The 72,089-nt window shown below is 40.8% G+C and overlaps 1 protein-coding gene and 1 non-coding gene across 2 annotated transcripts; one reads left to right on the forward strand and one right to left on the reverse strand.

Moving 5' to 3' along the window:
- Positions 1 to 17,283: 17,283 nt before the first annotated feature.
- Positions 17,284 to 18,480, forward strand: LOC122650380. Its single transcript, XM_043843801.1, has 2 exons — positions 17,284 to 17,886; positions 18,127 to 18,480. The coding sequence occupies exons 1-2, from the start codon at positions 17,284 to 17,286 to the stop codon at positions 18,478 to 18,480; spliced, it is 957 nt and encodes a 318-aa protein (XP_043699736.1).
- Positions 18,481 to 29,785: 11,305 nt separating this feature from the next.
- On the reverse strand, positions 29,786 to 29,892 carry LOC122649206. Its single transcript, XR_006331181.1, has one exon. It is a non-coding gene; the product is annotated as a small nucleolar RNA R71 (small nucleolar RNA).
- Positions 29,893 to 72,089: the final 42,197 nt, after the last annotated feature.

Consider the following 72,089-nt stretch of genomic DNA (forward strand, 5'->3'; position numbering starts at 1 on the left):
AAATCTCCAAAAATTCAAACTGGCCTGGGCTTGCGTTTCGGCTTATTTATGGCCCATTATCATTTCTTGGGCTGAAAAGAATAATTGACTGTATGGTGGCCTAGACGAATGCGTACTTGCATTCCATCACGTCCAACCTGCTCCAAATTTAGTCCTCTTTACAGCCATGCAAAAATATTAAGCAACTTTACGTGTAAAATTGGAGATGTAGCCTCCGATAATCCAGAATAGCAATAAATAGTCCAAAAACCTGAAACGCACAAGAAAGCACCAAGTTACTCTGTCCAATGTAGTAAAATGTATGCTTTATACCCTAAGATTTCACACATAAATGTATTCATCACATTTGATCAAGGAGCTGCTGGGTGATGAGAAGATGAAAGGCGATCGGAGTATCCTCTTCTATTCGGAACCTCAGACACGTCAAAATTCGTGAACGAAATTTTTAATAAGGTTGGGGGGATGTTACACCCGCACCAGAATTATGCCCTAATACCCCGGGGCAATTTAGACCTTACTAAAGGCTAATGCCCTAGGGCTATGGTCAACGCTGATAACTTTGGACTCAAAATATTATAATAAGAATCCCCTCAAAGTTTTGGAAGTGTGGGCCAAAGCCCCGTAGCTTTCCTTGAAGTTTGGGCCCTGACAGCAACATCGGAGTCACGATCGGATCCAGTGTTGGTGAATCCAATTGATAATCCGCCCGTGCTGTTACCTGCCCTTTTGATTTATTTTTCTGTGGGACCTACATTCTCGAGTCCCGGACACTATAATCAGACCCTTGGACTAGATGGACCCCCACCCTTACCTTCTTTTGTATTCTTGAACCTTGTATGTGGACCCACAAGGCCTAAATATGATTTTAATGAGTTTTAAGTGTAAAAGGTCTAAACCGAACAAGACTTAAGACTTTGGCACTTGAGGTTTTAATGAAAAGCCAAACGGACCTTAATACTTGGGGTATTAAAGGAGAAACCAAACTGGCCCTAAGGCCTAACTTAAGTTAAATGGGTTTTGGGTTTTAGGGACCTAGGCAAACAAGCCCTAAGGCCCATTTTAGTTATTTAGGGGTATGAGCTCTTTAGCTCATTCCCATTTCTCCCAAATGCTAAAACCGTAGAAGAAGAAGAAGAGAAGAAGAAGAAGAAGAAGAAGAAGAAGAAGAGAAGGGAAGGGAGAAGAGAGGAGACTGTTGTCCTCTCCTCCTACACCTCATCCCCTCCCTCCCCTCTTGCTGTTCGAAGAAGGAAAAAGGAAAAGGAAAGGAAAGAAAGGAAGAAGGAGAAGAAGAAAAGAAAAGGAAAGGAAGAAGAAGAAGGAGAAGAAGAAAAGAAGGTGAAAGGGGGCTCACCTAGCCCTAGGTTTTGGTTCTCCATTGGAGGTGAGTGATTTTCATCTCTCCCTCTCTATTTCTCTAATTTCTAGCTTAGGGTTTTGGATTTTGAGATTGGAAGTATCTTGGGTTTCACTTGGGACCCAATGCTCTTGTATTGGGGCTTGTTCATAGTCCCTTTGGGTGCCATTGCACACCCTTAATCCTCCCAATGGTGTGCCAGTCAACCTAAGCCATGAAAACCTAAATTTTTTTCAAAAACCCAAGTTTGGGTTGGGAAATTGGATATAGACCATAGATGGCTTAATTTATTTTTCCATTAGGATATTTGGGACCCTAATAAACCTTGGAAGTCATCCCTACAAGCCCTTGAAGCCATTGGAGGCATTGGTGATCAATTTGGATGAAGTTCAAACTTGAAAAACCCATTCCTGCTGCGAGCAGACTAAGGACCGGATTCACCATCGTGCATCCTCCCATGGATCCGCCCCCTCGAGTGTGTCTCGGGTGTTTCTCAGGGTTCAATCGGATGCACGGGCAGACTCACACAACAGAATCCATTCGTGGATCCGCCCACAGTCTTACAACATGACCATTGTTCAGTATTTTGGCCGTAACTTTGTCTATGGATATCATATTAGCATGATTCAATTGTATTGTAAAATAGACTCAAAGGAATACATTTTCTATGAAGAAACCATGGGCCCAATATAAATAAAAGAGCCTCAAAAGTGGGCTCAAACCCAGCTGATGTATTTTTCCAGCAACTTTAGAACATAACTTTAGTTCAGTGATCTCGCCCACATTGTGGCTGCTTGTGTAAGACTTAATAAATCTTATTGGGGGTTAATTATCACCTAAAGTGACCCCCTAAATATACTAATTAATTGACCTATCGAGGTGCCAAGATCTACCCTTGATGCCCTCAAAACCCCCTTGCTGTCCTAAGGGACTTGTGACCTTAACCTAGGAATGGAAAATCCTAAGGAGAGACCAATCTATGGGATCTCCCAAGACCAATGAATGATATGAGACATTATGCCCTTAGGAAGGTTTAGGACACCCTCCCCTAGCTCATGAGGCTATTGGATCTCAAGAAGAAGGCTGGGAATCAGACTGACTTAAGGATTTCATATTTAGAATTACTTGTCTATAATACTTGGGGAAAACCTTGGAGTTGGATCCAATCCCTTGAATCCTCTAAGTCCTATATAGGGCTAGATGTTTAGGACCTCCAACGAAGGTTTGGACTCACCTCCCTAACCCTAGGACCCTTGTGGTTCCATGGACGAAAGGCTGAAGGTGGAAATCTTCTCAGATTTCAAAAGAATAGCAGCGGGACAATAATTGGACTCACCTGGCTGACTCCGTTCCTTCATCTGCCCTTGCTGTCTTGACCCAGACTTTAAATAAATCATTGGGACCCTTCGTGGGACCCACCTATACACTTCTAACAATATTCTCATGCATCGTTAGACTTCGTAACTGGTACGGGAGTACATGCACCAAGGTAAACCTTATCGAACACACTGAGCAAGGAGCAAACAAACTGTGAGTGGGTTTTGGGTGATGTTTGGGCTTGTTATATATATAATTATATAGATCATATAATTGTGTTTATGCTTGCATCCATTCTTAAGATGTTGCATTCTTGCATATAAACTCTGTTGGATATGAATTGATGAATTGTGGAAATGTTGCTTTACTTTATCATATTTGGGTTACGGTACCGGGTATGCCGGTGTCGAAACCCTAAAATTATTATTATTAAATTCATTGTTTGCCATCCTGGTCTGTATGCGCCATGCTGTGCTGGTACCCGGGTACTATATGGAATGGGACGTTGATGCATCCGGAATACCTCTCGGGACGATAGGATTTGCATGTAGTATATCTGTGGCTAGGATTTATGCTCCCTTATGCTACGACCCTTGCCAACAGGGGTTTATGTGTTGGATAGTCTGAGCACCTAATGGCTGTGGAGGCGGGAGAGGCCAGGTCAGAGGTAGTGATGGCTATCGGGGTCTGCCACTGGGTGGTCATGATGGCTTCTACCTGCGTAGGCTCCCTAGTGATAATTAAGGTTTCGCTGGGGCGATAGGATAAGTGACCCTCAGTGTCTCCCGAGTTATCACAATAGCATATACCATGACTTAGAATTGTGTGCTAGGTCAAAAATGAATCGAACATTAGCATGCATCATTCTATTGATATTGATTGTATGATGTATATGCACTCCCCTTTCCCCTCACTCGCTCAGTGGAGCAAACCCCCATTGCTCAACCCTTTTTATCTGAATGCAGGTGGCATGTGATGGTGATCCTTTTGAGGTGGACTGATCGGAGCTATGATTTTGGACCTTGATTATGGCGTGTACTCGTGGACTATGCCAGTGGGGCACAATTTTCACCTTTTTATTTTATTTATCATGAGTATTGTATATATTTGGTAGTATTTCTACTATTTCAGTTTTTAGTTAGTCATTTTGGGTCGAAATGTAAAACATTAAACTACCTATCACGTAGGCTTGAACCTTTTATGTTTGTAACACTTCCGCTCATTTTTTATCTTTTGGAATGGAATATTCCTTTACTTTTTGCGTTCTAATATTACTATAATTTAATATTAGTGTAAGACTATGTATTGGCCACTGCAACGAGATCTTGGTAGTGGTTAGGATGTTGGTAAGCATCCTATCATACCCCATTTATACTATTTTATCCTTTATTGAGATGGGGGTGTGATAGCACCAATCTTGGGTGTACATCTACATCAAAGTCACAGTCACCGGCTCCACTTGATTCGCATCCAACGGTGCTCATCTAAGTAGTACCTCTTGTATAACAACTAAAAAAAAGGGTTACGCAACGGGGTTAGCTACACTAGCTAGTGAGGGAGCAAAGGGGAATGTGCATACATCACACAAATAATATAAATCAGAATGAAGCATGCTAATGTTAAATTCATTTTCCATCTAGCACATAATTCTATCGGTCAAGTGTATGCTACTGTGATAACTCGGGAAACACTGAGGGTCACTTATCCTATCGCCCCAGTGAAACCTCAATTATCACGAGGGGACCTACACCGGTAGAACCCATCATGACCACCCAGTAGCAGACCCCGATAACCATCACTACCCCTGTCCTGGCCTCTCCTACCTCCACAGACCACAGGTGCTCAGACTATCCAACACATAAACCCCTGTTGGCAAGGGTCATAACATAAGGGAACAAGCATCCTAGCCGTAGATATACTATATGTAAGTCATATAGTCTCGAGAGCTATTTCGGGTGCATCAACGTCCCATTCCATCTAGTACTCGGGTACCAGCATGGCACGGCACATACAGATCAGAATGACATATAGTAGTTTTCATAATTTAAATAAATTGGGGTTCCGGTACCGGCACACCCGGCACCGTAGCCCGATACAATGGTGAGCATTCTATCACATTCATAACAGATCACATTTGGATAATAATGCAATGCACACAATGCTTATAAATATATAATAGCATGCTTAAGATTTCATATTAAATATATATTCAAGCCCAACAAATCACCCAGAACCCACTCACCTAACACGGGCGTCGCCTTGTGTGGTTGTCATGAATCTCACCTGGGCTCCCCACTATCCATCGAGTTGGGTAGCCTAGGAATACAAAAACAATCATTAAAGCATGCATAGAAGGGTCCCATGCTAGGCCCTCAAGGTAAAACCAGATTTCAACCAAGACAGCACGAGCGGACTCACAAACGGTTTCAGCAGAGGTGAGTCAGTCCCTGATTCCGTTTAGGCTAAAAAGTAAAACTGAGCGAGCAGACCCACGAGCGGAACATTTCACTTGAATCCGGTCATGCATCCATTCGACACCTAAGACACACCTAAAAGGGAGCGGATCAACAAGCGGATGTGCTTCTTGGGTCCGCCCCTACATCCGTTCGATCCCTGAGACATACCCGAGAGCAACTAGCCTCGAGCGGATGCAACAAACTTGGGTCCGTTCCTTCATCCGGGCAGTCCAACACACATGAGTTATATTGGGCGGACTGACGGACGGTACCACGATTGGTGGATCCGGTCATTCATCTGTCGACAGTCTCTTCTGAGATTCAGAGGGTTTTTGCTCCAGCTTGAAGCTTGGAGTGCCCCAAGCTCTTAGAGATAAGGGAGAGGTGTTTAAGCCTTCCTAGGCTCGCTAGGTCCTAGGCTCACCTCAAGGATCCAAGATCCAACAAGGTTTGGTCTCAAATTAGTCCAAGGGTTGGGTTTCATGGCTTAGGTCCAAGGGTTCACCAACAATGGCTGCAATTGCAACACTTAGAGGTCTAGATTAGCTCTATTAGAACTCCCAATTAGGGTCAAGCATCACCTTGAGTCCCAAATGGAACCCTAGGTTAGGTCAAGCTCAAGAACTTCTACCAAAATACAAAATGAAAATGGAGAGAGAGAGATTCCAAGCTTGGAGTCTTACCTTGGTGAGATTCTCCTTCCAACCATTCTCTCCATCTCTTCTCCCTTGGGTCCGGTCAGCTTGGGGAGGGGATGTGGGGCAGCTAGCCATCTTGGCATGGCTTCCATCTTCTTCCCTTCCCCTCCTATTCCTCTCCTACTTCTACTTGTTCTTCTTTCTTTCTTCTCTTATCTCTTCTCCTCCACGGTTTACTTGGGAGGGGGAGAGATAAGAGAATATGAATTCTATTATCCTTTTAAGGGTCAAATGGGCCTTAGGCCATGTTTGGTTTAGGTTAGGGTATATAAAACCCATTATTCATTTAAGTTATGCTTTATGGGCCCATTTTCATGGTTCAACTAACCATCTAATGGCAAGGGTAGGGGTCCATATGGTCCAAAAGTCTAATTATAGTGTCCGGGATACGGGGATGTGAGTCCCACAGGAAAAGGAACCAGAAAGGCAGATGATAGCACGGGGGGATCCTCGACCGGATTTAGTATGAGTGAGTCTGTTCGTGACTCCGATGCTGCTGTCAGGGCCCGAACTTCAAGAAAAGTTATGGGGCTTTGGCCCACACTTCCAGGTCTTCGAGGGGATACTTTTAGTAATATTTTAGGTCTAAGGTTACAGGTGTTGGCTAGTGCCACCATGGCATTGCCCCTTAGGTAAAGGTCTAAACTGCCCCGGGGTATAGGGGTATATCTGGGGTGCGGGTATAACATCCCCCCAACCTTATTAAAAATTTCATCCTCAAAATTTGAGGTGACTAAGGTCTCAAGGATAAGGGCTTGTTGAATAACAACATGTCTACTTGCCCACTACTTGGATTAAGTCAAAGGTCAGGTCAAATAAGACAATGCCTATTTGACACAATAGGTCAGGTTCTACAATTCTCTTTCCTTTTATGGTCACATTACCACTGGGGTGTAGTTCACATTAATCCCAAGCTCCATTGGATTATGGGTCGGGGTTACCACATTCTAGAGGAAGTCACAGGGCTTTACACACTAAACTAAGCCACCAGGAATAAAAGTTCTCTAGATCCTCCAGATCAAGTGATAATACTCAGGTCTTCACTATTCTAGTTACTCTTGGGTTGCAGGACTTAACCTGCCTAATCCCCAGCATAGGGTTTACATTCTGAATGATTTCACTTCAGGTTATCTCATTACCTAACCCAACTTCAGAATGATCTGGAATATTGATGGAACCTCCATATGTGTCACTCCCAGCCCGGAGGGAACGCATTTGGCAACCCATTACTCCCTTCATATCTGTCGTTGGAAAGGGTCTTGTTACCTCCTTCAGTTTCAGCTTTTACAACCTTTAACCCTATCACACAATTATCCCATAGGGGAAAAGTCCATACCAGTCATCTCTTGAGAACCACACAATCCTCTCATGGTTTGAGTCTAAGCTAATTCCTTTAAATAGGTTCCATTATTAACCTACCTGGTCATTATTAAATTAGTTCCCTCTTAACATTAAGGTCTGGTTGACCAGGGTTAGGGCTTAAACTAGCTACCACTAAAAGATTAAACCAAGGTCACACTTGCGGTCCCGAGGAACCAACTCACTCCCACATTAGGGTTTGAAGTATATACATATATATTCATTTTCACACCAATCATAGGTATAAATCTAATAATTACATTCATATCCCTATGGACATATCTATAACCTAGGTCGATCCATAGGATCAAGCGGTCTTTAGGTATGGTATACTAGGTCTCTTTGGAAATCAAGTTACGGTGTAGGACTCCCTCTATGAGCCTATACAAGGTTTGGATGAACCAAGTAAAGTACAAATAGAGTCGCCACTAGCTTGAGGTGCCATGAATGATTTCTAAGTACACGCGGCCCTTATGGCTTGTTCAACTAAACCTGTAACAACCAGCCTAGTGTTTCCTTCCTTCCGGCCTGGCTAAGAGTTGGATCCTATGTACCCCCATAAGGGTTTCTACATCACATAGGTTTAGGTTTCTCTATCCATAGGTTCCGGTTCACTCCCTAACGGGGTCTAAGGATTTTCATCCACAAAGGTAACTCTCCTTCTCTCGCATAGGAGGGGAGTCACAGCGTACACTGATGCCTACCATCTCATATTGGCTGGCCCAGTTGGGTATAAGTCCTAATCCCTTTCAATTTGGAGACATTAGACGAGGCTTAGGTGGTCCCCAAAAATGGGTTACACAACCAGGGTGTTTAATCTAGGGTATAGGCACAAAATCATCATACACAGGTGGGGTCCTCCAAAATCTGAGCTCAAAATCCTAAAAGAAATCGAGCGGATTCACGGACAGAATTAGTACTCCGGGTCCGTTCGTGGCTTCACCGAAAAATAGAGAGAGCGGACTGATCGGGAGGATGCAAAACGTGAATCCGTTCATTCGTCCGTTCTCAGAAGGGTCAATGGCCGAGAGGAAATGAATCGAACGGATCTACGGGCGGACTCGTGAATGTGGATCCGCTTATTGATCCGCTCAGGCTAATATTCCAAAATTTCAAGTTTTATGCGGGACGGATCGACGGGCGGAGTCACGATTAGTGGATCCATTCGTTCATCTATTTATGGAATTTTAATGAAACAGAGCCGCGAATTTTAAAACTCACTTTGGCTCCAAGGAGAGGACGCAACCATAAGGGAGAAAGGCTCTACAGGGACTTTCATTTGGGCTTCCTAGCACTCTCTTGGGGGTTTTCTTTCAATCTCAAGCCTCAAAGTTCATCTCTAACTTGTTCAAGGTAAGATTTCCTTCCCATTCCTCTTTTCCATTCTCTTCTTTCTTCCACTATAAGATTTTGCTTCTTCATATTCTCTTCCTTTTTCTTCTTGGATTTGAGATGGGTAACCTTAGATTGTGATTGGGTTTGATTTTGTTTGCATTTTTATGATTATGCACACCAAATCCATGCCCCAAAATCTATTTAGACTAGGGTTCTTAGGTTAGAACCAAGCCCTAATCGATCAATGGCACTAACTGGTTGGATTCCTTGTTTGTTTACTGTATTTCTTATAAATTAAAGCTCTTGCAAGCATTTTAGAGATTGATTGCTATGGTTGTTAAGTGTAGTCGGATTTACTTGGATAATTCTAGGTTTAAATTGGGGTAAAACCTCAATCCTTCCTTGCTTTGGGGAAACATTCAAGTTTATGTTTAATTCTTTATGTGCCCTAGAATCTCATAGGAATTTATCTCATTGTTTTATCTTCAAGAATCTTCTCTTGTTTGTAAGATTGTTGACAAAACCCTTGAAATCTATCCTCCATCCTCCAAATAATTCATTCACTTGATGCATCCCCAATGGATTTCTTATTTATGGGATTATTTGCACAATTCTTGGGGTTTATCCCCTTTTCTCAATTAAATAGTCCTTGTCTCTTGTTGGGGTATCTCATTCAATATCTTGCTTTTTTGACATTGGTTGAAATATATAATATTCAAGAGCACATACATCGTTTGTGTTGACCTCATATTTCGACACTAGGGATCTCATGTAGGCTTCATGTGTGAATTGACCTTGTCTCTTTTCTTCTCAACATATCTCCAATGGTATCCATATTCCATATTCTCATCATTTACCTATGCATATTTTGATTTTCCTCATCATGTATAGCCTCCTCTTCAAGTCATTTGCATATCATTTAAGCCTTTTACTCTTATAATCTATTTGCCAATCGTATGTCGTCATTTCAATTTGGCTTACAGTTACCGTCCTTCTTTGATTTGTACCTTATGTGTAGGAAATCTGATCATGGGTCCAAAAAGGAAGAGAGATCTATCCATTGTATCTTCCACTCCTACGGCTTACAACGTGAACCATTTTACCTCCTAAAAGACCGAAGGAATCTACGGGGAACATCTCTTCAATAGGAAGATTCTTGTGGAGAGAGATGTCACAGTGGAAGAGCTTTTGGCCTACAAGGTGGGGGCCAGGTTTGGTAGACTGAACTGGACCGATATGCTCATTCAGCCAGACTTCTACTACCCCACACTGGTCAGGGAATTCTATGCAAATCTGGTAATGGTCCAGGAGGATGATGACGGCTCCAGGTTGACTTCCTATGTAAAGGGAGTGGTCATTAGCTTTAATGCCGTGGAGCTGGGGGTTCTTCTCAATGTATCCTCAGAAGGTGAGAGGGTATACTATCCTCTAGGTAGTCATCTGGAGAAGTGCCTCCCTCCAGACAAGAAGCAAAAATTGTTTAAGGTTCTCTCCAATGACAGGTTCGAGGAGAACGAAGATATTTCCAAGTTCCCTCCTTCACAGCGTGTTTTGATTTTTATAGCCAAGACCAATCTGGGTCCTTCGAAGGGGTACAACACTCTTCCTCCTTTGATGTCTGCAGTTCTGGCCCATTCTCTGTACACTGGCCAGCCCATCTGTCTGCCTCACGTGGTCATGCAGCACATGTCCCGCGCGGTGATGAATCCTGCTCGAAACAACACTCTACCCTATAGTCGACTGCTCACCACAATTTTCTTATTCCTTAGGATTGATCTTCACCGTGAACCCAAGGGAACATGCACTGAGGGACCTATTAGGTTTAATGCACCACAGAAGATGAATCTATACTATGATTATGATAGTGCAAGGGAGCAGGTGCAATACGGGGATGGCAGAGGGGCCCGGGAGGAGGATGAGGATGACAGTGATTATGACCTAGAGTTTATGGGTTCTAGACCATCAGCAGCAGGTACTTTGGGTACACCTGGGGGAGGTAGCAACATCATGATGGCTATTCGGTGACTGAACCTGAGGATGGTGGATGGCTTCGACGATGTCAAGAAGCAATTCTCTGATCAGGCTCAGCGTCTAGAGAGCATAGAGCGAGGAGTGAAAGATCTTAATGTCTTCCTGGGTCGCGATGGTGGTGGTGCAGATGCCTAGCTCAGTTCTTCCACAACAGTTCTCTAAAGTTATTTTGAATCAATTCTTTCAATTTCTTTCCTTTTGATGGATTGGGATGTTGGAATTATTTTCTTTGGGCTTTTTCTTGTATTTTCTTTTCTTTCTTTTAGTCAGTTGGTTCGGTGAACATTTAGAATATTTTAGTTGTGATGGATGAATGTACCCTTGGTTTGGGTGGAACAATTAGATGTTTTGGGTTGGATCTTTGAAACCTTGTGCTTGAAGTTGAAATGGGCACTGTTGTGTCCAAACAGAGAATTTGGAACAAATTGATGGTTGAATTTATATACTTGATTTGGTAGGGTAAGATTACATGTTCAGGTTGGAATGAATAAAGTCACAGGTTTGACGTTGGGAAAGGCTTGACTGGCTTCAAGGAAGGGTTGGAACAATATGGAAATTGTAATTAGTCTATATATATATATATATTACTTAATTCTCCCTTGTTTAGATCATTGTGGATTATTGTGGGTTGGTTAGGTTTAATTCGTTACCGTTTATAAATTATAGCATATACTTACCCAGCTAGTATCTACTTGGGACTCAGCCAAACAATTACATAATTATTATTCAACAGCCTATGTTTTTGAGTTCTAAGTTCCGTGTTGCTTATTATTATCTAGATTCTTATTTTCACTCCAATCAGTCTTCTCCTATGTCCACATACAACACTTTATGTTCTTGAGATTTTTAGTTTAGAACCTATTTGTGGAGAGTAAATCAAGAGGTTACACTGGACCGTGGTCGGTGCAGAGCATCATCGCTCTGATATCACTCTATCACGCCCTCATCCCGATGTAATATATACACTACACATAGGGGGTAACTGGGACAACCCGTGTCATCCCACTACCTACCAGGATCACAGATATAGTGTCCCAAGCCACAGTCCACCCTGTCATCACATATTGATAATAGAAAGGAATGTACCAATATGGAATAAGTCGTCTCAGATACAGAGTTAGCGAAAACAAAATTTAATTAAATCATGTGAAATTATAGAGCATCGATTCTCAAATGATAACACATAGTACACTGTTCATAAATGTAACCATTCAATCTCCCCTATAATTAAACACATAGTTTATACATGAATGTGGAAATGAAGACCAAAAGTTAAATGATAATAATTGCCACAAGGGCACCAATCTTGGGTGTACATCTACATCCAAGTCACAGTCACCGGCTCTACTTGATTCGCATCCAACGGTGCTCATCTAAGTAGTTCCTCCTGTATAACAACTAAAAAAACAGATTGCGCAACGGGGTTAGCTACACTAGCTAGTGAGGGAGCAAAGGGGAATGCGCATACATCACATAAACAATATCAATCAGAATGATGCATGCTAATGTTAGATTCATTTTCCACCTAGCACATAATTCTATTAGTCAAGTGTATGCTACTGTGATAACTCGGGAGACACTGAGGGTCACTTATCCTATCGCTCCAGTGAAACCTCAATTATCACGAGGGGACCTACGCCGGTAGAAGCCATCATGACCACCCAGTGGCAGACCCCGATAGTAATCACTACCTCTGTCTTGGCCTCTCCCACCTCCACAGACCATAGGTGCTCAGACTATCCAACACATAAACCTCTGTTGGCAAGGGTCGTAGCATAAGGGAACAAGCATCCTAGCAGCAGATATACTATATGCAAGTCCTATCGTCCCGATAGGTATTCAGGGTGCATCAACGTCCCATTCCATCTAGTACCCGGGTACCAGCACGGAATGGCACATATAGATCAGGATGACATATAGCAGTTTTCATAATTTAAATAAACTGGGGTTCCGGTACTGGCACACCCAGCACCGTAGCCCGATACAAGGGTGAGCATACTATCACATTCATAACAGATCACATTTGGATAATAATGCAATGCGCACAATGCTTATAAATATATAATAGGATGCTTAAGATTTCATATTAAATATATTTTCAAGCCCAACAAATCACCCGGAACCCACTCACCTAACACGGGTGTCGTCGTGTGTGATTGACATGAATCTCACCTAGGCTCCCCGCTATCCATCAAGTTAAGTAGCCTAAGAATACAAAAACAATCATTAAAGCATGCATAGAAGGGTCCCATGCTAGGCCCTCGCGGTAAAACCAGATTTCAACCAAGACAGCACGAGCGGACTCACAAACGATTTCAGCAGAGGTGAGTCCGTCCCTGACTCCTTTCAGGCTAAAAAGTAAAATAGAGCGAGTGGACCCACGAGCGGAACATTTCACTTAAATCCGGTCGTGCATCTTTTTGACACCTGAGACACACCTAAAAGGGAGCGGATCAACGGGCGGATGTGCTTCTTGGGTCCGCCCCTGCATCCGTTCGATCCCTGAGACATACTTGAGAGCAACTGGCCTCAGGCGGATGCAACAGACTTGAGTCCATTCCTTCACCTGGGCAATCCAACACACAGAGGTTATATTGGGCGGACTGACGGATGATACCACGATTGGTGGATCCGATCATTCGTCCGCCGATAGTCTCTTCCGAGATTTTAGAGGGTTTTTGCTCCAGCTTGAAGCTTGGAGTGCCTCAAGCTCTCAGGGACAAGGGAGAGGTGTCTAAGCCTTCCTAGGTCACTAGGTCCTAGGCTCACCTCAAGGATCCAAGATCCTACAAGGTTTGGTCTCAAATTAGTCCAAAGGTTGGGTTTCATGGCTTAGGCCCAAGGGTTCACCAACAATGGCTGCAATTGCAGCACTTAGAGTTTTAGATTAGCTCCATTAGAGCTCCCAATTAGGGTCAAGCATCACCTTGAGTCCCAAATTGAACCCTAGGTTAGCTCAAGCTCAAGAACTTCTACCAAATACAGAATGGAAATGGAGAGAGAGAGATTCCAAGCTTGGAGTCTTACCTTGGTGAGATTCTCCTTCCAACCATCCTCTCCATCTCTTCTCCTCCTCTTTCTTTTCTCCCTTGGGTCCGGTCAGCTTGGGGAGGAGATGTGGGGCAGCCAGCCATCTTGGCATGGCTTCCATCTTCTTCCCTTCCACTCCTATTGATTGGGTTGTAATCTTATATAGAAATCACTATTTATTTACAGTTTGTATTTACATATTTATGAAGGATTTGATACTATTATGTGATTTCTATGATTGCAGGCCTGGAAGCAGAAAAGCATGAATCAGTGATAGAATCAGACCCTTTAGCCGATTTTGGATGTTTACCAGTTGGGTCAAGGGTTCGCATGTGTGCAAATAGTCATCTCAGGGCATTATCATAGTTTGACAAAGAGGAAATTTCTCAAGAAAAATCGATATTGGACTCATTGCATCAGAAAAATTAAATGATTAACATTTAATTCTTGGGTCGAGTTAATTCGGTTTAAGGAAGGAGGGATTATGGCCAAAGATGGATTATGGCAAAGTTGGAGAGTGTGAAGAAAAACAAAATAAAAGAAAGAGAGAAATATTCTCTCACGTAAACCTCTCTCTCTCTCTTTCTAGTTTGTTAATTCGAAAACAAACTATTAAATATCTTTTTACTTCTCTCTCTCTTTCTATCTTTTTACCCTTTTTTCTAAGTCATCCCATCTCACATGCCTCTCTCTCCCATCCCCATCTCACTCATTGTCTTTCCCTCTCTCTTACTCTCCTAGGGGAACACAACTCCCTTGGGTTATTTTCAGTTTTATTTTTAATTCAAAATATATCACCTCTCCCCTAAGAAGGATACGGATGGAGTTCAAAAAGGGGGGAGGAGAATTGAATTGGGAGATTGAACGACCGAGAGCAAAAGGGGGTTGACGGCTTTGGGGAGAAGAAGACTAGAAGAGGAAGAAGAAGAGGAGAGGAAGAGCATCTACAATCGCCATTGCTGCCATTGCTTCTACTCTCTTGTTCCCTCTAATTCTTTGGCTTGTATCCCTAACTTCTCTTTATTTCATTTATGTTAAATGAGTAACTAAACTTGGTGCTGTTTTTGGGAAGATGCTTTAATGATGATTTAATTAGTCATTCTTTTTTCTTATTGATTGCTTGGAAAAGACTTAGGCATCTCATTGTGATTTTTGTGTAATCATGTTTACATCTAGTTAGGGTAATTTGTTTATGTGATTCAATTTAACCTACCAAGCAATAGTATTGAATTGATTCATGTGGTCGTATCAATGATACGGTATACCTGAGTGGATTGTGCGTACCCGAGTTCTTTAAACTATCGATTCATTATAGCGATCGGACGACAATTTTGCCAAGATACTTTATACCTAGAAGGGACCCTATTTTCTGTGGTTGTCATGGAGCTTGTAGTCGCCATGAGCCGAATATGAGAGAGATTGAATGATGAATCTGAATTAAATTTGATTCAACCTAAAAGCAGTATTTTCTCACCATCTTCTATTCACTTTAATCAGTTGCTAGTGTTAGCTTCAAATTAATTAATTTACGTTTTTAGTTTCATCTTAGACTTGATTTAAATTCATACAACTTAGCCTCCGTTCCCCGTAGATTCGATACTTGTACTTTCCACTGTATTAGTGTTTAGTTAGGTTTATTTTTTATTGGTTCAACGACTCGATCAAATTTTGGCGCCATTGCCAGGGAACTAGAGCACGATTGCTAGAGTTTTATCGAGTCTTTTAATGTTCTTTCAATAGCTTGCTTTAATCTTTATTTCTGATTTTCGTTTTAAGTATTTTAGATTTTTGCATCTCTTGGTTTAACAGCCTACAGTAGCATTAATTATGATTTATTTTTTTGTGTTAACATAGCTTAATTTACTATTCATTCTAAATTTGTCTTTAGTATTAGTGATAGACTCACGTTTTATTTTTTGCTGTAGGTATTGAATCGTTGGAGGTTGTTTAAGAGGGGATGTGGTTCAGCTGGATTTGGTTCTTTCAAAAAGACACCAATGCAGTCCAGATAGCCTCTGTGATATTCTCTAACTTTTCTCTTTATTTTTCTTTTAGTAGCTAATTTCAGCCTTGTATGATTCGGTCCCACGCTGACCTAGTTACCCTTGTATGCTTCGGTCCCATACCACTTTAGGATTGACCTTGGTACGCTTGGATCTGCGCTAGTTTAGGATTTCATTTTATTTAGGCTAGTTTAAACTTTTAAATTTTTTTTTAGGATAGTTTTAATTTTAGTTTTAATTTACATGTGTAATTTTCATTTTAATTTAATTCTGTAATTTTTCTTTACCACTTTTGTAATTTTCTTTTTCTTTTAGTATAGGTTACCCTTGTATGTGCGGTCCTGCAAGCTTAGTTACCCTATTTTGATCAGTCCCACATTAGGACATTCAACCCTACACTTACTACGTTTGGACCCCGATAGCTAGGTTGATACACTTGTATGCTCGGTCCCAGCCTAGTTTAGTTTGGTCGTTGTATGCTTGGTAAGCGCTCAACCCTACCTGACCTATTAGATTTTGACCCCGAAATTGAACATACTTGTAGGAGGATTAGACACCATATCAGGATGGGTGACGAGGCAAACCCATAGGCCAGGCCACTGAGTTATCATTTCACTCCAACTGCATACCAACCCCAAACCGGCATTAGGCTACCTACAATTGCGGCTGCTCATTATGAAATCAAATCAAGCATTATCCAAATGCTGCCATCATTCTATGGACATCAGAATGAAGAGCCCTATAAGCACCTAGATGAATTTTTGGAAATTTGCTCTACAGTAAAAATCCAAAACCTCTCAGAGGACACCCTAAAATTTTTGCTATTTCCATTTTCCCTCAAGGATAAAGCCAAGCATTGGTTGCATTCCTTGGATTCTGCACAAGTAACCACATGAGCAAAAATGCAATAGCAGTTTCTGAAGAAGTTTTTCCCAATAGGCCGAACCAATACCATTAGAAGGGCCGCCACCACCTTCTCCCAGAATAGTGGTGAAGAATTTCATGAGTATTGGGAAAGACTGAAGGAACTACTTCGGAAATGCCCCCACCATGTTGTACCAAAATGGCAATTGGTACAGTGCTTCTATGATGGTCTTAGTGACCAATATCGTCAGATGGTGGATGACTCTTGTGGAGGAATGTTTATGCATAAGAGCGAGAATGAAGCATGGGATCTTTTTGAGACCCTGAGTGAAAACTCCCAACACAGAGCTTCAGCCTCAAGGACTGACGTCCCCACAATTGGGCAACCAAAGAAAGATGAACTCTATGAGATCAACCAGAGTGTTGGCATAAAGGCACAGGTTGACTTGCTATCAAAAATGGACTACCTGCTGTCCGGAGGACCTGCCCAACCCCCATCAATCTCAAGGGGATTTTCTCCACCTGAGCAAGCTGAAGCTTATGCGCTCTGTGCTAACTCGAATCACTATGTGATCGATTATTATTTAGTAGCACAATATCCTGAATTAATCCAGGAAAAGGTACAAGCTACTCAAGGTTTTGCCAACCCGGGTAATGACCCATTTTCCAACACCTATAACCCGGGATGGCAAAATCACCCCAATTTTTCTTGGTAAACCTCTCCTAATCCACCCTTTAGGCCACCGTTCAATGCCCAACCTAATGCCTATAGGGGTGGACAACAACAACCTTACTCTCAACCTCAACATACCCCATCCTTTGAGAGTGAGGTAATGAAGGTGCTGAAAGGTATTGAGCAGAAAGTGGGAATTAATGACCAATTATTGTACTCCCACACTCACTCTATTAGCAAGCTGGAGACCCAGATTGGTCAACTTGCCGAAGCCTTCAATAAGAGAGAGACTGGCCAACTACCAAGCCAACCTATTGGAAACCCCAATAGTGCCCAAATAGGGAGGGGTAAGGAACAAGTCCAGTCGGTTAGAGTGTTGAGGAATGGTAAGAGGGTGGAAATATATGACACACCACCTACCTATGAGGACTTCCCCTCTAATACCCCTCAACAGACCACACCAGCAGAGTCAACCCCAGCCCAGGCAGAAGTTGAATCAAAGGCATTGAGGCCTCTCATTGATGGGAATAGAACCATTACACCTTCTTTGGTCCATTCCCAGGAAAATACTGAGAAGGAGAATGAGCGACCAGTTGGGGAGGGACCTCAACTGGATAAGTATACACCCCGAGTCCCTTTCCCTGATGCTCTCAAAACTCCATCCTCTCCCCTATTTGGGAAGCAAGGAGAGAAGATGAAGGAGATGTTGGATTTGTTTCAACAAGTCCACATCAACCTTCCATTATTGGATGCAATCAAGCAGGTTCTAGCTTACGCTAAGTTTCTAAAAGACCTATGCACTCAGAAGCGTAAGCTGAGGAATCAAACTCCCAAAACCATACACCTCACAGAATAGGTAAGTGTAGTTATCACTGACCTACCCCCCAAGCTAAAGGATCCTTGTGCACCACTCATCTCTTGTGTCATTGGAGACCTCTCCATTGACAAAGCATTGTTGGATCTGGGGGCTAGTGTGAATATCTTACCTGGTTCAATTTTTTAGAAGTTTGGATTAGGAGAGTTAAAGTCCACTGAAGTCATACTTCAGTTAACTGATCGTTCTATGAAAAGACCTCATGGACTTCTTGAGGATGTTCTTGTGAAGGTAGATGATTTATACTTCCCAGTGGACTTCCTAGTCCTTGACATGGAATCTACCTCAGCCAAGCTTCCCCCTATCATACTAGGGTGTCCATTCTTGGCGACCGCCAATGCTTGCATTAACTATCGGTCAGGCGCCATGGACATATTGTTTGGGAACAAGAAGCTTCAACTAAACATCTTTACTGCATCCCTAGGACCCTACAGAGAAGACGAGTGCTTTGCTCTGGATATGATTGATGAAGCTGTATCGTAGTACACTTCCCAGATCCTTACTAATGATCCTCTGCAGCTTGCGATTTCCTATGGAGCAGAAGGCTTTGATGAAGAGGCCTATACTGAAGAGGTGAACGTCATGTTAGATCTTAAACCCTCTTCTGGGCAGCCTCCTTGGACCTATAGATATGAGCCTTTACCACCCTTGGCTACATCCCCTAAGCCCTCTTCTCTGGAGTCCCCTCCATAACTGGAACTCAAGCCTCTGCCCCATACCTTAAAATATGCATTCTTGGGCAAGGAACAGACTCTGCCAGTTATCATATCCTCTGATCTTACTGAAAGGCAAGAGTCCCTCCTATTGGAGGTTTTATCAGCTCATAAAGCCGCAATTGGCTGGTCTTTAGCTGATCTGAAGGGTATTAACCCTTCTGTTTGTATGCACCGTATCTATTGTGAAGACGGAGCCAAAATCCGTGCGAGATCCACAGTGGCGCCTTAACCCTAATATGAGGGAAGTAGTGAAAAATGAAGTAGTAAAGTGGCTTGACGCAGGTATTATATACCCTATTTTGGATAGTCAGTGGGTCAATCTAACTCAAGTTGTCCCCAAGAAATCCAAAGTCATAGTCGTCCCTAACGACCAAGGTGGCCTTGTCCCAACTCGTACCACTACGGGTTGGCGTGTTTGTATCGACTATAAAAAGTTGAATAAGGTCACGTGCATAGACCACTTCCCGCTGCCCTTTTTTGATCAGATTCTAGAAAAATTGGCTGGGCAGAGCTACTACTATTTTCTTGACGGTTATTCGGGATACAACCAAGTCCCCATCTTTCTCGGTGACCAAGAGAAAACCACCTTCACCTACCCATTTGGTACATTTGCCTTTAGGAGGATGCCGTTCGGGTTGTGTAATGCTCCAGCCACCTTTTAAAGGTGCATGATGGCCATATTTTCTGACATGGTTGGCCATTCACTTGAGGTTTTCATAGATGATTTCTCCATCTTTGGGTCAGCTTTTGATGAATGTCTCCACCGTCTATCTCTTGTTCTTCAGCGATGTGTGGAGCATAACCTTATTCTGAGTTGGGAGAAGAGCCACTTTATGGTTCGTAAGGGTAATGTACTTTGTTATGTAGTGTCTTCTCAAGGCATTGAGGTAGACAAGGCCAAAGTGGATCTGACTGCCAAACTACCCCCTCCCACGACTGTTAAGCAGGTCCGTTCCTTTTTAGGCCATGTCGGGTTTTACAGGCGTTTCATCAAGGACTTTAGTCTCATCTCCAGGACCTTGTGCAATCTCCTCACCAAGGATGCCCCATTTATCTTTGATGAAAAGTGCCTGACTGCTTTTCACACCCTTCGGACTGCATTGTCTGAAGCACCTATTATCCGGTCTCTACCATTTGAGATCATATGTGATGCCTCTGACTATGCCATGGGTGCTGTACTTGGTCAAAGGGTGGATGGGAAGCCATCTGTTATTTACTACGCTAGTAGATTCTTGTCTGATGCTCAATTAAACTACACCACTACTGAGAAGGAGCTCCTAGTGGTGGTCTTTGCCCTGGATAAATTTTGCTCCTATCTTTTGGGCTCCAAGGTGATAGCCTTCTCAGATCATGCAGCCCTTAGGCACCTTCTTTCAAAGTATGACACCAAGCCAAGGTTGATCCGGTGGATTCTTCTCCTTCAGGAGTTCGACTTGGAGATCAGGGATAAGAAGGGGTTAGAAAATGTTGTAGCAGACCATTTATCCTGGATTCTTTTGGATTCCTCTCCCACATCGGAGTTGGTTCGGGAAACTTTCCTGATGAGCAGTTGTTTTCAATTTCATCAAAACCGACTCCATGGTACACAACTATAGTGAACTATCTCGCTGTTGGCCAATTACCTCCTGATTGGGATAAAGCAGCTCAAGATAAGTTTCTCTTTACTATGCGATACTACTACTGGGAGGATCCAGAGCTGTTCCGATACTGTTTGGATTAGGTCATTCGTCGTTGTGTCCCTGAGAGTGAGTTTCAGAGTATATTATTGTTTTGCCATACTCTCGCCTGTGGGGGACACTATAGTGGCAAGAAAACTGCAGCCAAGGTACTGCAGTCCGGTTTCTACTGGCCCACATTATTTCGGGATGCACACACCTTCTGCAAGGCGTGTGTGAGATGCCAACAAGTTGGCAATCTATCCCGACGTGATGAGATGCCCCTAAGTCCTATCATAGTGGTTGAGATTTTTTATGTTTGGGGTATCGATTTTATGGGCCCTTTTCCTGCCCCATTCGGGAATGAGTATATTCTTGTGGCAGTTGACTATGTTTCGAAATGGGTAGAAGCCAAGGCTATGAAGACTAATGACCACAAGGTGGTTATCTCTTTCATTCAGGAGTATATTTTTAGCCGTTTTGGATTTCCCAGGGCCATCATTAGTGATGGTGGCTCTCATTTTCGACATTGGAGGGTAGGGGCTTTACTGAAGAAGTACTCTATTAACCACAAAGTGGCCACCCCTTATCATCCCCAGACATCTGGTCAGGTGGAGGTATTGAACCGAGAGATAAAACGGATATTGGAGAAGACAGTTAGACCGGACCGTAAGGACTGGTCTACTCGGCTGACTGATGCTTTGTGTGCTTACCGAACTACATATAAAACTCCTATAGGTATGTCTCCATACCGATTAGTTTTCGGTATGGCCTGTCATCTTCCGGTTGAGTTGGAACACCGAGTATATTGGGCCATAAAGACATTTAATTTTGATATGACTCAGGCTGGTTCCACTCATCGTCTCCAACTATCTGAATTGGAGGAGTTGCGCAATGATGCCTAAGAGAGTTCACGCATCTATAAGGACCGAACTAAGGCGTTTCATGATAAACACATAGTTCGGAAGTCTTTTGTACCTAATCAGCATGTTTGGCTCTTTAATTTTAAGTTACATTTATTCCCAGGAAAATTGAGATCTCAGTGGGATGGGCCTTTTGTGGTTGTATTTGTTGCCCCGCATGGTGCTATTGAGATCAGGAATCCGCAGAACGAGAAAACTTTTAAGGTTAACGGTCAAAGATTGAAACCCTATGTTGATGGCCTTGCTGATGGCCAATTAATTGAGTCTTTAGACCTAGTGGATGTGGATTATGATCATGCTTCTGATGGACTACCCTGAGCTTTACTGTCGTCTGGCTGAAGATGTAAAACTTAGCGCTCTTAGGAGGCAACCCACGTTTTCTTTATTTATAGCATTTGTTGTTTTCCTTTTTACGTTGTTTGATGTTTTTTTTTTTATTTTTTTTGTAGAGCCATCTCCCGTAGTAGAGTTAAATTCTCATTGTGCTGTTATTTCCAGTGATTTCACTCGTTGCCGTACACCCACACCCCAGGTGGTTTCGTTCCTCATCCTTTGTTTCTCATATTTTTCTTTATCTGTTATTTCTAGTCGTCATTGGGGACAATGCCGTCTAAGTTGGGGAGGGAGGATTTTGGAAATTTTTCTGCATATGACTCTCTGATTCATCTACATTCTTGAAACATTTTCATGCATTCATTTTTATAATGATACTTTTACTTCACAGTGCATTTGACTCTAGGTTGTGAGAAAATTAATTCAACACAATGTTAAGTATTGAACCCTTATTTCTCCGACGGTCATTTGTGAGCTTGCTTAATACTTCTAAACACATAGGTCTACCCAGTTTGTGACATTTTGAATGTTTAGGCAGACCACTGCTTAATGGTGTTGCATCCTCTTTCTTTAAGAAAAATAAAAAATAAATAATAAATAATAAATAAATTATGAGAGTTTAGTTATGTTGCTTCAACTTAGTAACCTGGGCATCTAGGCCACAAGCCCGGAGTCTCGCGTAAATCGGTTGGAGTGACCAGTTATGTTATTATTACTAGTATTCTTGAATCCAGTTTGGGCTTGTAGCCTTTTTTGTTCGAGTGAGTAAGCCCGAGGAGTCTTTCACACTAAATCCCCTAAAGTCATCTGGCTTGAGAGTGGTTGGCTTAAAGCTCGTTACATGAGCCTTCTAGAAAGCTTAAAAGGCCATAACATTGCATGGATCTGAGAATCACGTAATAAAAAAATAAAAAAAATAAAAAAAAAAAGAAGAAAGAAAGAAAGAAAGAAAGAAAGAAAAGAAAAATGTTTTGAGAGAAAAATAAGTAAGCTACAATGATTATGAGGTGTTACACGAGCTAGCATGTGCATTTATAAAAGGTTTAGATGTCACAATTCATGGTGAACCAGTGGATTGAAAAAGCAGAAAGTGAGCACTTGATGGCTTAGGAGAAGTCCTCGTTCATTGCTTAGCTCTTGAGTTTCCATGAGCCAAGCATCCTATGAGTTGATGTGCAATTGTAAACTGTCATTATCTCTTTGAATGTATCATCTATAGATAGATTGTTTATGAACCAGAGAGTCGAGTCAGTTATTTTCTTTATTCTCTTTCACTCGAGGACGAGCAAAAGGCTAAGTTGGGGAGTGTGATTGGGCTATAATCTTAGATAGAAATCACTATTTATTTACGGTTTGTATTTGAATATTTATGAAGGATTTGATATTATTATGTGATTTCTATGATTGCAGGTCTGGAAGGAGAAAAGCATGAATCAGTGATAGAATCAGTCCCTTTAGCCGGTTTTGGATGTTTACCAGCTGGGTCAAGGGTTCGCATGTGTGCAAATAGTCATCTCCGGGCATTATCGTAATTTGACAAAGAGGAAATTTCTCAAGAAAAATTGATATTGGACTCATTGCATCAGAAAAATTAAATGGTTAACATTTAATTCTTGGGTCGAGTCAATTCGGTTCAAGGAAGGAGGGATTATGGCCAAAGATGGATTATGGCAAAGTTGGAGAGTATGAAGAAAAACAAAATAAAAGAAAGAGAGAAATATTCTCTCACGTAAACCTCTCTCTCTCTCTTTCTAGTTTGTTAATTTAAAAACAAACTATTAAATATCTTTTTATCTCTCTCTCTTTCTATTTTTTTACCCTTTTTTTCTAAGTCATCCCATCTCACATGCCTCTCTCTCCCATCCCCATCTCACAGGTTGTCTTTCCCTCTCTCTTACTCTCCTAGTGGAACGCAACTCCCATGGGTTATTTTCAGTTTTATTTTTAATTCAAAATATATCACCTCTCCCCTAAAAGAAGGATACGGATGGAGTACAAAAAGGGGGAGAGGAGAATTGAATTGGGAGATTGAACGACTGAGAGCAAAAGGGGGTTAACGGTTTTGGGGAGAAGAAGACTGGAAGAGGAAGAAGAAGAGGAAGAAGAAGAGCATCTATCATCGCCATTGCTGCCATTGCTTCTACTCTCTTGTTCCCTCTAATTCTTTGGCTTGTATAACTAAACCTAACTTTAGGATGATTTAATTAGTCATTTATTTCATTTATGTTGAAAAATGAGTAGATTTTGTGGTAATTTAGGTAATTTATTTGTGATTCAATTTAACCTACCAAGCAATAGTATTGAATTGATTCATGTGGTCGTATCGATGATACGGTATACCCGAGTGGATTATCCGTACCCGAGTTCTTTGAACTTTCGATTCATTGTAGCGATCGGACAACAATTTTGCCAAGATACTTTATACCTAGAAGGGACCCTATTTTCTGTGGTTGTCATGGGGCTTGTAGTCGCCGTGAGCCGAATATAAGAGAGATTGAATGATGAATCTGAATTAAAGTTGATTCAACCTAAAAACAGTATTTTCTCACCATCTTCTATTCGGTTTAAGCAGTTACTAGTGTTAGCTTTAAATTAATTAATTTGCGTTTTTAGTTTCATCTTAGACTTGATTTAATTTCATGCAACTTAGCCTCTATTCCCCGTAGATTCGATACCCGTACTTTCCACTGTTTTAGTGTTTAGTTAGGTTTATTTTTTATTGGTTCAATGACTCGATCACCTATTCCTCTCCTACTTCTACTTCTTCTTCTTCTTCTTTCCTTCTTCTCCTTCTTCTCTTGTCTCTTCTCCTCCACGGTTTACTTGGGAGGGACAGAGATAAGAGAATAAGGATTCTCTTATCCTTTTAAGGGCCAAATGGGTCTTAGGCCATGTTTGGTTTAGGTTAGGGTGTATAAAACCCATTATTCATTTAAGTTATACTTTGTGGGCCCATTTTCATGGTTCAACTAACCATCTAATGGCAAGGGTTGGGGTCCATATAGTCTAAAAGTCTAATTATAGTGTCCGGGATACGGGGATGTGGGTCTCACGGGAAAAGGAACCAAAAAGGCAGATGACAGCACGAGCGGATCCTCGAACGAATTCTGTACGAGTGAGTCTGTTCGTGACTCTAATGCTGCTGTCAGGGCCCAAACTTCAAGAAAAGTTATGGGGCTTTGGCCCACACTTCCAAGTCTTCTAGGGGATACTTTAAGTAATATTTTAAGTCTAAGGTTACAGGTGTTGGCCAGTGCCACTGTGGCATTGCCCCTTAGGTAAAGGTCTAAACTGCCCCAGGGTATAGGGGTATATCTTGGGTGCGGGTGTAACAAATACAATCTAACAGGGATTCATCCACCTCACATCCTTGAGAAGCAAAGAGATTGGCAAAGTGCCTAACTGCCTCCCCCCTTATATCTTCTAGCTCTTCCAACCACACCCCCTTCTGTAGATTTAATTTTGTTGATTATTGCCTTTTGTCTTCAGACCTGCACCATGGAGTGAAAAAATTTTGTGTTTCGATCTCCTTCTTTTACCTAGGTTATCCTTGATTTCTGCCTCCAGAAAATTTCCTCTTGCAAAAGAACCCCTTTGAGCCTTTCTCGAGCCTCCTGTAGATTTGCCTTGTTTAGTGGATTGGACAGCTGGTCAAAGGCTGCCTCAGCTCTACAGACTTCATCTTCTGCATTTCTTACATTTTGGTGTACGTTGCCAAACACCTCTCTGTTCCAAGTGCGCAAGCCAGAGCGGAGATCCTTCAATTTTAAGTGGAGCACCAAGCATGGAGGCCCATCAACCTGCTTTCCCCAAATCTCCTTAACTTTATCATGGAACCCAGGGTGATGTAGCCACATCTGTTAAAATTTAAAAGGGGGGCACAGCTAAAGAGAAACTTAGCAAAATAGGGGAGTGATCCGAGCAGTCCCTGTTTAAATTACTAACCTGGAGTGATTGGTAAGTTGCCATCTAGGCTGTGTTGACCAAGAATCTATCCACCATGCCAGGATTCTAGAGACCCCTTCCTGCTGGTTGGACCACGTTTACATGTTGCTCACATACCCCACATCCATGAGGGTCATCTGATTAACAAAATCCCCAAACTCTTGGAGTGATAGGGAGCACGTTGGCCTACCCCTACTTTCTCTAAAGGTGACAAAACAGCATTAAAATCTCCTCCCACTGCCCAGGGAATGGTGTAGGATCTTGAAAAGCATTCTAACTTCGTCCACAGCTCCCTCCTTACAGATAACTGACAATCTCCATGTACAAAGGTGAAAAAGCATCTAAAAGATTTGGTAGCATCAACACATTCAACCATGATGTATTGATGGTGTGTATCAGTCACCACCACCTAGATATTGCTCTTCCAAAACACCCACAGCCTATCCCCAAATTCTGTACCGTTGGAGCATACACAATCCATTCATGCCTCTCATTATTTTCACAGCTTTGACAAAACCAACTTTCGGCTCTGCCAACCCCACCAGTTTGACCTTGTGATTGACCACTAATGCTTTCAACCTCCTTGACGTAGGCTTGTTTCCTATGCCGCAAGCATTCCAAAAAATACAATTCATTTAGGAACTACCTTGGCAGCTCTTTTAGGATCCATTGATCTAGTAAAGGGCCGCTGCTTTCCCTACTTCTGCCTTGAACCCAACAGGGTTTTGCTGCTAGCCTCCTTCTTCCCAACCAAGTTCTTGACTCCAAAGGTTCGATGTAACCTCTCCACCAGGGTTCCATAAAAATCCTTGAGTTTCTCCTTGCACGTTTCAAAGTCTACCTCCTGATCTGCTCTTTAAGTGCAGCAATCATCCAGGGCTCTGCAGCCTAGACAGGACTCATGGAAATTAGGCGTTGGTGAGGCTCCAAACGATCGGGCGCCCGTCTCCAGCCTGGGCAACCTCTGCGCTTTCTCTTCTTCACCCAAATCAGTGGGTGCACCCACCTGCTCTACCGTTACCGCATGTAATGGAGGCTCAAGGCCCCCCTTATTGGTTCCCAACCCTGCGTGCATGCCCTCAACATGAGGCTTTGCCATCACCAAATTCCTCATTGTGGCACTGGGTTTTAACCCAGCTGCTCCGAAGACTCATCAATTTCTATGATCGCATGTGGGAGTTCATTACTTGAGGCAAAGCCAAGCCCCTCTCCGACTTCCTGAGTATCCTGTTGCTCTATTGGCCTGACCGTGTTACCCTCTGCAGGGTTTGAGACAACTGCTTGGGCAGCACCTTGCGCCTTCCAACGATGAGCAAGAGTCCATCGCCCTCCCCTTCTTCAGCCATGCTTCACAGTGTGCCATGTTGCATCTCCCCCTTCAGAGGCTTCGCCTTCATCAAGACGTTCCTGTTGCCGGATAGAAACAACCCCCTCCCCTGAGGAAGGGCCCTCCCTTGCAACGTTCGCAATGATCCCATCTTTCAATTGTAACTTCTTCTCAAGGGCTTTCTTGCAGGCCTCTTAATGAGCACATTTATGTGTGAAATTATCTCATTTAATTCTGCATTTTTATCTGCTTAGAATGGAGCTATTCGGGTACTTTTCTGTATTTTTAGGGTACAAGGGTATTTTTGGCATATGAAAAGAATTGGAGAAAAAGTACATTTTTGGAGCCTAAATTGAGAAAACCAGGTTGGAGGAGTTCAATGCTACACAAGCCCGGCCCAATGAAGATCTCTTGTATTTTCGAGTTCAAGGGGTGGTCCCCACCTAGTTCCATCGATTTTGATCTCAGGGGTAAAAATGTAAAAAGGGTGTTACAGGGTCATGCACATAAAAGATGCTAAGTGGAAGGATTTGATGCAATCTAGGCACCAGTCTACCCATGGATCGACTCACATGTGATCAAGGGTGAGATGGGAAGAAGTTTCACTGAAGACCCAAGGGCATAATTGTAATTTCATAAAATTGGGAAATTTTTAGAAGATATCCGATATTGGGGTCATACTGTCCGGAATATCAATTGGAGCAACTTTAATTCTCGGGTTGGGTCCACCCGGGGCCAAGAAGGAGAGATATTCTCCAAAAGAGAATTTTGATCAAATTTATAATTTAGATTAAATTCTCTCTCCTCCCTAATATCTCTCTCTCATCTACTACGATTCTATTTTTGTCAAAAAAAAAAAATCTTCTACGGTTCTATCTTTCCAACTTCAATTCTTTCTCTCTCTCTCTCTCCCTCTCCCTCTCAAATCCCTCACGGGTCCCACCTTTCCGAATTCTATTCCACTTCTCTCTCTCTCCTCTTATATCTCTTTCCAAATCCCTCACAGATTCTCTATCTCTACCTCTCTTCCATCTCTCACGTTCTCTTTTTCTTTTTTTATTTTTTATTAATTTCTTTTTAAAACAACAGCTATAAAAACCCACGGGCAGATTGGGGGATTCCATTCCATTCCAAGCAATCAAACCGTGCTCTCTTTCTCTTCTTCTTTTTTCTATTTTCCTCTTTCTTCTTGTTGGTGTTTTGGATTTTGGGTTCCACAAGGTGAGGAGGGAGTGATCACCGTTCCATTGCTGCCCTTTGTCTCTTAGCACCATGATTGGCTAAGTTCCCTCTATCTTTAGGCGTAGATAAACTAATGGTGTTTGCTATTGAAAATTCTGGTTTGCATTCTTGATTGCTTGATATTGAGACCCCATCCCTATTTGGATGATTTTAATTGATGTATTTAGTTGAAATTTTCTGTTTCTGTGATTCATTATTTTTCATTCAAGCAATGGTATTCTGTTCTTATGTGGTTGTACCGATGATGGATTATAGCTGAACAAACTAAGTGTGCCAAACCCTATATGCGAAGGACGATGGTACTCGTCAAGATAGTCCATACCTAGGAGGAACCCTACATTCTATGGTATTATTAGGTCTGTGATTCTATTAAACTGAAGCATGCAACCGAATTGAATAGCAACCCATTGGGGATTCGAACCTTAAAGATAGTATTCTCCCATATATGTTTATCGTTGTTAACGTAGATTTGTTTCTTTTGTTCTTAGTTTAAAAATCAAATTTATTACAATTTAATTTTCATCACTTTCATCTCATCATCTTAGTAATTTAGCCTTCCAGTAGATCAACCCCTTGCTTGCTACTTGCTAGATTAATTTAGGATTTTATTTTTTATCGTTTAACGACACAATCAAATTTTGGCGTCATTGCCGGAGAACCGAAGAACGGTTGCTAAGATTGATTGAGTTGTTTTGTGTTACTTTATTTTAGTTTTAATTTTATAATTGCAGAATTTTTATTTTTATTTTTAATCTCTTTATTAGGTTAATTTTAATATACCTAACGTTCTCTTTGTTTGTGCAGGAAGCTGAGTAGATCGAGTAAGGACAAGCTGTCCATTTGGTTTACTTTTAATTCCTAAACTTTATGTAATTAGGATTATTTTATGTAATTTTTTTTTAATTCCAACATTAGATTGGGTGTTTAGGTTTAATTTTAATTCCCCCAACACCTTAAGATCATATGTGCAACTGTTCATCGGGGGCAGCACGTGGAATTACGCAACCGCCAACACCAGGTAAGTATTTTCATTAGTTTTAAATTAGTTATTTTTTTTTTTTTACTTTTTATTTCTGATTTTTATTTTTATCAATTGTTTTTATTAATTATCACGTTTTAATTTACTAGATTTAATTTTTGTTTAATTAGCACGTTCAACCTGTGTTGTGTTTCATGCATGGTCGGTGTCCTTTGCACCCCAACTTGACTTCCCTTGACCTAGAAATAGTGCGATATGTACCTAAGGATAAGGATAATAGTAATAAAATGGGTGACGAAAACCAACCAGGAAGACCACTGAGTGAGCACTTCACTCCAACTGCCTATACCCCTGCATCTTGCATTCAGATGCCTGCCATTCAGGCTGCTCAATATGAGATCAAGTCCAACATCATACAGATGTTACCATCCTATTATGGACTTGCTAATGAGGAGCCTTACAAGCATCTTGATGAGTTCTTAGAGGTGTGCTCTACAGTCAAATTTCAAAACCTCCCTGAAGATGCCCTAAAGTTACTCCTATTCCCATTTTCCCTAAAGGACAAAGCCAAACACTGGCTCCATTCCCTAGATTTGGTTAGGATTTCTACATGGGCGGGGATGTAGCAGGAATTTTTAAAAAAATTCTTCCCCATTGGCCGGACTAATAGCCTTAGAAGAGCCATTACTAGTTTCTCCCAATTAGAGGGCGACCAATTTCATGAAGCGTGGGAAAGACTTAAGGAATTACTTAGGAAGTGCCCCCACCATGCTGTCCCAAAATGGTAGTTAGTCTAGTGCTTTTATGATGGCCTCCATGACTGATATAGGCAGATGGTAGACTCCTCTTGTGGTGAAACATTTATGCATAAGAATGAGACGGAAGCATGGGATCTTTTTGAAACCCTTAGTGACAATTTCCAACATCATGCTTCGGCCTCTCGGACTGAGATTCCACATATAGGGCAACCATAAAGGGTGGTCTCTATGAGATCAATCCAACTGTAGAGATGACTGCTAAGGTTGATATGTTGTCCAAGAAACTGGACTATTTGATGTCTATAGGGTAGCATCCTATGTCCCTTTTCCCAATGAGTTTCTCTCCACCCAATCAGACTGAAGCCTGTGCCCTATGTGCTAGCCCTAGTCACTATGTGACGAACTGCCCTTCGGCTGCACAATACCCTGAGTTTGTTCAGGAACAGGTGCAAATGGCTCAAAGTTTCCCTATACCGCGTAATGATCCATTTTCCAATACTTATAACCCGGGATGGCGAAACCACCCAAACTTTTCATGGAGAAACTCAATACCTAATAATCCTCCAAACCCACCATATAGGCCACCATTTAATGTTCAAACCAATGCCTATATGAGTGGACAACCACCATATCCTCAACCCCAACAGAATCAATCCTTTGAGGAAAAGGTGCTAAAAGCATTAAGTGGACTCGAGCAGAACACATAGCTACTTCACTCACATACTCAGTCCATTAATAAGCTAGAGATCCAACTGGGTCAGCTAGCCGATGATATAAGTAGGAGGGAGGCTGGCCAATTGCCAAGTCAGGTAATAGGTAACCCAAATAGTCAAACGGGTCGAGGGAAAAAGCAAGTCCAGTCGATCACAGTCCTGAGGAGTGGCAACAGGGTGGAAAAACCTGATGCACCCTTAGCCAGTAATGGGACACTGCCCACTAGTTCTCAAAGTCAGGGAGAGACTGAGTCAACCCGAGAGAAACTGGTGGTGATGTAGACACACATGATTCCATTACTGAAACACCACCTGTGAAACCCACTCATCAGTTCCCAAGGAAGGGGCTGTACATTCCTATTGTGGAGGGACCATCACCTGATTATTACATTCTAAAGGTCCCTTTTCCCCAAGCCCTTCAGACACCATCTTACCCCCTTAGGGTAAACAGGGTGAAAAGATGCAAGAGATGATCAACTTGTTCCAACAAGTTCACATCAATCTCCCCCTCTTGGATGCAATCAAGCAAGTTCATGCTTACGCTAAGTTTTTGAAAGACCTCTGCACCCAAAAGCGTAAGTTGAGAACTCAAATCCCCAAGACCGTCCATTTGAGTGAACAGGTTAGTTCGATAATTTCCAGCCACCTACCCCCTAAGCTTAAGGACCTAGGTGCACCTCTTATTTCTTACATCATTGGAGATCTCTCCATAAGTAGGGCACTACTTGATTTAGGGGCTAGTGTGAATATTTTGCCTAGTTCAGTCTATGACAGATTTGGTTTAGGAGATTTGAAACCCACTGAGGTTATCCTTCAGTTGGCTGATCGTTCAATCAAAACACCTCGTGGGTTGTTAGAAGATGTTTTATTGAAGGTGGAAGAATTGTACTTTCCTGTGGACTTCCTTGTCCTGGATATGGATACAGCCACCACAGCCAAGCTTCTCCCTATCATTTTAGGGGGCCCCTTCTTAGCTACTGCGAATGCTTGCATAAATTATAGAGCGGGTGCCATGGACATCTCTTTTGGGAATAAGAAGCTTAGGCTCAACATCTTTAATGCATCCTTTGGTTCCTTTAGAGAAGAAGAGCGTTTTGCGTTGGATTTATTAGACGAAGTTGTGGGTGATCACACTTCTCACATGCTTATTGATGACCCTTTGTAACACTATGTGATGCTTGGAGATGAGTCTGAGGCATATACTGAAGAGGTGCATACTTTGCTAGATTCCTCACCCTCTTTAGAACGGCCACCTTGGACAGTTAGGTTTGAGCCATTCCCCCCTTCGGTTACATCTCCCCAACCTTCTTCTAAACCGACTCCTTGGTATGATTGGATCCTTGACCCTCCGTGAGTCAGTCTGAGTCTAGCTGAAGACTCTAAACTTAGCGCTCTGTGGGAGGCAACCCACTATTTTTTTCTTTATTACTTTTATTTTTGTGTTTGTTTTTATTTTTTTTAGGTAGCTGCTACTGATTGCTGGATGCACTGTCCTGCCATATATTGCTGATTCCTGGTACACTCCTTCCCTTATTCCTATTTTTATTCTTCTACATGCATTGAGGACATTGCATACTTTAAGTGTGGGGGGAAGGGGTGAGACCGATTGACAGATTTTTATTTTTTTGGCTTTTGGTAAGTTTTACATGTCTCTCTGTTACCTTGATGCGAAAAGCGGGAGAAAGAGACTTAGGAACCCTAATCTAAAGTAATGAAAACCCTGTTTAGAGGACAGTAGCTAGTATGTATCCTAAGGTGGGTTTTGACTTAGACAATAAGAGCCCCATCTTGTCGAAGGGACAGACCACTTGGCTATCTTGTGTTTCTTTGAGCTTTTGGTTAGGAGCTGAGACCAAGTTTAGTTTTGGCACGACATAAAAAAAAAAATAATGAGAGTTTAGTTCTTTTGCTTCAACTTAGTAACCGAGGCATCTAGGCCACAAGCCCGGAGTCTCTCGTAAAACAATTGGAGTGATCAATTAGGTTATTATTACTAGTATTCTTGAATCTAGTTCGGGCTTGTAGCCTTTTTGGTTTGAGTGAGTAAGCCCAAGGAGTGTTTCACACTCAATCCCCTAAAGCCATCTGGCTTGGGAGTGATTGGCTTAAAGCTCGTTACATGAGCCTTCTAGAAAGCTTAAAAGGCTAGAACATTGCACGGATCTGAGAATCACGTAATTTAAAAAAATAAATAAATAAATAAAAGTAAGATTTGAATTCCTTGGAGCTAGACAGGGCACTCCGCCTCAGGAAGCGAGGTGACTTGATCGACACTTCTTGGGGTGAAATCTCTGAAAAAGAACTCTAGCATCACTATCCTTATGGATATATGTAAGAAACAAAGCTACCAAGTAGCTCGGGTGTCTTGTGTAGTGACCCTGCATGGCATTTGAGGAACAGTAGTGGAGTAACAAATGGAGTTCATTGTTTTGAAAAAAAAAAGAAATGTCATTGCCTTGGTACAATTGTATGGTAAAAACTGCTCCCAAGCCTAAAGTCCTTGGTGCCCTCGACGTCATGAGTGGTCTCACCTTAAGTAATGTGGTGTTTGGAAGATATGGGAAGATTCCCTAATTAGGATGTGTACCTGTTGCTAGAATCAATACTGGGTAATAAGAGCTCAAGTGTGGGGGTACCTTTGTCTTCTTGATCTTAAGTAGGGCATCTTAGTTTCGGGTTTGGTGTGTGCTTCTTACCCATTGTCAAAATTTAAACTTGCAATCATGAATTTTGTGTATATATTCCCTGCAAACACTCACGAGACAAAACTCGTCCACTAGGGGTAACCTAGGGGTTTAAAGGCTTGTTGCACATGCTAAGTGCAACCGTGATTCCTACAAAAGTGAGTTAGGATTTTTGTTTTATTTATTTTCTTTTTGCTCAAGGACTAGCAAAATCTAAGTGTGGGGGTATTTGATGAGCACATTTATGTGTGAAATTATCCCATTTAATTCTGCGTTTTTATCTGCTTAGAATGGAGCTATTCGGGTACTTTTCTGTATTTTCAGGGTACATGGGTATTTTCGGCATATGGGAAGAATTAGAGAAAAAGTGCATTTTCGGAGCCTAAATTGAGAAAACCAAGTTGGAGGAGTTCAATGCTACACAAGGCCGGCCCAATGAAGACCTCTTGGATTTTTGAGTTCAAGGGGTGGTTCCCACCTAGTTCCATCGAATTTGATCTCAGGGGTAAAAATATAAAAAAGGGTGTTACAGGGTCATGCACATAAAAGATGTTGAGTGGAAGGATTCGATACAATCTAGGCACTAGTCAACCCATGGATCGGCTCACATGTGATCAAGGGCGAGATGGGAAAAAGCTTCACTGAAGACCTAAGGGCATAATCATAATTTCATAAAATTTGGAAATTTTCAGAAGATATCCGATATTAGGCTCATACCGCCCGGGATATTAATTGGAGCAACTTTAATTCTCGGGTTGGGTCCACCTAGGGCCAGGAAGGAGAGATATTCTCAAAAAGAGAATTTTGATCAAATTTATAATTTAGATTAAATTCTCTCTCCTCCCTAATATCTCTCTCTCATCTACTACGGTTCTATCTCTCCAACTTCAATTCTTCTCTCTCCCTCTCCCTCTCCCTCTCCCTCTCAAATCCCTCACGGGTCCCACCTTTCCTAATTCTATTCCACTTCTCTCTCTCTCCTCTTATATCTCTTCTTTCCAAATCCCTCACGGATTCTCTATCTCTACCTCACTTCCATCTCTCACGTTCTCTTTTTCTTTTCTTTTTTATTAATTTCTTTTGAAAACAACAGCTATAAAAACCCACGGACAGATAGGGGGATTCCATTCCATTCCAAGCAATAAAACCGTGCTCTCTTTCTCTTCTTTTTTTTTTTCTATTTTCCTCTTTCTTCTTGTTGGTGTTTTGGATTTTGGGTTCCGCAAGGGGAGGAGGGAGTGATCATTGTTCCAGCAGCTTCATCGCCATAGATCGTTGTCACCATTGCTTCCCTTTGTCTCTTAGCACCATGATTGGCTAAGTTCCCTCTATCTTTAGGTGTAGATGAACTAATGGTGTTTGCTATTGAAAATTTTGGTTTGCATTCTTGATTGCTTGATGTTGAGACCCCATCCCGATTTGGATGATTTTAATTGATATATTTAGTTGGAAAATTTTATTTCTGTGATTCATTATTTTTCATTCAAGCAATGGTATTCTATTCTTATGTGGTTGTACCGATGATGGATTATAGCTAAACGAACTAAGCGTGCCAAGCCCTATAAGCGTAGGACGATAGTACTCGTCAAGATAGTCCATACCTAGGAGGAACCCTATATTTTGTGGTATTATTAGGCCTGTGGTTATAATAAATCAAAGCATGCAACCGAATTGAATAGAAACCCATTGGGGATTCGAATCCTAAAGATAGTCTTCTCCCGTATTTGCATATCATTGTTAACTTAGAGTTGTTTCTTTTGTTCTTAGTTTAAAAATCAGATTTATTGCAATTTAATTTTCATCACTTTCATCTCATCATCTTAGTAATTTAGCCTTCCTGTTCCCCGTAGATCGACCCCTTACTTGCTACTTGCTAGATTAATTTAGGGTTTTATTTTTGACTGGTTAACGACACGATCACCTCTTTGGTGTGCCCCAATTTGGAACACGAACTGCAGTAAACTAGGAGCCTTTCATACACAATCTTTTGATAGAAGCCCTCTCCTCCGCATCCTATCCAAACCTTTGGGGGTGGCTGATCCCTAAGATCGAGCTCCGCGCAAACGCTAGCAGCAATAGTGCATGTGCAACTTGCAGTCGCTCCATCTACACGAAGAACTCTTCTAATAGTCCCTGCTATCGACAGAAGCAAATTTCCTTGGTAGAGATTCACAGGAAGTCCTGGGAGGGATATCTAAAAGGGTGCAATGGGGGACTCCCAGCCAGGTTCAAACCCAGAAGTCCACTTCATGAACCAAAATTGTCACGCCCCTATCCCGATGTAAGATATTTTTCCACATAGGGGTATGACTGGGACAATCACACATCATCCCAACACCTACCAGGATCATAGATGCAGTGTCCTGAGTCACAGGCCACCCTGTTATCACATCTTGATAACAGAAAGGGAACGTACCAATATGGAATAAGGCGTCCTAGATACAAAGTTAGCGCAAGCAAAATTAAATTAAATCATGTGAAATTATAGAGCATCGGTTATCTAATGATAACACATATTACAATTCTAACATAAGTAACCATTCATTACTCTCCCTATAAATAAACACACAGTTTATACATGATGGTGGAATGAAGACAAAAAATAATAAAATAACAAATAATTGCCCCCAAGGGCACGAATCTTGGGTGTACATCTACATCCAAGTCACAACCACTGGCTTCACTTGATTCGCATCCAACGGTGCTCATCTAAGTAGTACCTCCTATATAACAACTAAAAAGGGGTTGCGCAACGGGGTTAGCTACACTAGCTAGTGAGGGAGCAAAGGGGAATGCACATACACCATACATTCAATATTAATCAAAATGATGCATACCAATGTTAGATTCATTTTTCACCTAACACACAATTCTATCGGTCAAGTATATGCTACTGTGATAACTCGAGAGACACTGAGGGTCACTTATCCTATCGCCCCAGTGAAACCTCAATTATCACGAGGGGACCTACGCCGATAGAAGCCATCATGACCACCCAGTGGCAGACCCCGATAGCCATCACTACCCCTGTCTTGGCCTCTCCCACCTCCACAGAGCATAGATGCTCAGACTATCCAACACATAAACCCCTGTTGGCAAGGGTCGTAACATAAGGGAACAAGCATCCTAGCCACAGATATACTATATGCAAGTTCTATCATCCCGAGAGGTATTCTGGGTGTATCAACGTCCCATTCCATCTAGTACCCGGGTACCAGCACGGCACGGCACATACAGTTTAGGATGACATACAACAGTTTTCATAATTTAAATAACTTGGGGTTCTGGTACCGGCACACCGGGCATCGTAGCCCGATACAATGGTGAGCATAATATCACATTCACAATAGATCACATTTGGAAAATAATGCAATGCGCACAATGCTTATAGATATATAATAGCATGCTTAAGATTTCATATTAATATATATTCAAACCCAACAAATCACCCAGAACCCACTCACCTAACACGGGCGTCGTCGTGTGTGGTTGACATGAATCTCACCTGGGCTTCCTGCTATCCATCGAGTTAGGTAGCCTAGGAATACAAAAACAATCATTAAAGCATGCATAGAAGGGTCTCATGCTAGGCCCCATAAGGTTAAAATCAGATTTCAACAAAGACAGCACGAGCGGACTCACGGGTGGTCTCAGCAGAGGTGAATCTGCCCTTGACTCTATTCAGGCCAAAAGGTAAAAAATAGAGCGAGCGAAACTTCTTACTTGAGTTTGGTGGTGCATCCAATCGACACCTGAGACACACTTAAAAGGGAGCGGATTAACGGGCGGATGTGCTTCTTGGGTCCGCCCCTGCACCCGTTCAATTCTTGAGACAAACCCGAGAGTAACAGGCTTTGGGCGAAGGTAAATAGAGTGAATTCGTGTCTTCGTCCACTCAGGCCAACATATAGAGGTTATACTGGGCGGATTGATGGGTGGTACCACGATTTGTGGATCCAGTCGTTCGTCCACCGATAGTCTCTCTCGAGATTTCAAAGGGCTTTTGCTCCAGCTTGAAGCTTGGAGTGCCCCAAGCTCCCAGGGACAAGGAAGAGGTGTCTAAGCCTTCCTAGAGTCACTAGGTCCTAGGCTCACCTTAGACTGCGTTTGGTTGTGTAAATCGACCGAACATCATTCTGTTGGACCATGATTCTGAATTTTTTAAACCGTTTGGTATCCTAATTCCAACGGACGACAAGAATTATGTAATTCTACATTTTACACTATATTAGATCATTCATCTGAGTTCACCTTTATAGGAGAACTCAGATTTGGATTACAAATTACAGCCTAGGTATAAATAGGATAATCCAAGAGGATCATACCTATGTGCCCTAAATCGAAAAACCTGGCTATCGCGACTTGCGTTCTCTCGCGATCGAGAAGAGAAGGGTGAACAGAGTGTCTCGCAAGGGAAGAAGAGAGCAAGATCAGATCTCACTCTCGGACTCTATACCTCCCTCTCTGCTACCATTCGAAAGAATAGGAGTGTCTCGCGATTCTCTCGCTCCCTGGGTATGTCGTTCCTAAATCTCATTGTTCTTTTCATCTCTCTCTGTCGGATTCTGTCACTCCCTCTCTGCTATTTCATACCCATTTTGCATCTGTGCTCTCTCTTTCTCTCTGTTTCTCTGTCCTAGAACATGGAGTTTGTAGTTTGTATTTTTTGTTTTTTAGGGTTTTAGTTCTAATTTGGGTGTTCTTCTTTCAAGTGTAAACCGAAGATTTGTCTAGGGTTCCTGTTCAGGTGAGTTTTTACACCTGGATTTTTGATTTAGTCTTTAATTCATTTCTGCCTTTGTACATCCAATCTTAAGTGGCAGTCCAACAGTTTGAACCAAAATATGCTAGAAATTCAAAAAACAGGTGATTTTTTCACCTTCGGCTGTAATACCTGCCATTCAATGCTTTCACAACCAACAAACAACTCCTTCATGAGATGGATGTGCTCTCCTTCATTCAAACGTACATGTTCCCATTGACGAAAAATAGATTGTAGTTTATTAATCGAACAAGAAAAATGCGTACAGTTAGACACATTCAAAAAATAATTAAAAAAACAAAACAAACAGAGGACCACCTTCCCTAAACACACACCAACAACACAAACAGAGAGAGGGAGAATGACCTCCATTGAGCCAAATGACCAAATGTTTGGATTCTAGAAGATGACGACTTGTGAGCCAATAGAAGAGAGCTGCCGGAGACTTTATTAGAGACATAGGCGAGTACTGTTTTACACATACCCATGCCCATGGCCATAGAAGTCCAAGACTCCCAAGTAGTATTAGTAGAAAAAGACCAGACGAAGAAGCGAAGTGAGTGATGGGTATACACCACCAACCACCTAGATGCTAACTAGTAGTAGCCGAGTCTGTCTTAGTGTAAAATGCTCTATTTTCGATTAAATAAATAGCACATAGGGAGAGAGAGAGTTTGAGGTATTTTCAATTTTTTTTTTAAATTATAAATAGAATTTCTCTTTATTTCTTTTAATGGTGAAAAGGGTCACATGGTCCCCACCCCACGCCCTTGTTTCATCCTTGAATCCTCCATTAATTCCTCTTATATTTATTTGCTTGTGGATTTGACTACCTTGCCCCTAGCTAGCTTAGGGAACTACTCTCTCTCTCTCTCTCTTTGTACTGTTTTAGTTCACCTGAGTTGTATTCTGAATTGCATAGATTGATGCTTCGGTACCCATGCCCTCATGCTTCAGTAACTTCGTCAAGTGGTTATTGTAGGCATAAATCTTCAAAACCAGGTCCAAATACTTGTCCATTTAGTGTTTATTCAGTATTTTTCCTGAATTTTTTAGGTACTTGGAATGCTTTTACCGGAGTTGCTAAAATTGCAAGCGAATTAGAAATTTATTAGATTTGAGTTTCGGGTCAAAAATTAGAAAGCAAGTCTTTTAGTAACTTTCTTGGATTCAGTTACTTTCTATATTCTTTTCTTCTACCTCATCTCCCCCCCCACACACACACAAAAAAAAGTGTCATTGGGAGGAGGTTACTAAATCCAAAAACTTTGAAAGCCAATTCGAAGGGGAGTGAGGGGACAAAGGGATGATAGTGTATTGAGATAACTATTAATGAGTTGAAGTGGAGTTGATCCTTCTCTTTTGCTGCTTGTGGTTGATTCACCACTTTCTTGTGCCTACCTATTGCTTGTATGAAAATGTTCATTGAATTTTTTCTTTTGAAGGGGGGAAGGAGTTGCAGTTCACACAGCTTAGTTTTTTCTTTTCCTTGTTTATTTTCTGTTTTTGTTTTCTTGGATAAGGTTCTCGAGCCGAAGGTGTACATCGTCCTCCTCACATGCATTATTATAGTAATTTTTTTATAGACAGAGGAAATATGCTAGTACATCATAACTATACCTCGATAATGGGATTGTCGGATGAAAATATGCTAGTACATCAAAAGTATAGCCTACCACATTCAATCTTGCCGCTTGATACCTTGGTTCCAACTTCTTTACACCGTGAGGCCTTGCATTGGGTTCTGGATCAATAGTTGTAACTCATAACTTACTACTGTCATATTGCTAGTGTTTTTCGCTCGTAAATGATTTCTATTCCATAGGTCTAAAGTTGTTGGAGACCCAAACATATTTGAGGAGAAACATAATTGCGAGAATCACTTAATCCCCACATAATATTGTCTATTTATTTTATTTTTTCAATTACTTATCTTTCAATGAAATTTCTCCATGAAAATTAGAAGAAACAAGTAAACAAAGGGAAAAAAGTGCTTGAACTTGAGTAATCCAGGAAGGAATAGGAAAATATTCTTCATGTAGATTAATGGGCATTCTCATTTTCCTCTCTTAAACTTCTATTTCAGTGATATTTCTTGTATGGCTGTATTGCTCTGGATTTGAACCTCAAATGTACATTGATTGTCTAACAAAAAAAATGTACATCGATTGGGAAACAAGTAGCCATTTCATGATTGAATCGTGAATTGGAAATTGAAAGTAAATTCTAATGCAATGAAACAGATTTTCCTTGGGGATGGGCATTTGTAAAATTATTTGATTCGGACAGTTTTCCCAAACTATTTAACCATTGTCTTAGATGTACTCAGCTTGTTTTCTTTCAGCTATTACTTTTATGATTGAGATGTAGTATCGTTATTGGAAGTTCTAGAGATATCTATATTTGGTTTTATCTCGCAATCAATGTAGTTTAGGCATGGATTCTTTTTATAAAAACCTTAGTTATTGGACCATTTAGAAAGAGAGGAATGCTAGACTTTTTCCAGTTTGTGGTAGATCCATCCATAATGTGATAAAGAAGATTTTCATCAAGTTACTTTGATGGCTACATTCCTCTAAAATTCGAGTCCCAATTGATTCCACCTTGAGAGGCTTATAGGAAGCCATTATTATTATGTATAATAATAATGGGAGAATCTTAGGAGACTCTAGTTAATAGCATAAGGGATAGATCTCCAAGTATAGGATACCTCTTCTAAAACTCAGATTGAGAGTTCAACCAATCTAATTAGATAAATAGGGAGGGGCCACAATCTTGACAAATTTTGTCAAAGAGGCAGCTGGCCTCGCTTTTATTAGATATAGCAATCAATTTTATGAAGATTGTTTTTTACTTATTTCTTCTTTTGTAGATTTTTCTTGTTACATCAAGTATGCACATTGCTTTGTATTAACGATTTTTTTTTTTTTTTTTTTTTGTAATTCAAGAATATTTAAGAGATAGGTGAAAGAGAGTAATCATCTTAGCTTATAAATGGATTATGATCGAGATATCGATGATGACATGAAAATAGAGAGTGATAGTGACGGTGAGATTGACAAGAAAACCATCAAGACAAGTAATCATCTTGGCGGCTCGCTATTGCAATAGCGGTGGAGAAGTATTCAAAAATGTTCCTTCATAAAGAGCCTTACCGTATTCGAGACTCCGTGGCATTACGAGACACAACTAATTATTGATGGTTCGGAGAGGACGTGTCGAAACTTGATAAGATTGAGCAAGAGGGCTTTTTCTAGCTTATGTGACATGCTGCGACAAAGGGGTCTCTGTATGACAACAAATTAGTGCAAGTAGAGGAACAAGTGGTGATATTTTTACACACAGTTGGCCATAATGTTAAGAACCGAGTAGTTTCACATATGTTTGGCCATTTCGGGAGACTATAAGTCGATACTTTAACAAGGTATTGGATGGAATAATGAAATTATACCCACTCGCTCAAGCCTCCAAGTACAACAACGCATAAGCGAATCACAAGTAATGGTAGTAGATTCTATCCATACTTCAAGGATTGCATTGGAGCCATAGATGGTTCACATATCCCAACATGGGTTCAAGTAGAACAACATCGTTCATTTCGTGATAGGCATGGATGTATATCCCAAAACATCCTAGCCGCATGCGATTTTGACAAGAAGTTTACAAATATACTTTCAGGTGCAGTAGAATCGGCATCGATTCTCGAATATTGGATAATGCCATACAGGGGTAGGAGAAGGAAGGTTAGTGGTACCGAAGACAAATTCTATCTTGTTGATGCTAGGTTTCCTAATCGAAAGGATTCTTGAGACCATTCCGTAATGTTCGATATCACGTGAAAGAGTGGAAAAACTCTAATTTGGGGCCGCAAGATAAGAAGGAGTTGTTTAATTTACGACATGCCTCTTTGCGTAATTGCATTGAATGTGCGTTTGGTCTCTTGAAGAAAAGATTCAAGATATTGAAAAATCAGCCTGAATATCCTTTTTAAGACACAAGTCAAGATTGTGAATGCTTGTGTTCTTCTTCATAATTTGTGTTTGATCTGTAAATAGTTATGAGGAAGAGGAGTCATTTTTCGAAGCCGAGGAAGAAGAAGAATCTACTTCCAACAATGCTAGCATAACAAGAGAAATAGATGTGGAATCGAGGATGATGACAATGTTGTTCAAGGTAATCTTGGTAATGTGGAATGGGATCAATTCCAAGAAGCATGGTCGACAACATGTGGGGCAGCTGGATGGGAGGCGGTGTAGATGATGATGATATGTATAATGATCTCAATGGTTTTGATGATGTGAATGATTCGATTGAGTTATCTCAATTTCTTTGGAACTCAAATGTTTGAATATGTTTGTAATTTGCTTTTGCGTAGTCTACTTTGGACAAGTTTGAATATGGACATTTTGTATGATGTGGATGTGTTTAGATTGAGTTATCTCAATCTTTTTAGAAACAATATGTTTTGATGTACAATGCCCATTATTTTGTGCTTGTGCTACTCATATGCGTATTTTACATTAAACTAGTTTGAACAAGTTTTGTTTGGTTATTGTGATTACCATATTGTTTTGTATGTCAATATGGTATGTTGCACTTGTATGCATTGTTAATTTACATTGTTTAGTATTTCTCTTACATGTACAATAGTTTTTCATTAGTCAAGCACAATGATTTAATGGCTACGAGAGGAAGGTTCCAAGAAGTCACGTGATATTGCAACATGGCCCAGTGAAGTCTCTTACTTCATGATGGAACTTCTCATAGAACAAACATAAAAGTGGAAAACTGGAGACAATGGTTTGAGGAGGGAACAATGGCGAGAGATAGCAAATGCCATAAAAATTAAGCATGGCATGGTATATGACTCGGGAACAAACTCGGAATCATTATAGAGTTTGGAAAGCAAGGGTGAAATCTTTGTGTGACTTACAAAAGAATAGTGGGATGGGCTGGAATCCCGGTGGAGCCGAGGTTCAAGCACCACAACACGTGTGGAATGAGTTCAAAGTAATAATCTTTCTCTTTCAAGAATGTATTTACAACTATTATATGACAATACATATATTACAATATATTTTAATTGATTGTGATTGAGTAAAAGGAATGAAGTATTGGCATCACGTAAAGTGCTTCCCATCCATATGGCCCTTGCGATTTGGTTAGGAAATGAGATAGCAACAGAGAAGATGCTATGCACCCAGTGACTATGTTCACAATGACCATATGGTTCAATCTCCAAGTATGGATGACAATGTGGTTGACACTTCCTTTCCATATGAAGATGTTCATTCTACTCCCATTGCCTGGCAAGGATCGTGCCCGTGGGCGGCCGCATGTAGATGTCACAACTGGTAAAGAGAAGAAAAAGAAAGGGGTGCTGAAAAAATTGCAAGTCCTTTGAAAAGAATAGTCACGCCATAGATAACCTAGTCAACAAAAACATCACACGGACCGAACTTGCACAAAGTGTAGCTGATGCGATTGATAAGGTTGATGGCATTGATGGCATCTGAAAGTCCAAGCAAAAATAGCTTTAATGAAAGACAAGGACGTGGCTAGTCTTTTCTTGATCGCAAGTGACGAAGACAAGCCGAAATTCATACAACATATTTGTCAAGTGAACGAACAGTTGAAGATGTGGTTAGATCCATAGTTTTAAGCATGAACTAATTGAATGGATGTTTTTATGTTTATATTTTGTTGGATAGATGTTTGGTTTAGCTTTGGAGCCATAGATGTTTGTTTGGTTTAGCTTTGTTTTGGATGGTTTAGCTTAGTTTTAAACATTGAAGATGTTTATGTTTTGTTGGATAGATCCATTTCATCTTATACTTGCTGGCCTTTGCATTTAGACTAATTTCACCTCATACTTATGGATGCAATTTTGTTGTTTTAATTATATTTTCTAGAATTTTGTTATAAGATATAGCTTCGTGGTTTAATGGGCATTCCATTAAATTGTGGTAATTTACTGACTCACTAAGTTTGGATGCATTGAAACTTGGTATATGTTCAGTTTTTGGTCCATGTTAGTTCGTCTACCCACACTTTTCTATATTAAGAAGGGTCATAGATAAGCCTAACCCACACTTTTCTGTATTAAAGATGTGTTTTAGAATATTTCTCTCAGGTATGGATTTTCGGTGATCCGTCTCTGGTGACATTGCTAGAATTGTTTTTCAAATACTTTGGAGTTTCTATGCATACTATATTAATTTTTAACTTTTTGGGATGAGTTTGAAGGTTCTATTTTCATGGATCCAATATCTTCAAAATAGAATCTAAACATTAATGGAGATTTCTTCAACAGATAGTAGGAATTAATGAGTCATTGAAACCTTGTCTCCTATTTCCCCATTTTACTTATTCTATGATTTTGAGGTGAAGCCCAACTGTATGGTCACTCTCTGTCCTTCTCCCTTTTCTCTCTCTTTTGGGTTTCTTGGGCAACTCATGCCGTGCTTTGTACATGTGGGCTGTTGTGTTTCAAAATGAATACTCATATGGAAGTAGACGACCAAATGTGAAGACTAGGGAAGACAGATACTCTTCTCTCCTCCCATGTACTTTCACCGTAATTTACCAAACTTTAACGGCACATCATTTTATAGTCATCGTAATCCATTAACTCATTACATTTCCCAAAAATGCCCATTTTTTTAATTGTTACAATCTCATGCACCGATTCTAGCGTCGAAGGCCATCAAGATCTAGTGGGATATTGATCAACCGGCTAGATGGACATTGTGGCTAGATGTGACATTTGTGGTGAGCAATGTATAATATTAATTTCCAAAACCAAAACTAATCCGGCAGAAGTTTCTACAAGTGCCCTATCCACCAATCATTTTTTATGTGGGCCAACCACTTCCGAATGTGTGGCTGTGGCAAAGGGCGTGCAAGGTTAGAAGATGCACTAGAGGCCCTTCCGCAGGACGAGATTTCTGGTGTTGCCACGTTCCACCTCGGTATGGTGTCTCATCATTTATTTTCTTAATTTTCATTTGTAACACGCTTGGTCTCCGTATATTTACAAATATCATTTTTTTTGTATATAGGGCAAAAATAATGGTTGTGGGTGGTTTAAATTCATAGATGAGGAGAATCTTCATCTTCAAATCGTACCAAGGAATAATGTCATGGATGCACCAACCATCTCACCAACACCATGTCAATCCAAGGACTATCGATGGGATACCTCACAAGAAAAACTAAAGATGCCAAACAACATACTAAGACATGGGAGGAGCTACTTGATCTTGTCAAAACACTTAATCTTAACAAGTGAAATAGTATGGGAGGGGGTTGAGAGGGGGTGTATGCCCAAAGCATGTGACTCATGTAATTAAATTAAAATTTGTGAAACAATGTATCTCTATATTTGTAACCCTAGATTGAATGGGTCTAACCGAATAGAGGATGGATGGGTGGTATTTTGATGGTCTTTTATGTTAATTGTTTTGTGTAATCGTGGTAGCTTAATGGGCATTTAATTGCGTGCATATTTATCTCGTGCGTATTTGATTCAATTGCAAACTCGAAATTTAACTCATCAACTATGGGAAGTTAGAAGAAATTATCTCATTTTTCTTTAGGACCTTAGCATGAAAGACCAAACCATTAGGCTGTAGTTGAAGTGGTGTAGGTGGAACAATGAAGCAAAAGTGCATCACTCCCCTGTTAATATAGGAGCTTTTTTTCTTTTTTTTTTTTTATCTCCAAAGTATCAAGTGATTTTAGATTTCTCTTGGCCACTGGTTTTCCATCTATGCTCATTTCGTTTCTATTTTTCTTAGTCTAAGCATTTTAATTTTAAATTTAAAAAGGTAAGAAAAGAGGGCCATGTATTAAAATCAACAAAAACAAAAAAAACAAAAAAAAACAAACATAATTCCAACTGACATAGTGAGGGTAACCAAACATATTTGAGATAGATTTAAATTGATTCTAACTCACAGACTCAGGATAACCAAACAGTATTTGAGATAGATTCGGGGTGAATCCAAGTGACGAGACTCAAGGTAACCAAAGCAGTTTATCCAAAAGAATCATGTCACGAATCATGGTAACCAAAGCAGTTTATTTTATGGAATTACGATTCATTTGATGGTAACTCAAATAGATGACAATCTCCAATCGAGACAACATCCAAAGGATTTACGCAACTTAAACGCACCCTTAAGGATCCAAGATCCTATAAGGGTTGGGTCTCACATTGGTCCAAGAGTTGGGTTTCAAGGTTCAAACCAGGGATTCATTGGCCTTGGCTGCAATTGCAACACTTAGAGGCCTAGGTCAGCATCATTAGAGCTCCCAACTAAGGCTGAGCTTCACCTTGAGTCCCAAATGGAACCCTAGGCTAGCCCTAGCTCAAGAAACCAATAAAATCAAAGAGAAATGAGGGAGAACTAGGTTTGGGGAGTTTACCTTGGTGAGCTTCCTTCTTCCAGCCACTCTCTCCATCTCTTCTCCTCCTCTTTCTCTTCTCCCTTAGGTCTGGCCAGCTTGGGAGGAGGTGTGGGACTGCCAACCATCTTGGCATGGCCTCCATCTTCTTCCCTTCCGCTCCTATTCCTCACCTACTTCTACTTCTCCTTCTTCTTTCCTTCTTCTCCTTCTTCTTTTGTCTCTTCTCCTCCACGGTTTATGGGGGAGGGGGAGAGATAAGTGAAAGAGAGGGTTTCCTTATCCTTTAAGGGGTTAGATGGGCCTTAGGGTGTGTTTGGTTTAGGTATCCCCAATCACTTAGTGGCCCTTGGGTCCTTAAGTGGGTTCTAGTTAGGTCTTAGGGCTTGTTTGATCTAGGTCATAACCATTAGGTCCATTAGGTCATGTTTGGGGTGCACCCTAAGTCCATAGGACTTAATTGTCCACTAAGGTCTGTTTGGTTTAGGCTAGGGTGTATAAAACCCATTATTCACCTAAGTTAAGTCTTGTGGGCCCACTTTTATAGTCCAACTAACCATCCAATGGCAAGGGTAGGGGTCCATATGGTCCAAAGGTCTCCTTAAGGTGTCCAGGACATGGGCATGTGGGTCCCATAGAAAAATAAACCAAAAAGGCTGATGATAGTACTGGCGGATCCTCGAGCGGATTCAGTAAGAGTGAGTCCGTTCGTGACTCCGATGTTGCTATTAAGGCCTAAATTTCAAGGAAAGTTGTGGGGCTTTGGCCCACACTTTCAGGTCTTCGAGGGGGTTCTTATTATAATAATTTAGGTTTGAGGTTACAGGTGTTGTTGACCAGTGCCATTGTGGCATTACCCCTTAGTCAAAGGTCTAAACTACCCTGGGTATAGGGGAATATCTGGGGTGCGGGTGTAATAGAAACAGAAATCCCTGAATATACACCTGAGCCTTCATCCAAACTCTAACAAAATCATCATGAGACGCAAACCTGATCAGAACATGCCTTGGATCGAGAGTGGAGACCACTACCTCACCCTGGACAAAAAGAGCCTTCTGAAGGTAGGTCTTGATGTCAAAGAGTGAGGGCCTTCCTTAGCCACACTTGGCAATAAGGGTTGATCCAAAAACCTGTCCTGATAACGCAATATCTGTTGGATATGTGTGTCCATCAAACTCGGTTCGGTCTGGTTCAACCCGATTTACCTTTGTATTGAACTTTTATACATTTTGGTTTAATACTATCACATGCGATATAAATTTTTTGACCATTATGTGTCCGTAAGTTATACTTAAGATGGTAGTCACGACTAGGGTTTGGGCTGGGCACCCTTATCATATGGTCATCGCATTGGGTATGCCTAGACATGTGATGTCAGGGTATGAATGCGAGTACTCACATGTTGATGTGTATATTGGTGAAGAATCTACTTTGTCGATTCCCTCATGTATTACTACCAAATGTAGGAAGGGATAGACATGTGTCCTTGGCACCCTTTTGCCTGAGGGAACCCTGTCACTGCAAAGTGTGATCACATTCTTTGGTTCATCTATGACTGAGACTCAAGCAAGTCAAAGCCGATGTTCTGGGAATGCGTGAATGCTTTGTGAGTGAAGGAGTTACTCAACATGGTTACCACTGCCCGATTGGGGAACACCAAGATAGAGATTGTCTGTATATGGTCGGATCGGAATCTGGATCCAGTGCCATTTTGGAAATGATTTTACAAAATTTATTTTACATAAAGTGATACATTATTTACAGTTATTTTAAATAAAGTGTTTAATCAAGTTTTACGGGACCCGATCAGATGCACAGACTCTCTTATATGGACATGTACTATGGATTGGGGTTTGGCAATACATGTGTACATGCCCTAGATTCTATAATGATGGTGTTGATTAGTGGGGGGGCTGTATATGATAAATTGTTATCATATAGGAAGTTATTTAGAATTTACTAATTTAATTGGATTTTTATTTAATTAATGGATTTGGTGCTAATTGTAATTATCCATTAATAATTAAATAAAGAATCTAATTAATACTTTCCCTATTAGATTCTGCTTCTTCACCTGTGTAGCACTTTGAGTTTAAACAGAACTGCCAAATAAAGAGAGAGAGAGTCAGACTCTCACAGGGGTTCTATTAAATCCTACTAGGATTTAATTAAATCCAAATAATATATATAGGGGACCAAAACATAAAAGAAAAAAAAAAGTACTCCATGTTTTTTAGTAGACACTCTCTCTCTCCTACATTTTTGGTTTCTCTCTCTCCCTCTTGTGATCTCTCTTCTTCTTCTTGCTTCTCTCATCTGTGTTTGAGAGTTAGGGTTTGAGAAGCCCTAAATCTGTGCTGAAGAGTTTGAGAGCATCTGGGATTGGCTTGAAGAACCTTGGTAGCACCATTGGAGGTTCAGATCTGTTTGCTTGGAGCGCTCACCGGAGGAAGAACCACTATCTATTGGAGGAGCAACACTTGAGGCTCACCAGGTTGGCAGTTCTTTATTAATTCCTTCAGTTTATTGATTATTAATATTTATGGGATGCGAAAGAAACTCGAATCGATTAATTTTCACTGCGCATTCGAGTATGGGATGAATCGCTCTTGCCATGTGATGGACTAGAGATGAATTTCTCCGTCCCTATTGTGATAATTAATTTTATGGGACGCAATAGGGAACGAGAAACCCTAATAGGGATGCACCAGGGTTCCCATGGGAGACCATGGGAAACCCTAAAATTTAATGGGGCACCCATGGGACACCATGGGATAACCCATGGCATGCAAAACCCTAATTTTTCTGTATATTGGTTTCCCTAGGGAACCATGGTTTGATCCCTGAACCATTATTTGGCCAACAGTGTGTTATCAGAGTCACCTTTCCCACCCATGAATATTGAATAATTAATGGTTAATATGATTATCATGAGTGGGATGTAAGTTGGCACATGGGCGGTTATAATATGATTGTTGTAACAACCTTCCCATGTGCACATGGGTAGTTTCAAGGTTGTTGGTGTAACAACCTACCCATGTATGATGGATTTGATTATTGATTTATTTATTCCAATTATTGAAGCATGTATCCAAATAAATAATTTTTTTATTTTATTTTAATCATGTGGGGGGGGAGAGCATGCTGTCAAGCCTCTGCGCACGCCCCTCTCCCTTTTCCCTACCCATTTGCGTATTTTCCTTTATTTTGGGCTGCTGCCTACGGTGCCAGTCGCTTCTGCCTACGGTGCCAGTGGCTACTGCCTACAGGAAAAATAGAATTTTTGGTTTTAAAAGAAGAAGATGGGTGAAGGGATCCCTCCCTCCACTCACTTGCAATTAAAATATGATTTTAATTTTTGAGTTTGGATACATGTTATCACATGTGATGTGGTGATTCAATAATTGAGGAAATCCATGTTATTTTTGATTACTTGCTTTAACAATGCCCATGCATGAGATTATGTTATAATGTGATTATGGGAATGGCATTCTAATAAAATGGATGGATTGTCTATGTATGTGATACATGGGGTTAAGGGTGGATGTGATGCTTCTCTCTCTTTCTCTCTCTCCCCCTATCTCTTTTATAAACAAATGTACTCCACCCCATGGGCAGCCCAAATGGTGGGTTGGTTTCTCCATGCAGGCTGGGCTTCTTTATTATTATGGAAAGGAAAGTGTATAGAATTTTTTTCTAGGTTTCCATTGTAATTTTAGAGGAGCTAGGACTCCCAGGACATGTTGATGGTGATCCACATGTGGCGCTCAAAGATTTTCTTTGAAGACGTGATCGGGCGGAGGAGATGATCGAGGCGTGGCATCCATGGCATGATTGATGCACCCAAGTTATTAGTTTATTTTTATTGGGAGGGTTCTTTAATTGCTTCTAATAAAAATGCCGCCATCCCATAATCACTTTTAATTAATGTTGATTAATTATGTTATTTTTTTAAATCTGTCCATGATATGTGAAAGTTGTTTAATCCCTCTTTAATAATACATGTATGATATGGACTAGTCTCAATCGGTAGACATGCCCATGGCCTCCTATTGAAGATAAATATAGAGATTGTGTGATATGCCCCACATACGTCGACAGGACATTGTTAGGACCACTGTCACATGGTTATCTATATTTACCTCTATCTAGATACGTTAGGGTATGGATAATGAGAGGGCATTGTGACAATGGACTATCATTCATGATTCCATGATTCTAACTAATGCAATAGGTAAATACAAGACTTGGGTGTATGTCAGCCGACAGGATATGGGCATGACACCCAAGTGGCCAAAAATATTGGAAGCTCATGAGGTGGACAGCTTAGTCCACACTACCACGATGTGCATAATGACTCCCGATAGGGTAAGTTATGCATGCAAAGGTTGTAGGTATCCAATTCATCTTTTGGGTCATGAGGAAGACCTAAATCATGAAAGACCATTGATGTGTGTATGCTCAATTTTTTATCAATGGTTGTTAATTCGCATATATTTTACTTGTACATGTGTAGATCTTTATACAATGGCTACCGTTAATTCAACCTATTAACACTCATTAGCGAATACAAACTTAATGGTACAAACTATATCAATTGGTACCGGAGCATTAAATTGCTCTTGACTGTAGAAGGACTGTATACGATTCTTGATGAACAAGTTCCTCCTCAACCTGACCCAAACGATTTTGAGGCAAATGAAGAGATGCAGGAGTTCCTCATGAGGGATTCCAAGGCGTCACTTTATATCCTAGGATCATTGGAAAAGTTAGTTCTGGACTCGGTCAAGGATATACGCGCTGCTGGGGGTAAGATGGATAACCTTGCTAAATTGTTCAACAAGCAATTGACACACGCCCATTCTGATGTGGTGAGTCAAATCCACAACACCAAGATGTCCCAAGGGACTCCTGTGATGGATCATGTAATGAAAATGATCAATCTATTTGAAAAATTAGAATCCATGGGGACTGATTTCAGCCTATGATATAAGATCGATGTGATCTTAGCGTCACTCACTTCTGCCTATGCACCCTTTAAGATGTCCTACAAGATGTCCGATAAGGAGATGGAGCTCACCGAGCTTGCTAATGCACTGGTAGAGGCTGAAGCGTCCTTGAAAAAGGACAAGGCTGAGGTCAATGCAACTGAGGCAAAGCCTTCTTCAAGTGGGAAGAAGAAGAAAAAGGGAAGTAAGGGTAAGACCCTGAAACCCAAGGGTGGGAAGTCTGGCAATAAAGGCAAAGGCAAGTGCTTCTATGGCAAGTACTTCTATTGCAAGAAGGAGGGTCACTGGAAAAGAAACTGTCGTGCTTACCTGGCTACTATGAAAGACAAGAAGCTGGATGAAACAGAGGCTGCTAAAGAAGGTACATGTGATGTTCACGTTCTTTATGAGTCTAATTTGTCTTTTGAACTGACCAATTGTTGGTTGGTGGATAGTGGTTCCACTATTCATATTTGTAATGATTTGCAGGGGTTTAAGGAGACAAGGAACCTGGAAAGAAATGAGGTGCGTCTTCGGATGGGCACTGGAGTTGAGACCATGTCGATGGCTATGGGAACTTTTATTTTAAATTTTAGTTCTGCTTGTTTAGTTTTAAAGGATTGCTATTATGTACCCTCTTTCAAGAGGAAGATAATTTCAGTTTCAAAACTTGTTTTGGACGGATATAGTTTTTCCTTTAATTCTAAGTTAATTATTCGTTTTAATAATTCCTTTGTGGCATCCGGATATATGCAAAGTGGTTTGTATTTTTTAGATTGCCCTATTAGAATAAATGTTGTTTCAAATGTTGATTTGAAACGGAAAGCAGCTCCTGTGAACTCAACATATCTATAGCATCTAAGATTAAGTCGCATTAATGTGGACCAAATCAATAGATTGGTGAGGGATGGACCCTTAGAGAGTCTGAGGGTGAAATCATTCCCAACTTGTGAGTCATGCCTTCAGGGCAAAATGACCAAGAAACCCTTTAGCAATAAAGGTACTAGAGCCACAGATCTGTTAGAGTTAATACACACTAATGTGTGTGGACCCATAAACATACAAGCGAGATAGGGGGTATGAGTACTTTATCACATTCACCGATGACTACTCTAGATATGGTTACATATACTTGATGCGTAAGAAATTGGAAGCCTTTGATAAATTCAAAGAGTTCCAAGCCGAGGTCGAAAGACAGCTCAAAATGCATCAAGTCCTTACGATCAGATCGTGGAGGCGAGTATCTATCGGACAAATTTAAAGAATACCTCATATCGCAAGGGATAGTTAGTCAACTAATTAATCCAAGAACACCATAACAAAATGGTGTATCCGAACGAAGCAGTCGGACCCTATTGGATATGGTCCGGACGATGCTCACTTATAGTGAGCTGCCTCTCTCTTTTTGGGGGTACGCTTTAGAAACGACAATTTACATCTTGAATAGGGTTCCATCCAAGTCTGTAGCCAAGACACCCTTTGAGTTGTGGAAAGGGCGTAAGCCCAGTATTCAACATCTTAGGGTATGGGGTTGCATAGCACATGTGCAAAAGCAACAGACAAACAAGTTAGAATCCAGGACTTCAAGATGTCATTTCATAGGCTACCCCAAAGGCACGATAGGATATTATTTCTATGACCCAGTTGACCAGAAGGTCATAGTAAGCAAACACGTCACATTCTTGGAGGAAGAAATGTTGACCAATAGGTCCGAATCTGTAGTCATTAAAGAGTTATCAGATAACTCAGAAACATCACTTTCGGAAGTGAGACCAATTGACATATCCACTGAAATACCAACAAGGTCTGGACTCTAGTCGAAGACGAAACTATGGACGAGTTCCACATGGTATCGGTTGAATCGGATGATGATCCGATGACACACTCTGAGGCTCTTAAGGATGTTGATGCCACTAGGTGGATGGAGGCAATGTGCTCTGAGATCAATTCAATGCATTCCAACAAGGTCTGGACTCTAGTCGATCCACCAGCTGGCGCCAAGCCAATTGGATGTAAATGGATCTTCAAGAGGAAGAAGGGCGCTAATGGAAAAGTTGAAAGGTTCAAAGCGAGACTGGTGGCAAAGGGCTATACCCAGAAAGAGGGTATAGACTATGAGGAAACCTTTTCACCGGTGGCGATGATGAAATCCATCAGGATTTTATTGGCAATCATCGCACACTTTGATTTTGAGATCTGGCAAATGGATGTGCAGACTGCATTTCTAAATGGATTTCTCTAAGAGAAAATCTACATGTAACAGCCAGAGGGGTTCTCTTCCTTGGAGGAAGAAAGAAAGGTGTGCAAATTACAGAGGTCCATTTATGGACTGTATCAGGCTTCCAGAAGCTGGAACATCAGGTTTGATCAATTAATCAAATCATTTGGTTTTGATCAAAACATGGATGAACCATGCGTTTACAAGAAGATTAGTGGGAGGGCAGTATGTTTTCTTATTTTATACGTAGATGACATATTGCTGATGGGTAACGATGTAGGATTCCTTTCATCAGTAAAACAGTGGTAATCCACAACATTTTCGATGAAAGACCCTGATGAAGCTAGTTATATCCTTGGGATTAAACTCATAAGAGATCGCCAGAAAAGGATGCTAGGCTTGTGACAAGCTACCTATATAGACAAAGTCCTGGCCAGATTTAGCATGGAGAACTCCAAATGGGAAAGTGTTCCTTTTCGACAGGGAGTCTTATGTACGCCATGTCGTGTATGAGGCCGGACATTTGTTATGCAGTAGGTATTGTGAGTTGTTACGAGTCTAATGAGTGGATGTGCCATTGTGTGGAGGAGTACAAAACAGAAATCTACAACCGATCCCAATTTTTATGAACACCTTGCATCATATGATGCGGCTAATAAGGTGTTTGGGTTAGGAAGTTCCTAACGTTTCTGGAGTAGTCCCTGATCTTGTCGAAGGCCCTATTCCCCTGTTATGTGACAACACAGGGGCCATTGCACAAGCTAAGGATCCTAGGGCACATCAGAGGAACAAGCACGTGCAGCGAAAGTATCATCTCATCAGAAAGATTATCCAGCAGAGCGACGTGAGTATCTCCAAAGTAGACACAACTAAAAATGTTTCAGATGCCATGACAAAGGGTTTATCTCCTGGAGTGTTTGAAAAACACATGGAGGGCATGGGTTTAAAATGTATGGGAATTGGCTTTGATATACAAGTGGGAGATTGTTGGATATGTGTGTCCATCAAACCTGGTTCGGTGCGGTCCTGTTCAACCCGGTTTACCTTTGTATTGAACTTTTATACATTTTAGTTTAATATTATCACATGCGATATAAACTTTTTGACCATTATGTGTCTGTAAGTTATACTTAAAATGGTAGTCACGACTAGGGTTTGGGCTGGGTACTCTTATCATATGATCGTCGCATTGGGTATGCCTAGACAAGTGATGTCAGGGTACGAATGCGAGTACTCACATGTTGATGTGTGTATTGGCAAAGAATCTACTTTGTCGATTCCCTCATGTATTACTGCCAGATGTAGGAAGGGATAGACATGTGTCACCGACACCCTTTTGCCTGAGGGAACCCTATCACTACAAAGTGTGACCGCATTCTTTGGTTCATCTATGACTGAGACTGCGAGTCAAAGTTGATGTTCTGGGGATACGTGAACGCTTTGTGAGTGAAGGAGTTACTCAACATGGTTACCACTGCCCGATTGGGGAACACCAAGATAGAGATTGTCTGTGTATGGTCGGATCAAAATCTGGATCCAATGCCGTTTTGAAAATGGTTTTGCAAAATTTATTTTACATAAAATGATACATTATTTATAGTTATTTTAAATAAAGTGTTTAATCGAGTTTTACGGGACCCGATCAGATGCACAGACTCTCTTATATGGACATGTACTATGGATTGGGGTTTGGCAGTACATGTGTACATGCCCCTAGATTCCATAATGATGGTGTTGATTAGTGGGGGGGTTGTATATGATAAATTGTTATCATATAGGGAGTTATTTGAAATTTGCTAATTTAATTGGCTCTTTATTTAATTAATGGATTTGGTGCTAATTGTAATTATCCATTAATAATTAAATAAAGAATCTAATTAATACTTTCCTTATTAGATTCTGCTTCTTCACCTGTGTAGCACTTTGAGTTTAAACAGAACTATCAAACAAAGAGAGAGAGAGTCAGACTCTCACAGGGGTTCTATTAAATCCTACTAGGATTTAATTAAATCCAAATAATATATATAGGGGATCAAAACGTAAAAGAAAAAAAAAGCTCTCCATGTTTTTGAGCAGACACTCTCTCTCCTATGTTTGTGGTTTCTCTCTCTCCCTTTTGTGATCTCTCTTCTTCTTCTTGCTTCTCTCATCTATGTTTGAGAGTTAGGGTTTGAGAAACCCTAGATCTGTGCTGAAGAGTTTGAGAGCATTTGGGATTGGCTTAAAGAACCTTGGTAGCACCATTGGAGGTTCAGATCTGTTTGCTTGGAGCGCTCACCGGAGGAAGAACCACTGTCTATTGGAGGAGCAACACTTGAGGCTCACCAGGTTAGCAGTTCTTTATTAATTCCTTCAATTTATTGATTATTAATATTGATGGGATGCGAAAGAAACTCAAATCGATTAATTTCCACTGCGCATTCGAGTATGGGATGGATCGCTCTTGCCATGTGATGGACTAGAGATGAATTTCTCCGTCCTTATTATGATAATTAATTTTATGGGGCACAATAGGGAAGGAGAAACCCTAATAGGGATGCACCAGGGTTCCCATGGGCGACCATGAGAAACCCTAAAATTTAATGGGGCACCCATGGGACACCATGGGATAACCTAGGGCAAGCAAAACCCTAATTTTTCAGTATATTGGTTTCCCTAGGGAACCATGGTTTGATCCCTGGACCGTTGTTTGTCCAACAATATCCTCCTTAGTGAAGAAAACTGCCAGGTCACTAAAGAAGGATGAGGGCTTCTTGAGCTCTACCTCCACCCCTTCCAAACGACCAAGGCAAGGCAGTGCCTCCTGCCGACGATAGGTCCAGCAGCTTGGCCCCTCCAGGAGGGTTTTCCATGAAAGCCATAGCCAAGGAAACCCTAACAGGTTGTTAACTTGCACCTCTAGAGCACTGTGCTGCTAACATGCACCTCAAGAAACATCCCCACAGGTGTAACTTAAGAGAGATGAAGAATTGACAAATGAGAGGTAGAAAATAAAAGGAAAAGTGAAAGATGAAAGATAGAAGATAAAGTATGAGGAGAGAGGCACAACCCAGCAAGTCACGATAATCTTAATTAAATGGGGTTTGCTACATGGATCCTTGCCCTCCAATAGGCTCTATCCGAGGTCATACTTGGTACAAGACCTGGAATATGCATGTCCTTCCTCACAACTTCTCTTATGGTCTATTTAGGCCTGCCCTAGCTCTCTTAGCTCCTTTAATTGGAATCATATCACTCCTCCTTATTGCGGCATCCATAGGCCTCCGTTGAACATGATCATACCACCTCAAACAACTCCCTCAGAGCTTGTCGTTGATCGAAGCAACTCCCATGTCAGCTCTAATACGATCATTCCTTATTTTATCCTTCCTAATTTTTTCACACATCCATCTTAACATCCTCATCTCTACTACACAAAGCTTCTCAATATGACACTTCTTGACTACCTAACTCCAGATGTAGGTCTGGAACCCGATGGATCCAAGGTCTTACCCACTAGTAACTTGTGGTGCACTGATCGGGTGATCATTTTTGAAGGGGAAACTCCGGTGATGTCATACCTACCAGTGGGCCCAAACACAATCCCTTGCCTCCCTAGTTGTTAATGAGTAGTTTATAGAGGAAGCCAAAAAGTTTGACTTAGAACTTATGATTTACGGAACAGTAGTATTGTTGGCAACTCTGGATATCCAACCATCAATCAAAGAAGAGATAATAGAAATGCAACCAAGAGATCTGGAGTTGTGGAAGATTATTAGAAGCTTCAGGCAAGGAACTTGGGGAGACCCGGACTTCTCAATAGCTAATGATGAAGCACTGAAATTTAGAGATAGATTGTGCATTCCAGGCGATTACGATGTGTAAGATTGAATTCTTAAGGAAGCCCACAATTCACCATACTCAATACACTCGGGCAGCACAAAGATGTAAAAAGGCCAAAAGGAATATTATTGGTGGATCGGAATGAAGGAGACCGTAGCACTGTACATTTTAGAATGTCTCTCTTGCCAACAGATAAAGGCGGATAGACACAAGCCATACGGGCTGTTGCAACCATTACCGGTGCCTGAATGGAAATGGGATCATATTACCATGGACTTTGTGACCGGCCTACCATTGACGAAAAAGGGCATGAATCCAATTTGGGTGATTGTTGATAGATTAACGAAATCAGCCCACTTCATCCCTATAAAAGGTCACTTACCCATTGGACTAGCTAGCCCAGCTATAAATTGATGGCGTTGTTCATCTTCATGGTGTCCCTGTCAGCATTATATCTAATCGAGACCCTAGGTTCACCTCAAGATTTTTGAGATGCCTTCAACAAGCTATGGGCACTTGATTGAACCTCAATACTGCCTTCCACCCTCAGACCAACGAGCAATCCAAGCGGACCATACAAACATTGGAAGATATGCTCAGAGCATGTACCTTAGACATGAAAGACAGTTGGGACTCGCATGTTCCCCTAATATAGTTCACTTCTAATAATAGCTACCATTCCACCATTGGAATGGCACCTTATGAAGCACTGTATAGAAGGAAATGTCGCACGCCTCTCTACTGGGATGAAGTTGGAGAGCAGCGCATGATTGGCCCGGAGATAGTTTAGATCACCTGTGAGAAAGTGGATATGATTAGAGAAAAGATCAGGGCGGCTCAATCAAGGCGGAAGAGCTATGCAGACAATAGAAGGAAAGATATTGAGTTTACGGTTGGCGAAAAGGTATTCCTTCGGATCTCACCATTCAAAGGCATCACACATTTCAGCAAGAAAGGAAAGCTGAGCCCAAGGTACATTGGTCCAAACAAGATCCTAACGAGAGTTGGACCAGTAGCATACCGGTTAGCTCTACCACCATCATTGGAAGGTGTCTATAATGTGTTCCATGTGTCAATGCTAAAGAAATACATAACCAATCCGACACATGTACTCTTGGCTGAGCTAGAACACCTTGATCCTGACATGACTTATGTGGAGCAACCTGAGGAGATTTTAGATCAGAAAGAACATAAGTAATCGTACCGTTGCTTACGTTAAGGTACGATGGAGAAACCACACACTTGAAGAAGCCTCGTGGGAAAGAGAAGAGGAAATGCATAAGGAATACCCCCATCTATTTAGCTTACAAGGTACGTCAAATTTTGAGGATGAAATTCTTGTAAGGGGTGGAGGATGTTACATCTATACCTGAATCTAGATAGAGGTAAATATAGATAACCATGTGACAGTGGTCCTGGCAATGTCCTGTCGGCGTATGCGGGACATATCACACAATCTCTACATTTATCTTCAATAGGAGGCCATGGACATGTCTATCGATTGAGACTAGTCCATATCATACATGTATTATTAAAGAGGGATTAAACAACTTTCACATATCATGGACAGATTTAAAAAAATAACATAATGAATCAACATTAATTAAAAGTGATTATGGGATGGCGGCATTTTTATTAGAAGCAATTAAAGAACCCTCCCAATAAAAATAAACTAATAACTTGGGTGCATCAATCATGCCATGGATGCCATGCCTCGATCATCTCCTCTGCCCGATCACGTCTTCAAAGTAAGTCTTTGAGCGCCATAGGTGGATCACCATCAACATGCCCTGGGAGTCCTAGCTCCTCTAAAATTACAATGGAAACCTAGGAAAAAATTCTTTACACTTTCCTTTCCATAATAATAAAGAAACCCCCGCATGGAGAAACCAACCCACCATTTGGGCAGCCCATGGGGTGTAGTACATTTGTTTATAAAAAAGATAGGGGGAGAGAGAGAAAGAGAGAGAAGCATCACATCCACCCTTAACCCCATGTATCACATACATAGACAATCCATCCATTTTATTAGAATGTCATTCCCATAATCACATTATAACATAATCTCATGCATGGGCATTGTTAAAGTAAGTAATCAAAAATAACATGGATTTCCTCAATTATTGAATCACCACATCACATGTGATAACATGTATCCAAACTTAAAAATTAAAATCATATTTTAATTGCAAGTAAGTGGAGGGAGGGATCCCTTCACCCATTTTCTTCCTTTAAAACCAAAAATTTTGTTTTTCCCATAAGCAGAAGCGACTGGCACTGTAGGTAGAAGCGACTGGTACAGTAGGCAGTAACCACTGGCACCGTAGGCAGAAGCGACTAGCACCGTAGGCAGCAGCCCAAAAAAAAAAGGAAAATACTCAAATGGGCAGGGAAAAGGGGGAGGGGCGTACGCAGAGGCTTGGCAGCATGCGCTCCCCCCCCCCCCCCCCACATGATTAAAAATTTTTAAAATAATAATCATCTATTTGGATACATGCTTCAATAATTGAAATAAATAAATCAATAATCAAATCCATTATACATGGGTAGGTTGTTACACCAAAAACCTTGTAACTACCCATGTGCACATGAGAAGGTTGTTACAACAACCATATTATAACCACCCATATGCCAACTTGCATCCCACTCATGATAATCATATTAACCATTAATTATTCAATATTCATGGGTGGGAAAAGTGGCTCTGATACCAAACTGTAGGCCAAACAACGGTCCAGGGATCAAATCATGGCTCCCTAGGGAAACCAATTAACCAAAAATTAGGGTTTTGCACCCCCTGGGTTATCCCATGGTGTCCCACGGGTGCCCCATTTAATTTTTAGGGTTTCCCATGGTCGCCCATGGGAACCCTGGTGCATCCCTATTAGGGTTTCTCCTTCCCTATTACGCCCTATAAAACTAATTATCACAATAGGGATGGAGAAATTCATCTCTAGTCCATCACATGGCAAGAGGGATCCATCCCATACTCAAATGCGCAGCAGAAATTAATTGATTCGAGTTTCTTTCGCATCCCATAAATATTAATAATCAATAAACTAAAGGAATTAATAAAGAACTGCTAACCTAGTGAGCCTCAAGTGTTGCTCCTCCAATAGATAGTGGTTCTTCCTCCAGTGAGCGCTGCAAGCAAACAGATCTGAACCTCCAATGGTGCTACCAAGGTTCTTTAAGTCAATCCCAGATGTTCTCAAATTCTCCAGCACAAATCTAGGGTTTCTTAAACCCTAACTCTCAAACACAGATGAGAGAAACAAGAAGAAGAAGAAGAGATCTCAAAGAGGGAGAGACAGACCAAAACGCAGAAGAGGGGGCCAGATAAAAATGTGGAGCACTCCCCCTCCTACGTTTTCTGGTCCTTTTATAGATCTAGGGTTTTAATTAAACCCTGGATGGATTACTTTAATCCCAGTGAGAGTCAGTCTCTCTCTCTCTCTCAGTCTGGCTGTTCTGTTTAAACTCAAAGTGCTCTAAAAAAAGGGGAAGAAGCAGAATCTAATAGGGAAAGTATTAATTAGCTACTTTATTTAATTATTAATGGATAATTATAATTAGCACCAATTCCATTAATTAAATAAAGAGCCAATTAAATTAGCAAATTCTAAATAACTCCCTACATGATAACAATTTATCATATACAACCCCCCCCCCACTAATCAACACCATCATTATGGAATCTAGAGCATGTACACATGTACTGCCAAACCCCAATCCATAGTACATGTCCATATAAGAGCGTCTGTGCATCTGATCGGGTCCCGTAAAACTCGATAAAACATTTTGTTCAAATAATTATAAATAATCTATTATTTTATGTAAAATAGATTTTTGCAAAACCATTTCCAAAACGGCACTGGATCTAGATTTCGATCCGACCATACACAAACAATCTCTATCTTGGTGTTCCCCAATCGGGCAGTGGTAACCATGTTGAGTAACTCCTTCACTCACAAAGCATTCATGCATTACTCGCTTGAGTCTCAGTCATAGATGAACCAAAGAATGCAGTCACACTTTGCAGTGACAGGGTTCCCTCAGGCAAAAGGGTGTCGATGACACATGTCTATCCCTTCCTACATCTGACAGTAATACATGAGGGAATCGACAAAGCAGATTCTTCGCCAATACACACATCAACATATGAGTACTCGCATTCATACCCTGACATCACATGTCTAGGCATACGCAATGCGACGACCATATGATAAAGGTGCCCAACCCAAACCCTAGTCATGACTACCATTTTAAGTATAACTTATGGACACATAATGCTCAAAAAGTTTATATCGCATGTGATAATATTAAACTAAAATGTATTAAATTTCAATACAAAGGTAAACCGGGTTGAACCAGACCGAACCGGTTTGATGGACACACATATCCAACACCCATAGTTGAGCAACAGCCTCAAGAGCCTAGGAGGAGTGGGAGGTCTATCAGACCACCAACTCGTTTGAACCTTCTCATAAAGGAGGATCAAAAGGTGGAAGAATTCCACATGGTGTCTGATTGTTCAAACACAGATCCTTATACTTATGCCGAGGCTCTTAAAGATATTGACTCGGTGAAATGGCAGGAAGCTATGCGCAGTGAAATGGATTCCATGGATTCTAACCATGTCTGGACTCTTGAAGATCTGTCAGAAGGGGTAAAACCCTTAGGGTGTAAATGGATCTACAAGAGGAAGAGAGGTGTGGATGGAAAGGTGGAACATTTCAAGGCAAGACTGGTGGCGAAGGGATACACTCAGAAAGAGGGTGTTGACTATGATGAAACCTTCTCACCTGTAGCGATGATTAAATCCATTTGGATTCTATTATTGATTGCTGCATACCATGACTATGAAATCTGGCAGATGGATGTATAGATCGCTTTCCTTAACGGTTATCTTGATGGGGTCATTTACATGAATCAGCCAGAGGGTTTTGTCTTCTCAGGGGAGGAAAATAAGGTATGCAGGTTGTTGAGGTCCATTTATGGACTGAAACAAGCTTCTAGATCATGGAACATCCATTTTAATCAAACTATCAAGGATTTTGAGTTTAAACAAAACATTGATGAGCCATGTGTGTATAAGAAAGTCTGTGGGAGTGCCGTCTATTTCCTAGTCCTATATGTGGATGATATATTGCTCATTGGGAATGATGTGGAGTTTCTTTCATCTATAAAGATGTGGTTATCCAAAACATTCTCAATGACAGATCTGGGTGAAGCCAGCTACATCGTAGGAATTAAGCTTGTGAGAGATCGCAAGAAGAGGATGTTGGGATTGTCACAATCCACCTACATTGATAAAGTGCTTGAGAGGTTCAACATGCAGGATTCGAAGAGAGCTAATGTGCCTCTCAGACATGGAATCGGTTTATCCAAGTCACAATGTCCTCAAACTCCTGAGAAAATTGAGGCTATGAAGAGAGTTCCTTATGCTTCGGCAGTAGGAAGTCTGATGTATGCCATGTTGTGTACCAGGCCAGATACTTGTCATGCCATAGGGATTGTGAGTCGATATTAATCCAATTCAGGACAGGAACACTAGACAGCTATCAAGGGGATCCTCAAGTACTTAAGGAGGACCAAAGATTACTTCCTTGTATATGATTATGATCAGTTATCAGTAGTTGGATATACGGATTCAGATTTCCAAACTGACAAGGATGATAGAAAATCTACCTCTGGGATGGTTTTTGTGATTGGTGGGGGTGCAGTGATTTGAAGGAGTGCCAAACAGAAGTCAACAGCTGATTCCACAACTGAAGCTGAGTACTTGGCAGCTAGTGAAGCAACCAAGGAAGGCGTCTGGCTCAAGAAATTCTTGACAGACCTAGGGGTGGTGCCTGAGCTAGTGGATCAACCCATACAATTGTTATGTGACAACAGGGGAGCTATTGCACAAGCGAAGGAACCAAGAGCTCATCAGAGGAACAAGCATGTGGAGCGAAAATATCACTTGATTCGTGAGATTATTCAGCGTGGTGACATAGTCATAGCTAAGGTTAATACTGTAGATAACCTATCTGATCCCATGACTAAGGCGTTGCTTCCTAGTGTTTTTGATAAACATGTTGGGAATATGGAGGTGAAGTCCATGGGTAACTGGCACTGATGTACAAAACTCCTTCTATTTAAATTAATAAATTTGTTTTGATTAACATGATCAGTTGTTGAGCTCAGTTATTGTCCATAGGTATTTATACCTAAAACTATTCACCACTAGGGATGGGACTGGACTTCCCATCCGGCATGGTGGTCACATTGTGTGTGCTTAAGGATGTTGCATTTTCCAAGACACAAATGTGAGTGTACATATGGTGTGTACATTGGACTGGATCATTGAGAATTTCACATGGGGTGTACTGTCAGTTCATAAAGAAAATGAGATTCTCTTAAGTAGTTCTCGGTTGGTCCCTTGACCTGAGGAATCCTTATCGTTGCATTCATGTCTTGTAAGTTTTGGTGTACCAATGGTTGATGTCTCCCTTTGACTATATATCGGTGCACTGGACTCACAATGTGTAACTGTATTCGAAAGAGATGCCCAACATGGAATCCACTGCCTATACCTTGGGATTATGTTGAGGAGAGTATTCTATACAGGATTGGACTCAAATCTGGTACCGGTAGCATTTTGAAAAATGTTTTCGAAATGTTTTTAGACATATATACTTGCAAAATGTTATCTATATTCTTGAACATTATGTTTGAAATATTTTTCTTTGGTCCAATCAAGGTAATTGAATCTCTCGATCGGTGTATCGGTTTATTGAGGATTGACAGTCTCGTACACATGCCTTATATTGAACTATGCAACATTGTTTTGTGGGGGACTGAGGCATGTTTTAACTACTTACCTTGGACGTAGGTTATTACATCTTCTTAGCATCTTCGATGTCATATTTCTTGGAAGCTAAGTGGTATCCCATTGCGATCCTACCCCTTTCCTTTCGGTTCCATTCATCTACCCTGTAACGGTTGATCATGGTTTTCGTTTCATGATCCTCTTGTAAGATTGGATCTTATAGTAGGATGGAGGGGATTGTTAGAAAAGAAAACTTGGTGGACGAATATTAAATATTCAACCCAATATTTGATTCCTCTAGCAATGCATATTTTTCCTATTAGAGAAAGATTGGATGGGTAGATAATTGAGTCACAATTAGTAACTTAATATATCACACCCATATGAGCTAACATTTTTGGGGATTTTGTGAGACAAATATATATTATTTGTGGAATTGCAAAATCATAAGAAATATACACAAGAACCCAAAAAATGCAGAGCTCTCTCTCCCTCCTAGAAACCGTCCTCTCCCTCTCTTACTCTCTTAGTGTTTGATCCTAGAGGTGGTTCAAGCTTTTATGATCTTGGAACTTTAGAGGAGATAGCTTGACCGTGGTGGGAACGCAAAGCCTGCGTGGTGCATGAAACGATCCTGAAAGGGCTATCATCAATTGGAGGTCTTGCATCTGTGAGGCTTAGGTAATAATCGATCCCTGCATTGTTTCATTGTTTGAGAATGACTTCTCCCATCGATATCATGATCTTTTGTTTTTGCTTCCGTTGCGATCGATCTTTGATTGCTAACAGGGGTAAGGATAAGTTGGCGAGTTTTTTAGCTATAGGCTTACCCTTCTTGGAGCTATATGGACTACTAGAAAGAGGGAGAAGATAAAAAAAACTCTCCAGGAGGGCATTGCTGGTAAAACCTTTGGGGGCTTTGACTCAGTCTGGGGCAAGTTTGGTCACTAGTTTCTCTATTAGTTTCTTGATGTTAAGAGGGGGCAGTGGTGTTGTAGTTAATCATAGCTGGAGTTTATACGCCACTATCATGAGGGCCTTGACCAGTGTATGATAACTAATTCACACTAGTCCATTAGGGAGTGATGTGTTTGTTATTTTACGTTCTTTCGATATATCTTTTGCTGATTGTTGTCACATATACTTTTCATTACAGTAATGGTGATAAGAAAATATAGTTATGATCATTTTATTTTATTTTTTTTGGATTTATATATACATATCATTGTATGTCTTTACATTTTGTATTACTTGTGCATGTTTTCACCCTAGTATAGTTGTTGTGGATTTACTTGCTAAGCTTTTCTTGAAGCTTACCCTCACCACTTTTCAGATGAACAACTTTATGAATGCAAACCTGGATGTGATGATGTAATACTAGAGGAGGAGGTCCAAGAGGAATAAGCATTCGGAGTAGAAGATGACAACTACTGTTACACTCGTACCCCAAATATACCCCTATACCCCGGAGCAGTTTAGACCTTACCCAAAGGGTAATGCCTTATGGCCATGGTCAACACTAATGACTTTGAATTGAGAATATTATAATAAGAACCCCCTCGAAGCCCTGGAAGTGTGGGCCAAAGCCCCGTAACTTTCTTTGAAGTTTGGACCAAGACAGCAGCACCAGAGTCATGAACGGACTCGCTCTTGCTGAATCCGCTCGAGGATCCGCCTGTGCTGTCACCAGCCTTTTTGGATTATTTTCCTGTGGGACCCACATGCCCGTATCCTAGACAGCCCAATTGAACCTTTGGACCATATGGACCCCCTGCCCTCACCATTGATTGGTTAAGTGGACCATGAGAGTAGGCCCACAAGGCTTAACTTAGGTGAAAATGGGTTTTATACACCCTAGCCTAAACCAAACGGACCCTAGTGGACAATTAAGTCCTATGGACTTAGGGTGCACCCCAAACATGACCTAATGGACCTAATGGTCATGACCATGACCAACAAGCCCTAAGACCTAACTAAAACCCATTTAAAGACCTAAGGGCCACTAAGTGATTGGGGGTACCTAAACCAAACACCCCCTAAGGCCCATCTAACCCCTTAAAGGATAACCTAAACCCCTCTCTTTCACTTATCTCTCCCCCTCCCCCATAAACCGTAGAGGAGAAGAGACAAGAGCAAAGAGAAGGAGGAGAGGGAAGGAAGAAGAAGGAGAAGTAGAAGAGGAATAGGAGGGGAAGGGAAGAAGGTGGAAGCCATGCAAAGATGGCTGGCAGCCCCACACCTCCTCCCAAGCTGGCCGGACCCAAGGGAGAAGAGAAAGAGAAGGAGAAGAGATGGAGAGAATGGCTGGAAGAAGGAAGCTCACTAAGGTAAGCTCCCCAAACCTAGCTCTCCCCCAATTCTCTTTGATTTTGATGATTTCTTGAGCTAGGGCTAACCTAGGGTTCCATTTGGGACTCAAGGTGAAGCTCGGCCCTAGTTGGGAGCTCTAATGAATGATGACCTAGGCCTTTAAGTGCTGCAATTGTAGCCATGGCTAATGAATCCATAGTTTGAACCTTGAAACCCAACCCTTGTAGGATCTTGGATCCTTAAGGTGAGCCTAGGACCTAGTGACTCTAAGAAGGCTTAGACACCTCCCCCTTGTCCCTAAGAGCTTAGGGCACTCCAAGCTTCAAGTTGGAGCAAAAGCCCTCTACAATCTCAGAAGAGACTACCCGTGGATGAACGATCGGATCCATCTATCGTGGTACCGCCCGTCAATCCGCCCAGTAGAAACCTTGTGTGTTAGCCTAAGCAGATGAAGGCACGGATTCACTCTGTTTGCCTCCACCCGGGACCTGTTGCCCTCGGGTCTATCTCAGGAAATTGAACGGATGCAAGGGCGGACCCAAGAAGCACATCCGCCAGTGGATCTGCTCCCTTTTATGATTGCCTTAGGTGTCGAACGGATCAATGACCTGATTCAACTAAGAAGTTCCGCTTGTGGGTCCGCTCGCTCTGTTTTTACCTTTTGGCCTGAACGGAGTTAGGGGCGGATTCACCTCTGCTGAGACTGCCCATGAGTCCGCTCGTGCTATGGGCCTAGCATGGGACCCTTCTATACATGCTTTAGTGATTATTTTTGTATTCCTAGGCTACCCAACTCGATGGTTGGCGGGGAGCCCAAGTGAGATTCATGTCAACCACATGCGGCGATGCCCGTGTTAGGTGAGTGGGTTCTGGGTGACTTTGTTGGGTTTGATTATTATATATTTGTTAATATTAAGTATGATATGATATATTTATAAGCATGGTGTGCATTGCATTTTATTCAATTGTGAACTATTGTGAATGTGATAGTATGCTCACTAATGTATCGGGCTACGATGTCGGGTGTGCCGGTATCGAAACCCCAATTTATTTAAATTATAAAAACTGCTATATGTCATCCTGATCTGTATGTGTTGTGTCATGCTGGTACCCGGGTACTAGATGGAATGGGACGTTGATGCACCCGGAATACCTCTCGGGACGATAGGACCTGCATATAATATATCTACGGCTAGGATGCTCGTTTCCTTATGCTACGACCCTTACCAACAAGGGTTTATGTGTTGGATAGTCTGAGCACCTACGGTCTGTGGAGGTGGGAGAGGCCAGGGCAAGGGTAGTGATGGCTATTGGGATTTGCCACTGGGTGGTCATGATGGCTTCTACCGGTGTAGGTCCCTTCGTGATAATTGAGGTTTCACTGGGGCGATAGGATAAGTGACCCTCAGTGTCTCCCAAGTTATCATAGTAGCATATACTTGACCAATAGAATTGTGCTAGATGGAAAATGAATCTAACATCAGCATGCATCATTCTGATTGATATTGATTGTATGGTATATGTGCATTCCCCTTTGCTCCCTCACTAGCTAGTGTAGCTAACCCTGTTGTGCAACCCCTTTTTAGTTGTTATGCAGGACGTACTACTTAGATGAGCACTGTTGGATGCGAATCAAGTGGGACCCGAGACTGTGACTTGGATGTAGATGTACACCCAAGATTAGTGCCCTTATGGCGGTTATTTGTTATTTTATTATTTTTTGTCTTCATTCTACAATCATGTACAAACTGTGTATTTATTTATAGGGAGAGTAATGAATGGTTACTTATGTTAAAATTGTAATATGTGTTATCATTAGAGAACCGGTGCTCTATAATTTCACATGGTTTAATTTAATTTTGCTTTCGCTAACTCTGTATCTGGAACGGTTTATTTTCTTTTGTACGTTCCTTTCTGTTATCAATATGTGATGACAGGGTGGACTGTCACTCGGGACACTGTATCTGCGATTCTGGTACGTGTTGGGATGATGTGTAATTGTCCCAGTCATACCCCTATGTAGTAAAATATCTTACATCAGGATAGGGGCGTGACAACTACTATTAGAAACTTTACACTTTCTTTCAATTTTAGAAGAACTTATAATTTGTTTGTGTTTAATTTAATTTTGGAGATTATAACCTTTATTTCAGAATTTTAAGTTTAATTTGAAAATTGTAATAGCTTAGTTTAACTACCCTACTTTATTTGAAGTCTTAATCCATATATCTTAGACATGTGTTTGTGTTTTGGTTCTACTCCAGTTCATATCTCCCTGACATAAACGATCTTGTGGACCGTCGATGTCCCTAAACCACTAGTGTGGTTTTGGGGGCGTTACAGAGTGGTATCAGAGCACACTAGGTTTGACTTAGAATAAGATATGAACTAGAAACATGAACCTAGGACACTATACTCAAACACATAAAAACTTAGAAACACTAAAACTTTGGATTCGAACACTAGTAGGAAAATTTCAGAATTCACTGTGTAGGAATCTGAAATTGCATAACATTTTAGACACACTTAGAAATTGAAATTACACCTGAAATTTTTACTGTAAGTACCTAGATATTCCTAGGGAAACTCCACAAATCTCAGCTAAATTGTAGTTGTTTTTCTAGGTCAAATAAATTCTGTATTTCAGACCGTACAGTTGCTGTCAAAACCTGAAAAATAAGAAAGATGGTATTAGTAGAGGAACTTAGGAGTGGAATTTTGACCTATTTTTTCTAAAGTTTCAGCCTTATTGAGTCTAATTTCTACCATAAATATACTGGAACTTATCAGATTCAAGAAGGTCAATTTTTATATTAAGCATCAGCATTTGGTCAAAATCGACCAGAAACAGAACATTGATTTTGGAGGGACTAGAAACCTAGGTTAGGAAAACATTCTTAAGGGAATTTTTAGATATATTTTAAAACTCTAAGTTAGGTTTCTTAAAAATTTAATTTCATCAGGTCTGAAATCTCAGAAGTATTATTTTCCTAATTTCTACTATGAACGGACGGAATTGAAGAAGACAGAAATTTTAATGAGTTGAAATTTGGGTGTGAGTTGGTGATCTTTTGGATTTGACCATAATGCTTCCGTAAAGAGCAAGACAGAGTGATGAAAATCCACTATCAAGACCAACTGAGGATGAGCACTAATTATGAAACCACATGAGAATTATTGGAGATGACTTTTAGTGAATCCTGAACTTAGAAACTGGTGGCATAGGATTTTGAGTATAGAGACATTAAACATAGGCTGAAACTCTCTAGTATTTTGCAGTGGACTTGAACTGTGGAGTGGGAGTGGTATATTTTCTTTATCATTTGAGGAGACTTTTGTGGAAGGCACTGTATATTTGTCTTGTCAAGTATAGATAAAAGGTGGAGTTATGTCGGCAGATTTGATCCTTTTTTAAGTGACTAATTTTGATGTCTTACTTGACATGAATTGATTATCCTCCTACTATGCTAGTGTTTATTATTTTTAAGTGAACAATTTTTTTTGGTACGAAGGATAAGTTAAGACCTAGACTTTTGGGATCCTCCAAGATTGAGGAACACATAATTTCAAGGACGAAATATTTTTAAAGGAGGGGGGATGTGATACCCTGAAAATTTTTGAAAACTTATTAGTGGAACATGCTAAGGTAAAAAGAATTTGACTTATATTGTGGGGTGTATGTATGCGAGATTAGGTGATTTATGGTTGGTTTACACAAAAGAACTTGAATGGTTTGAGCTTGAGTGATTCTATATGGATAAATATCGAATGGTTGAGGACCAAGTCAAGTATGGGTCAATGTATTGGTTAGTCCAACTCAAGTGTGAATGGTTCAGTTATTGCAAAGTTATTTTGGACCTTTGATATAGACTATGATTGAATAAATAAAGATATAGAGGTAATGTCCAGGAAGTTTAAAGATTTATTTGCTCAAGTTTGTATATTACATTAGTGGTTCAAGAATGGTAGGATTGATTTTGGTTCAGCTCAGTGACTCAACGTTTTAACCAAGAACCAAGTTACCATGTTGGATATTATTGGTCAATAGATTTAGTTTGATCAAAGTCAAATTTTGGGAGTCTGATTTAGTAAATTGGTTAAATTTCTAAACATAATGTCTTGACCAATTATTGATGGGTAGTCAGAGAGAGTGACTCAGATTTCGAGAAAACGCCTATTTGCTTTGGATCGCAAGGGGCAAGTCCTATATAATTGCATCATTTCATTTATGATAATTCTCTAGAGGAATCATGATATTCAAAAGGCTTTGTGGGAAAAAAGAAGATGATATGCGTTACAAGTATCTGTAATTATTTAGAGAGCTAGATATTTAAATTTTGAGGACGAGATTTCTTTGAGGAGGGTGGATTGTAATATCCCGACATAATGGAGAGATTCAAATATATAAACTTCGAGGAAGAAATTTTGTTAAGGGGTGGAGAATTGTAATACCCTGATTTTGGACTAGGGGTAATTTGATCTTTTTACCTAATGCATGATTAGGGCAATCTGAAGTGTAGGAACTTGGACTAGCTGGAGGAGTACACATGCATGCATGGTAAGTAGTGTGCCCTAGTGTAACACCCTCATTTTGAGTTTATTCCTTGCCTAAGTGTAGAATTAGGGTTTTATTTATAAAATATATAATTTGATTTGAAAAATAATTTATAGTTAGTAACCTAGCCTAGTGCTTAGACATTTAATTCAATTTGTTAGAGGTCTAAGGTTCTATTTTTTATATGTGCAATTAAATATTTTATTTTTTTTATAATTTTATAGGGCTTAGAAGAGGCTTCCACGATTCTAACTTGGGAGGTCTTAGATTTTAGCTTGGAAAGTATTTTGGATTAATAAGGAAATGTGAGGTGGCAATCTCCATTTGGCTAGAAACCCAAACTTAGAGAAAGAAAGTCTTCATAAATTAAATCCCAACAAAAAAAGAAATTTTAATCAAAATTAAATTACCTAATCTAAAATTTTAATTTAAATAACTTAAGTAGATGTAGTTAGAAACAAAATTAGATTCTTTTCACCTTCTTTCTTATTAGGATTCAATCCCCATAACAAAATCTCAATCCTCATTCCCTTTATCATAAATTTGAGAGAGAGAGACAGAAGGAGAGAGGAAAATTCATGGACTATAGAGCGGAAGAGAAGAAGAAGAAGAAGAGAGAAGAAGAAGAAGAAGGAAGGAGAAGAAGGAGATTCGGACTGTGCAGAACCAGCAACTTGGCATCCAATTTCGACCCTTTTTGGAGCCGAATTGAAAAAACCTTATTTCATGATAAAACGTACCCTCATCTCTTATCTTCACAACCCAACTTGAATTAGCCCAAAAGAATATTGGATCAGAGAGATATTACTAATTTACTGAAAGTAGGTCATTTTATCAAAAATCTGTGTTTCCCAAATCCGAGTTTATACAATATAGTGATGTTGATTTCATCATTACCTTAATCATAGGACTCCATTAAAGTGGTTCTGAATTAGG

Source organism: Telopea speciosissima, chromosome 1 (genome assembly GCF_018873765.1).
Source record: "Telopea speciosissima isolate NSW1024214 ecotype Mountain lineage chromosome 1, Tspe_v1, whole genome shotgun sequence".
Taxonomy (NCBI): Eukaryota; Viridiplantae; Streptophyta; class Magnoliopsida; order Proteales; family Proteaceae; genus Telopea; species Telopea speciosissima.

Excerpts from the sequence above, each read along its gene's own strand:
- LOC122650380 (XM_043843801.1), top strand. The coding sequence starts at position 17,284 with ATGAAGGTGCTGAAAGGTATTGAGCAGAAAGTGGGAATTAATGACCAA. Across the intron at positions 17,887-18,126 it reads TATTGGATGCAATCAAGCAG|AAGTTTGGATTAGGAGAGTT; the intron begins GTTCTAGCTTAC and ends TCAATTTTTTAG.